Source organism: Panicum virgatum, chromosome 2N (assembly GCF_016808335.1).
Source record: "Panicum virgatum strain AP13 chromosome 2N, P.virgatum_v5, whole genome shotgun sequence".
Lineage (NCBI taxonomy): Eukaryota > Viridiplantae > Streptophyta > Magnoliopsida > Poales > Poaceae > Panicum > Panicum virgatum.
The window spans coordinates 54,989,185-55,059,791 of record NC_053146.1 but is presented as its reverse complement, the minus strand read 5'-3'; the positions used below and the strand labels follow the sequence as shown (position 1 = coordinate 55,059,791).

General features: G+C 46.3%; 5 protein-coding genes across 8 annotated transcripts; 2 read left to right on the top strand and 3 right to left on the bottom strand.

The window, feature by feature from the left end:
* Positions 1-33,971: 33,971 nt before the first annotated feature.
* LOC120658170 (thaumatin-like protein 1) lies at positions 33,972-36,081 on the bottom strand. Its single transcript, XM_039936410.1, has 4 exons — positions 35,898-36,081; positions 35,166-35,787; positions 34,944-35,018; positions 33,972-34,546 (listed from the first exon to the last, which is right to left on the bottom strand). Exons 1-4 carry the CDS (start codon positions 35,947-35,949, stop codon positions 34,321-34,323), a joined length of 975 nt encoding a protein of 324 aa, XP_039792344.1. The 5' UTR covers positions 35,950-36,081; the 3' UTR covers positions 33,972-34,320.
* A 4,653-nt stretch (positions 36,082-40,734) lies between these two features.
* LOC120658169 lies at positions 40,735-43,208 on the bottom strand. The gene has a single exon (XM_039936409.1). It carries the CDS (start codon positions 42,982-42,984, stop codon positions 41,071-41,073), a length of 1,914 nt encoding a protein of 637 aa, XP_039792343.1. The 5' UTR covers positions 42,985-43,208; the 3' UTR covers positions 40,735-41,070.
* Positions 43,209-46,532: 3,324 nt separating this feature from the next.
* LOC120658168 (DNA-(apurinic or apyrimidinic site) endonuclease 2-like) lies at positions 46,533-51,318 on the top strand. The gene is made up of 11 exons (XM_039936408.1): positions 46,533-46,904; positions 47,256-47,364; positions 47,526-47,762; positions 47,879-47,964; positions 48,208-48,323; positions 48,419-48,499; positions 48,827-49,027; positions 49,129-49,280; positions 49,958-50,622; positions 50,742-50,838; positions 50,932-51,318. Exons 1-10 carry the CDS (start codon positions 46,794-46,796, stop codon positions 50,817-50,819), a joined length of 1,836 nt encoding a protein of 611 aa, XP_039792342.1. The 5' UTR covers positions 46,533-46,793; the 3' UTR covers positions 50,820-50,838; positions 50,932-51,318.
* Positions 51,319-53,849: 2,531 nt separating this feature from the next.
* LOC120658167 lies at positions 53,850-55,581 on the top strand. The gene has a single exon (XM_039936407.1). It carries the CDS (start codon positions 54,190-54,192, stop codon positions 55,204-55,206), a length of 1,017 nt encoding a protein of 338 aa, XP_039792341.1. The 5' UTR covers positions 53,850-54,189; the 3' UTR covers positions 55,207-55,581.
* A 4,118-nt stretch (positions 55,582-59,699) lies between these two features.
* LOC120658163 (protein XAP5 CIRCADIAN TIMEKEEPER) lies at positions 59,700-65,795 on the bottom strand. Of its 4 annotated transcripts, XM_039936404.1 has the most exons (13): positions 65,421-65,590; positions 64,881-64,946; positions 64,730-64,794; positions 64,510-64,622; positions 63,730-63,805; positions 63,552-63,641; positions 63,382-63,443; positions 63,150-63,281; positions 62,999-63,052; positions 62,526-62,591; positions 62,370-62,444; positions 61,633-62,240; positions 59,700-61,545 (listed from the first exon to the last, which is right to left on the bottom strand). In XM_039936404.1, the coding sequence occupies exon 13, from the start codon at positions 61,269-61,271 to the stop codon at positions 59,949-59,951; it is 1,323 nt and encodes a 440-aa protein (XP_039792338.1). In that variant the 5' UTR covers positions 61,272-61,545; positions 61,633-62,240; positions 62,370-62,444; positions 62,526-62,591; positions 62,999-63,052; positions 63,150-63,281; positions 63,382-63,443; positions 63,552-63,641; positions 63,730-63,805; positions 64,510-64,622; positions 64,730-64,794; positions 64,881-64,946; positions 65,421-65,590; the 3' UTR covers positions 59,700-59,948. The 4 variants fall into 4 exon arrangements, with proteins under 4 accessions (XP_039792338.1, XP_039792337.1, XP_039792339.1 ...); XM_039936403.1 differs by having other exon boundaries at positions 59,700-62,240; XM_039936405.1 differs by lacking the exon at positions 59,700-61,545 and having other exon boundaries at positions 61,930-62,240; positions 63,552-63,628; positions 65,421-65,795.
* Between the last annotated feature and the right edge of the window lie 4,812 nt (positions 65,796-70,607).

Genomic DNA, 70,607 nt, shown 5'->3' with positions numbered 1-70,607 from the left:
ATCTGTTCTTGTGGAGGCCAAGTACTATCACCCGAAGATCTTCTTCACCTCCTTCGCCTAGTTTGCGGCATAAGTCCACCAAAGATACATACCAATTTGCGGAAATTTGGTATCAATTTGTTAATCAACTCCGTGTCCTCGGGGTAATCCTAGCATATAATTAAAAAACAATTTTACTATTTTATAAATATAGATTCCAAATGACGGACGGAATTAGAACTGAATGAGAGTTACCTTAAAGTGCATCTCATACACCTCTGGCCGCATCCATATCTTACAAGAACTTTGTAAGAATCCAATGACATTAGGATGATTTGCTAGTTCACATACTCTCATGTATATATTCCAACATTCTAGCAGGTGTCCCTTTACATCTTGCGTTGTAATACCTCGAAACATTATGAAATCATTAAATTCTACTATTTTGGACAACACCATCTCTATCGTACCATCCGCTAATGGATCCAACTTCTTACTGATTAAAAGATGTGTCATGATATCAAGAATTATACTAGCTTTTTCTTCGGTTCATGAAAATCCTCCTGAATTGGAGGCAGCCATTGCCTTATGATGTAATATCAATAAGCTACTGTCATTATAAATTTACAATTCTATATTTCACTATCCAAAAAATAATTCTAGCCTCGAACTTGTACTTAAATTGTTCTACTATAACACTAATTATATTAAATTGCTATACAAAATCATTGGATTTAAATATAATTACCTGCCGATCACAAGTGCGTAATCCGGCAGGGCTTCGCCGCTTCCCTTCTCCTCACCCCTCTCTTTTTTTCAGGATTTTTAGTGGAAGTTCCTCTCTTTTTTTCTGGATTTTTGGTGGAATTTTTGGGCTCAAATTAGGAGAGGATGGGGGTGGGGGCTTATATAGAGGTGGGGGGGACCCTGTCGCCCGAGGGGGGGGGCGACAGGCCCCCCTGTCGCCCGTTGGGGGGGGCGACCACCCCCCCTCTCCCCCCCCCCCCCCCCCCCCGCCGAGCCCCCGCACCGCGCTGACCGAGGACCGGATCGTAATTTTTTTTTCAAAAAAGGCCCGTCGCCCACCCCATGGGCGACAGGGACCCATTTTTGAACTTTCTTGGAACGGCCATATATTTTTGAAATTTTAATTAATTTTTCGCCTCGCCGCCGTTGGACGGGGCCTTTCTGGCGTCGTCTCTCCACTGTCTCACGAAAGGCAAAGGGGAAGCAGCCACGGAAAAAGGGACGTCTCGTGTGTCAGTCTCTCCTGTTCTCGAACTGCATTGGCATCGCCAAAGCCGAGTCAGGCGCGTCCACCATGGCGATTGGTGAGGAGCTAGCTGTTGGAATTGATCTCCACCCGTTGTCCCAACGGCCAACTAGGCCTTTGACTCGCGCTCTGATCAGGAGCGCCCAGTCCAAGATGAGGCTGGTGGGCCCCCATCGCGTAGCCCTATAAAGATGGGGTGGGGACTGGTGGCTTGATACACGAGGTTCGCCTCCGCCCAGTTTTCCCCACGGAAACCGTAGTTGCGATCCGATCCGCTAGGGGCTGAAGCGACGGGAAGCCGCCGCCACTGCACCATGCCGGCACTGTCACCACGATGTCTCTGCACTGCGCGTCGCTGCCCTATCACAGAACTTCACCACTGCCCCTGCGTGCCTCTACGACGACGTGCCATGGAGGTTGCAGAGGCTATGTGCAAGGTATTTTCCCCACAGGAAGTATATCTAGCCCATCGATCTACTCCTAGTCGATCTTGAGAGTCTAACAATGGTATCAAAGAGCCGATCTAGTGTGTAGATCGAGATGGGGAAAGTAGATTCATTCATGAATCAAAGAAACAAAGACAAAAAAAGAACCGAATCGATCTCGGATCGAAAAGTCGCACACCCTAACCCTAGCAAAGAAAAGGGGCCGCCGGACTTACCTGGTCTGGGTGCCTCCACCGGAGTCGTTGTGCTGCTCAGACCCGCGCCGCCACTTGATGGCGCGCGGCACAGACAGGAGCCGCGCTCACCGCCGGGACGCCGGGGTGCGCGCGCTGGCTCGAGCACCGCAGCAAAACCGCTCGACGGTGGCGCCCTCGCGCAAGGGCGAAGGCGCTCGCCAGCGAGGGGGGCCGCGGCGGCGCTGCCGTTCTCTCTGGCCGCCATGGCCACCATCGCCTCCGCTCTGTGGCCGCTACCGCACTGTGGAGAGAGAAAGGGAAGGGGAAAGAAAGCAGAAAGGGAAAGGGTAGGACCCCGGCCATGTGCCAGCCGTGGCGCTCCTCACCGTCGCCGGCAAGCCGCCGGCACGGGCAAGGCCGCCCAGTGGCCGCCGCCGCTCGGTGTGCTGGGAGAAGGGAGGAGGAGAAATGAACCTGGGGTTTCAGGGTGCGCCGGCGTCTCCGGGTTTTGTTCCGGCGGAACGCACGGACAGCCTTCCGATCAAAATCGGCGGCCAGGATCGCGCCCCGTTCTTGGGCCGGCAAGCAGCCCACACGGGCGTGGGAGGGAGACGCTGCAGCGGGCCAATTCGGTGGCCCAGCCGTTGGCTGTCGGGCTTCGGGAACAAGAGGAGGTGGCCAAGCAGGCCGCGGGCTGGTTTTTCGCTATGGGCCGCCTGCATAGTTATGATTTTTATTGTTTTTCTATTTCTCAGAAGCTTTTTCAATACAGTTTTGACTGGATTCGGTTATAATTTGGTCTCTATTCATATTTGCACCAACGTGTATATTGTTTACAGATAAAATTTCACAGTATTGCTTCTGAGAAATAGAAATTCCAACATGTTTCCGCTTCAATGTTTTAAAGTTGTTTCTCTTAATTTTAATTCAAACCAATGGGAGAATTATTTTTAAGAGCATGATTAAAGAGCTTATTTTGAGTAAGTTTTGTACAGTTTTATCTCTATTCAATTTTGAACCAACGAAATAAATTGTTTAGAGAGAAAATGAGTACAAAGTACAATTAAAGAGTACAAAGTACTGTATCTGTAAAGAAAATATTCTCCGCTGCTACAATGATGTTATCTTTCAATTAAGTCGGAACCAATGAGAAGATTTAATTGGAAGAATAGTTTAAAGGTCTTAAATGAGTTTTTCCCTGTTGGTCAAAGACACATTTAAAGATTAAAGTCTCAGAAAAACTTCTGTTGTCTTAAGTTAAAGTTAAGTTTTGGTATCATTTCGCCAATTGAAGTCTCAAGGTTGAGCATTGGTTTGTCCTTACAACAGGTATCATAAAGAAAATTCTCAAAGAAGAGAAATTTAAAGTTAATTATAGTATTGTTATTTTCTGACCAACATTGATGATAACAATATTATAATTTTATGAGTCATAGTTTAAAGTTTAAAGTCTTTTATAAATGTTGCATCAAAGTGACCTTTTTGAGAGAATACATAAAGAACTGCTGTTAAAGTAAAGAAATATATTTTCTTGTTTCCGCTGCAATAAAGTTAATCATCCTCTAATTAAATTCGAATCATCGGAAGAATTTAATTTTGAAGAACAGATATATGGTTTCAAAGTTAATTGTGTTTTCCATACATTAATCTTGTTTCTGCCCAACGGTGATGCGATTTTAATATAGAGGAAAGATGTTTTATTCTATTTCTGACCAACGGTGATATAGAATAGAACTCAAAGTTTTGATTATTGTCTTTTCAGACAAAGTTTTGCCTGTAGTCCTTCTTGAAGGGATAAAAGAAAATGAACTGTGTACTTGTGACTCAGAAAGAAAGAAAGTCATTGCATCAGAAAATGTATTCTCTATAAAAGAATGGCTTAAAAGGAAAAGTACTCATGGATATTGATCCAAGAAAAGAAGATAAAGTAATAAGAGTCCAGTTTGAGAAATGTCTCTTATGTACTTTCTATCAAAAAGAATTTATTTTGAGTTCAGTCCGAGATGTAAGAAGGCATGCACGGCTAATTTGACTAACGTTAGACTAAGCATGTGTGTCATGAAATATTCGGATTAATTTCTGAGTTAATGATTGAACACGATCTAATCTTGGCATTTATGTCCAGGAAGAGTATGGAATAATACCCGCATTGCGGTTAAAATTGGCATAGTTTTATCTGCATGGCGGGAGAAAGTTGTGATGACTCATGTGCTTTTGGTGCATCCCATACTGGGAGAGAACTTTTGGAGTAGCTCTTATGCTATTCTAAAATTGATCGGACACTTCTATTGTGTCACAGTGATTAAGCACTTAATGAGTTTAAGAAGAATGGAAAGTTACATACGAACCTCAAGATAAAGATGATACACGAGCGTGACTTGCTAAATTACTGGTCATAAAGGATTCTGTTGAGTTCTCAAAGTGAAATGTGGAATAAGTACTCCCATACGAATTAACAAATTACATTGTCCTGCATGACGTAATCATGTGGATGAAGTAATAAAAGTTCCCTCATTCACAAGAGTTATGAATAGATTTCAAAATTGTGGCAGAAAAGTTCATGCCACATTTCGAGGGGGAGAAATATGAAACAGTTAAGAAAGATACTTCCCTGCACTTTAGATAATGGACAATATGATGCATACTGTACATTGAAAGCAAAAGATGATCTATCAAAGATAAATGTGACCGCCAGGGGGAGTACAACGGTCACTATATTGATACCCCTATGTAAAGAAATAGCTAAATTCTAGGACCTTTTTATAGTTCCAAAAGGAAGATAGTGAGTTAGCTAGTATTCATACTGGACAACCCTCAAAGATAGTAAGACATTGCTTCATAGCATATATAAAGTCTTTAACAGATGGAACCCAAACAAGAGATTTACTGATATGCCATCTTTACAGAAGATGGAATAATCTGGGGGAGCATGGTATGTAGAGACCGAAGCCTTAAAGAAAAGTAGTAATGCGTGTCCACTTCGATGATTCAAGAGCAAAAAGTTTCTCATACTTGTTGATGTTGTATACAACACCTGTTGTTAACTTTTCAAAGAAGATGAATAATGTAAAGAAGGGTCTTGTTATGAAAGAGCCTATAGAGTCCATTGCATTTTGACAAAGAGTGAAAATAGCCCCATATAGAAAACAATGTGCCAAGAAAAGAAATGGAGGTTGATTCCACCTCATTTGAAGAAGTCATGATAATTCTATGGGCTAAGTCCATGGAAAAGGAAAATGGTTCCTAAAAGAGTCATCACAGTAGGTTGTAATGGACCTACAAAGAGAAATGTGACTCTAGTGGGAATGGTAAAAGATATAACTAATTCCTAAAAGAGTCGTCATAGTAGGTTGTAATGGACCTACAAAGAGAAATGTGACTCTAGAGGGAATGGTGAAAGATATAACGCAAGGCTTGTGACAAAAGTTTCACACAAAGAGAAGAAATATTTACATGACACTACTTGATGTTTTGTCATGGAAAGAAAGAATATATGAGATACCACAAGAAGAAACCCATTTAAAGCCTTGAGATGGTGGTATCTAAAGTTCATAGAAATAGTAAGAAAATTTGAGTTTAAAGAGATTGAGGAGGACAATAGTTTTAAGGAAAAATAAAGAATGGGAAATTTTATTTCCACAACTTAAAGATAACACCCTACCCACTAGTGGTGGTGTTAATATGCTATTTCAGATAAAGAATTTTTGTCCTCAAGTTTTTTATCTCGGTGGTGGGTTTTCGTTCTAAGAATTGAAACCCATCGAGATAAAAAGAAAGGGGTATTATGATTACAACAAAGGCATACTTAGAAAAGATTCTAAAGAGATGAAGTATGCATATGAGTAAACCTACGCAAGTTCCTATCGTCAAGGGTAATAGTTTTGGGAACTTTAGTGTTCCAGGAACCAATGTGAGATGGAAATAGTTCCAGGAACTTTCGGTCAGCGCGGCGTGGGGGCTCGGCGGGGGGGGGGGGAGCGGTCGCCCCCCCCCCCCACCCAACGGGCGACAGGGGGGCATGTCGCCCCCCCCCCTTGGGTGACAGGGTCGGCGCGGGGGCTCGGCGGCGGAGGGGGGGCAGGCGACAGGGTCCCCCCTCTATATTAGCCCCCCACCCCCATTTCCTCCTCATTTGAGCCCAAAACTTCCACCAAAAATCCAAAAAAAAAGAGGGGTGAGGAGAAGAGAAGCGGCGAAGCCCTGCCGGATTGCGCACTTGTGATCTGCAGGTAATTATATTTAACTTATGTATTTTTCCATTGATATTGTAGAGTAATTAAATTTAATTAGTGCTATAGTAGAACCAATTTAAGTAGGAGTTTAAGGATACGCGTTTATTATTAGTTTAGGAAATTAAGACTACGCGTTTATTATTACAATTGCAGTACTATTAGAGATGTGTTTATAAATTAATTACGATTTAGAATAGAATTTCGCATATGCAGTATAGAATTTGAGTGTCATCACGTAGTTATGAATACTTAAATGTTGTAGTTGAAATCCATACTTAGTTTTTACGGATTTTTGAATAAGGTAGTGAAGTAAAGAGTATAACTCAATAAGTATTCTGTGATATACAGATATGTCGAGCAAGATGCAGTTTCAAATATTTTTTGGTGACTACAATATTTTGTATGTGCCAAATGGAGTAGACCTTTCTGTCTTTAAGTGTACATCTAGCACCATAGATAAACCTCTGGAGAGGAGTTTTGGTTCCATATATAAGTGGCTGCAGCGTGGGTTCCGTGTTGATCCGGAGACACATGTAATGACCGTCCATTCTCTTGTTAATTGGGAAGTAGAAAGTGATTTATGGGAATTGATGATGATACACAGCACTGATGACTGGCAGAAGTACATGCAAGCAGCTCTAGAGCGTGGGTGGCCTCTGGCCATTCTTGTTCAAACTCGGGGGAAGACACAAAATGAAATCCGACATGGTGCAGATCAAGCAACTCCGAGTATTCGAAGAGAGACCAACTATGTTGAGGAAGATGAGTCAGAAGAGATAGAGAATCAAAACATCGGACCACAGGGCCTTGCTGATGAGGGAGAGAGGATACATAGCATCGTGGACGAGATGGAGGCAGAAGACCAAACATCAATGGAGATGGAAGAATATGAGGGCTCATCTGATGACGAGCAGTACTCATTGCCAAAAGAGTAGAAGGAGCATGGTTTTGGCAATCATGTCGTAGAAGACATACGAAATCAGGAGTGAGAGTATAGAGGGAATGAGGTAGTGCAAGGTGCAACATATCCAAATATTGAAATCGTAAAAGATGCTGTGAGACTATGTAAAATATCATTAAAACGAAAATTTAGAGTCGTGAAGTCTGACAGTAAAGAATATGAGGTGAAGTGTGGGAATGATGGATGTCCATGGCGAGTACATGCATTCAAGGGAAAATGGAAGTCGAAGGAAGGACCAAAGCCCATATTGATTCGAAGGCCATTCATGCACATCCATCCTCCAAGAGAGGCCAAAGGACCAAGCCCACAAAGATGAGATCAAGATACTTCGGGATTAAGCAAAGCAAACGAAGATTTAAGGAAGGATTCCCTATCCTATCCTTTCCTCGAAGATATCTCCAAGATAACGACATCCAAAGGGGTGCAATCGTGAAGGACATAAACTCTAGAAGATGCGAGGAGTCTACACGCAAAAGATGAGATCGAGGCAAGCCCGAAATAGGGTAGGCCGGTCGGCCTAGGCCCATGGGGCCGGCCGGCCTAGCCCGTTTCTGAGGCGGTTCGGCCTCCCCTTCGACCAGTGGCTTCCTCGGCTTATAAATAGCTCGCACCTTATTCAACTCGGAGCATCCATCCACCCAGAACTCGACGAAAACCTAGGGCCAAGACCGGAGGGAGACGACGGCCGCCGCAAGTCTTCGAAGTTGTCTAGGAGGCTTAGGCCGACCCTAGCCATCGTGGCCTCCCTGCGTGGTTGTGCCATGGCGGAGTTCATGAGCTAGTTGGATTCATCGATGGTGTGCACATGACGGTGATGATCCAAACGAATCTATTATGTGAGTAATGATAATCATGTCTTCCGAATCTATTAGCGATCATGTTCTCTCTTTCGATTTTGTTCTTCTCTTTGGGTTTGCTTCATCTTAGATCTATTATCGAGATAGATCGCTTAGCATGATCTTGTAGTCATGGTGGCTAGAGGTTCATGGATGAACTACCAAAGGGGATTCGACTTGCTTCAGGGTACTTTTGTCGAAAGGGGTGGCGTCGTGACAGGCCGTTGCCACTAAGTAGGTGGAGTATCGAGGGATCGGATTGGAGATTTTGGGTTTAAAGATGCTTTTGATTGAGATGCATGATTTATTCGCTCGTTAGCTTGAACTACAACTAGATGACGATAGGCCTAGTCATATCTTCGGTTTTGCTATGATTAAGCTTATGTTCATGGATGAGATCAACCTTTACATATCACTCATATCTATTAAAGGTTTACCCTTTATATGCAATCAATGCTTCATGTTAGGATAGATCCATTAGATTAGATGGAAAACCTTAGGTAGTTCTTTATCGATCCACGGATTGATAAACCTTGGGGGAATACTCTAAGGGAAAAGCTACACGAACCGTGCGCTTGCGGTATACAAATCGGGGCGCTAAGGAGCGTCAACAAGCTTTTCTAGCGCCGTTGCCGGGGATCGGCAACACGAACCCTAGGGCGATCTATCTAGTTTTTGGACTAACCCTAATTTTATTAATGCATATATCCTGTGTTTCTTGTTTGTGCCCATGAATGCAGGTAAAACCCTACACACAAAGCGATTGAGAAGTTCTCAATGTCCGTACTTTGACAAGTCCAATCTCACTCAAGCAAGTTGATGGCTACGTGAAGACCCGCTCTTTAGTGGTAGGTGCTAACTTTTGTTAGTGGCCCAGCATCCGCTATCGAGTCCCCACTCCCCAAAGCAAAAGATGATAAATAAGGTACGCCACCGTGTCAATTGATTTTAAATACTAATGTTTTTGGGAAAAATTATTTGTTCAAGCAATAGGTATAAAGCATGTCCGCGAAGAAAATCGTGCGATCGGATCATCATCATCTCCAAAGTGTTACTGTTGTAATGAGTTTTTCGTCCAAGATTAGAGAAGTACCATGAGCAAATAATAGATTATTTTGAAGCTCCATCAAGTCTACTTTCTAACGCATCAAGAATCATGAATTTTGGAGATCGGTGTGAAGAGTTATGGTAAAAAATTTCAACGCTGCGCGTTCTGAAATGTCTCTGGACAGAGCGTAGTGCCGGAGTAAAACGACCATAACTTCTTCATCCGGAGTCCGTTTGGTATCAATGACCACTCGTTGAAAAGGTAATTTCATAAGTATTTCCATGAAGTAGAATTTTGGTACATGTTCTGTGCAGGATGATCAAGGAATTCAACAAAGAAGAGGCAGCAACAAACAATGGAGAAAGTGATGACGATGTCACAAGATGTTTGGAGAACCTTGTGCACAAAAGTTGATGATTTGAAGTTGACCAACGCTAGAGGCAACAAGATTAGAGGAACCATGATGCCACCCATCTTCTCCATGGGATGTTCAAGAAGCTTCTAGTCGAGTGCAATCAAAGAAAGAGACCGCTCTGATCATTGACACAAAGCACGGGAGCCTCCTTCGATCCCGACACCTTAGGCAAAGCAAGAACCATGGAGACAGACCATTGGAGCCATGCTACTCGCTGGTGAATCAATGGTGATGACCTTGAAGCCAAGGATGCACAACAAGACGCTCCGAAGACCACAAGATCAAGATCATCGACATCTTCGGATCGTTCGTGAGAAGTCATTGTTATCATCAATATTCTGCTCAACCTCAGAAGCAAATAGCAGCATATTTTTGAATATTCAAAAACTCCACGAAGTTCCCATCCCAACGAATCAAGAACCAAATCAATCGGAGATTCCTACAAGCGGGTATGGCCAAAACATTGAAGGTTGTGCACTCTGAAAATTTCTGAACAGCACGCAGCGCCAAAAGTGAAACAGGCATAACTCCCTCGTTTGGACTCCGTTTAAAGCAAATGACCACTCGTTAGAAAAGGTAATTTCATAAACATTTCAATAGATCTATATTTTGGTATATGTTCTATTGAGTATACAGGAGATATTCCACGAAGAAGAGGCAGGAGCAACGCGATGAGAACAAGATAGAGAAGATGACGATGATAACAATGAAGGCGAGCTTGGCCGATGTTTTCATCAAGCGTACATGATAAAATTCAGAAGCATGGAGCAGAGGAATAAACCAAATGACATTAGCAAATGAAGGCACAAGCGGTCGACCTTCGACAAACGAAGATGTTGCAGACAAACCACGACGGATTACAAGAGCGCAACATTCAACACATGGAGACGTGAGAAGCAAATCACGACGGACCACGAAGAGTGCATCAAGATGACATCTCGCACAAAGCACCACGACTCCAATGAGTATGAAAAAGCTCCGAGGCTAAGGTATATAGTGAATTCTCAAGCTTCTATTGGTTTTGTTGATAATCGTTAAAAATCTCATGCTCAAACCAATAGTCGGAATGAAAGTTTAAATTCTATGCCTTGTTCTTTTCATGATGATAGGCTAGAGTTTCTTGAGAAGGTTTATTTCATGCTTAAAGAACCTCTGCCTAATAATGAGCTCTGTGCTATGCAAGAAACACATGCTGCATTTAATTACAACATGCCTTGTTGATGAAATTTAATTGAGGATGTGATTATGTTGCATATGTTTACAAATAATTGCAAATCTCGATCTTGCTTTGCGCTTGGTCAAGCTCATGACCCTAAAAGAGCATATGTCGGGAGAAGCCCCGAATTTCACTAACCATGCAGGACATGAAACTCAAATGATGAGGAGGAAAACCGTGCCCAAAATTTTGAACATCATCATCAACATCTTCAAGTTTCAAGAATGGACGTCGCTAAGCCTTATCAATTTTGTGCACAAGTCCAGAGATTTACAATGCAAGAAAGTTGAATATTCAGGATCTCCATCAAGTCCTCGGTTCAATGCATCCATGATCGATACAATTGAAGACCCACGGGAGGAGCTATGTCTCAAACATCGGAGATGCACGTGCTGAAATCAGCACGGGGCAGATTGCAGTGACGGGAAAAAGGGCATAACTCCCTCAATTGGAATGCGTTTTGGGCAAATGAAGACTTGTTGGAAAGAAGATTTCGTGCACCTTGCATTAGACCAATTGGTTGGAGCAACTCCCAATCTTGACAGAGATGAAAATCCGTGAAAAGAAAGGTAGCGATGAAGGACAACAAACAAGGAGGTGACGATGACATGAGAGACGATTGGGCAAGTTTTCCATTAAGCGTGATTGATCATGTCCAACGTGGGAAGTGGAATAAGAGCTGCATGGAACACCTTCACCTCTTGCATGAAGGACCATGGCTTCGCATCAATTTGAAGGTAAGAAAGTCGAGCTCTATGACTCTAAATGAAGCGCTTTGCGGGAGGCAACCCGATCTTTTATTTTATATATATTAATATGACCGTATACATTGCACTCTTTAATCGGAATATTAAGTAACATTGGACCATTGCTCTAATAAAAACCACAACTTCATGTTGTTCATTCTAAATGTTATTTTGGGAGCACTTTGTTATTTGATCTTGGGAAACTTGTAGACCTTTTTGTGTGCCTATTAGTGTTTTGAGTCTTTTTTTTTGTCTTTTTAGAGAGATTTATGAAGCATTGCACCACCCTTTGATTCTAAACTTATGGCTAGTTAACTTAGGCTAACTTTTTTTTTGTTTTAGACAACCTCATCATGTCATATCATTTTGTTCACCCACCCCGTGTTGCATTGCATACCATGTTGTTCGTCTCACCCTTGCATTGCATTGCATGTTGCATTTAAAAAAAACCTTTTCTAAAAACATTGACTAGCCTCGCTTTTGAGATCCTAAAACCCTTAGGAAAACCACTCATAGAGCAATCCTAAAACCATAGGTTATGTTTTTCATTCAAAAAAATCTAACTTTTGTTTCTCTCTAGTTTTTTTTTTACAAAAACCACCTTAGATAGAATTTCTATACCCAATACTCTCTCTTCAAAATTTTTGTTTTAAGCCAAAAAATATAGGAAACCCATAAACCTACTTCTAAAACCTTGTTAGCTCGGTTGTTTGGTCCTTTTCAATAAATAACCTTTTCATTGACAAAAGCCTCACTTCTTATGAAGTGTCGCGAAGGCTTTTTGTCACTCTTAGCAATTGTTTTTGGATAAGCTAGTTGCGGAACAACATCGAAAGGTCCTTTCAACCTTTCTAACACTTGTTTTTGCTAACTTTGCATTGCACTTTGCATCCATTCCATTGTTCATGCACTCATTTTGCTAGCTTGGTCTCAACTTTATTGATGAAAGCTTTCATATCCATGTTAATGCTTCACGTGAGCATTTTCCTTTTTGCAGTCTTCTGTAAACATGGTGTTTAGACATGATTGAAGACCATCATCATTTAGTTATCAAGCTATGAGGTTGCATTTGGTTGGTTTATAAGCTTTGCAATGCGTTTTATTTTTTTTCTTGTGCTATTAAGGCCTATTGATCTTGGGATAGATATGGTGTTTTGACCTTGGTTAAATAAGTCTTTTTGGCTATGGAGAAGTTCGGCAACCTAGTTGTAAACATGGTGTTTAGAACTAGGTGTAAACATTGTCTTTGTGGATATATCTTCCTCTCATTTGCATTTACACTAGCACACACGTACACTCACTAGTTTCGCTAAGCTAGCTATGCCACAAATTGAGATCTTAGGAATGGTGGGTTTGTTGGCATTTGTTTCTACTCCCGACTGTCACCTTGGGGGTAGATTGTGCACTTGAATTGTTTTGCAGGCATGACAAAGCATTCCCATGAATTCGTGATCAAAGAAGAAATCAAATTCGTCAACATCTCCAAAGGTCGAAAGCAAGCCCCGCTGTTTTCATCAAATTTTGCACATGGACAGAGATGTACAAGGAATAAAAAGTTGATATTCAGAAGCTCCATGAAATTCCCATTCCAACACATCCAAGATCAATGAATTTGAAGACCCGTACAAGGAGATATGACAAGAACATTGGACGTTGCGCGTTCTGAAATTCATCGAGACAGATTGCAGTGCTGGGATAAAATGGACACAACTCTCTTGTTCGGAATCAATTTTGGGCGAATGAGGACTCGTTGGAAAGGAAAATTCGTGCACTTCGCAATGGAGCAATGTTTCAGTACATGTTCTGTTCTAGAAATTGAAAGACAAAATTCATGAAGATGAGGCAGCAATGGGACAACAAGGAATTGAAGGAGGCGACGACGATGTGAAGCAATGATTGGGACCATGACTTAGTACAAGAAGAAGTTGAAGGAAATTGAGGCAACAAAGGTGAAGACACATTGAAGATGATATTCATACATATGAGGGAAGGACTTCAAGAATTTCAAGATGGTCCATCTTCTCCTTCCACGCCTAGCATCATGCTAAGCATGGGGGAGGATTTCGTGGACAAGGAAGAAAGATCTCATGGAGTAAGATAATCACGGTTGCCATAAGATGCTCATGATTCTTATTTCATGCTTAGCACAATGCTTAAGTATGGGGGAGGCTGCGCTACACTTCATTACGAGCATCGAGAAGGACGGTAATTCTTCCTCAACTCTCTCTTTTTCTAAATGCTTGTACATATATGCCTTCAACCATAGATGCAACCTTTGTATATACCTCTCAACCTATCACATGGCTTCTAGGAGGACAACCTAGTTTTGTTTTTGTTTTCAATAAGTGTAGGATCACCATCACTTTATGCTCACCACATTGATACATTTTGGCAATGCCTTATGCTTATGGAAAAATGATGAAAGTTGCTTCTTTGTTTTACCTACGCTATGTTGTATATGATTTGACCATTAGCTCTCAATTAAATGGAATTAAAATGATTAAATACCGGCTCTTTTATTTGTGGAGGTTAAAAGACTAAATTCTAAACCCACATATTCTATGTTGCTCTTTGATTTAAGTCTACCGATGACCTTACACCTTGTGATTGTTTAATTTGAAAACTTAATTCCTATGCTATCTACATTTGTGAATCTCTTGCAAAGTTCTACCTACCAAAGACTATACATACATATTCTTTCATGATGAAACCTTTAGATTGCAAACTTATATTTTGATGATTTGGATTAAGATTGATTTCTTTGGTATGAGACTAAGAAGCTGGTCATTCCGTTTTTTTTTTGTGTAACCTTCTTTTTGCTAGCCCATTTATCCATGAATTGTGAGTTTCTACTTCAGGAATTTTGCAAACCTCGCTGGATATCCACCCTAAACCAAAAATATCTTTTTGTGATTACCTCCTTGACCACAACCCAATTTGAGTATGGATTATCATTTCGACGGAATCAAAAGAATCAAGGGCACCATATAAAAGAAAAGTTTTGGGAGACAAGGCTCTCCGGAGATTCAAGAGGTTCTACAAAGAAGAAGGTGAATTTGAGATACTTACCCTAGCTAGTTGGTCTCCCACTATTCATACTCGAGGACGAGCATTCGTTCAAGCATGGGGGGTGGCTGGGTAAGTATTCTATGCTATCAAAAGTTCTAAGGAGCAGAAAGAAAGAAAAAAAGAAAGAAAGAGAAAAATGAAAAAAAGGGAGAAAAGAAAAGAAAAAAAAGAGAAGAATAAAATGCTCCTTAGCTCTTTTTGGCTTCATTAATTTTCCAAGTTACTTTGAAGAATTATTCCATACTCAAATCTTCCAACCATGTGCAATCCGATAACGAGAACTTCATTTGTGTCTCGGGATCATCCATTTGCCACTTGCACATGTCCACCTATGTAAATGTGTGTGTTTCATCTTTCTCCCTCTCCAACATTATTTTCCAATGGCCTTTTTGACTAGTCTCAGTAAATCCAATAGATCTCTCTCTTAGTTTGACAATATTTCAGATATAATGTTTTGCTAGGATTGTTTTTACCTATCAAGCTCCACATAAGCCTTCCACTTTTATATATGAGTACAATAGGTTGAAGACAATCTAATGTAGTCTTGAGAGACTTGATGAGATGAGTATTTCCATGATCTTTTGCAAGAGAACCTCACTTATGTTTGATATGCATTCTTTTGAAAACTCTTCACGATGAAACAAGGTAAAGCTTTGAAGTTCGCTTAAGTTTGAGAGCATTGCATTTATCTATTATTGTGGCTTGTTCTTTAATTGCTAGTCTATCTCCCATAATGAAAAACTAGCCGGTCGCAACATGAACTTAAATGCTAAATACTTGAGAGAGCAATATGTCTTGTTATGTATGACTAAGTGCAGAGAGGACATTGAGGGGCAACGCTGATTTCTTTATTAGCAAAGCTCCTGGACTTACTCGAGGACGAGCAAGGTTTAAGCATGGGGGTGTGTTGGCGCTCCTTAAGTACCCACTTTACCCCTTGTTTATCCTTGATAATGGTCTGAATTTAATATCAAAATCACTAACCGTCCTAACCCTGGCCTAATTATTGGTCATTTTCACACTTGCACATATATTTTGGAGGAACTTCATTTTTGTAGATTTTTGGCCTATTTTGGAGCATGAAATGACGAGGCCCGTGATCGAGCGCTAACACGGAGAAAGACGAAGGCCAAAGCCCAAAGGAAGGACCAAAGCCCATGTTGATTCGAAGCCCATTCATGCACATCCATCCTCCAAGAGAGCCCAAAGGACCAAGCCCACGAAGATGAGATCAAGATACTTCGGGATTAAGCAAAGCAAATGAAGATTTAAGGAAGGATTCCCTATCCTATCCTTTCCTCGAAGATATCTCCAAGATAACGATGTCCAAAGGTGTGCAATCGTGAAGGACATAAACTCTAGAAGATGCGAGGAGTCTGCACGCAAAAGATGAGATCGAGGCGAGCCCGAAACAGGGTAGGCCGGCCGGCCTAGGCCCATGGGGCCGGCCGGCCTAGCCCGTTTCTGAGGCGGTTCGGCCTCCCCTTCGACCGGTGGCTTCCTCGGCTTATAAATAGCTCGCACCTTATTCAACTCGGAGCATCCATCCACCCAGAACTCGACGAAAACCTAGGGCCAAGACCGAAGGGAGACGACGGCCGCCGCAAGTCTTCGAAGTTGTCTAGGAGATGGCTTAGGCCGACCCTAGCTGCCGTGGCCTCCCTGCGTGGTTGTGCCATGGTGGAGTTCATGAGCTAGTTGGATTCATCGATGGTGTGCACATGGCGGTGATGATCCAAATGAATCTATTATGTGAGTAATGATAATCCTGTCTTCCGAATCTATTAGCGATCATGTTCTCTCTTTCGATTCCGTTCTTCTCTTTGGGTTTGCTTCATCTTAGATCTATTATCGAGATAGATCGCTTAGCATGATCTTGTAGTCATGATGGCTAGAGGTTCATGGCTGAACTACCAAAGGGGGTTCGCCTTGCTTCAGGGTACTTTTGTCGAAAGGGGTGGCGTCGTGACAGGCCGTTGCCACTAAGTAGGTGGAGTATCGAGGGATCGGATTGGAGATTTTGGTTTAAAGATGCTTTTGATTGAGATGCATGATTTATTCGCTCGTTAGCTTGAACTACAACTAGATGACGATAGGCCTAGTCATATCTTCAGTTTTGCTATGATTAAGCTTATGTTCATGGATGAGATCAATATTTATATCACTCATATCTATTAAAGGTTTACCCTTTATATGGAATCAATGCTTCATGTTAGGATAGATCCATTAGATTAGATGGAAAACCTTAGGTAGTTCTTTGTCGATCCACGGATTGATAAACCTTGGGGAAATACTCTAAGGGAAAAGCTACACGAACCGTGTGCTTGCGGTATACAAATTGGGGTGCTAAGGAGCGTCAACAAAAGCATTCTGCAACGAGCCTTCTTTTGCCTAGGTGCCTGTGTTAGGGCATTTCAGTGTTGTCTTCAGGTGATCTGCATTGATGGCACATTTGTGACTGGAAGGTATAAAGGTCAGATACTCACCGCAATCGGGGTAGATTGCAACAACCAAATAGTTCCGCTCGCATTTGCATTTGTTGAGAATGAGAACTTAGACAGTTGGTATTGGTTCCTTGAACGAGTGAAGGTTCATGCTGTTGCTGCACGTCCAGATGTGTGCCTTATTAGTGATAGGCATACAGGTCTGCTACAATCAATAATGAAACTGCAACGCGGAACTGCGACAACGCCTCCATTATGGCCCGATGTCCACAACAGGTGGTGCATTAGGCATATGGGTGCAAACTTCTATGACCACTTCAAGAACAAGGATCTTAAGAACATATTTAAGAGGTTGTGCATCCAAAATCAATAGAGAAAATTCAATGTTTTATGGCAGATGCTTGATCAGTTAACTGCAGAGCAAGTGAAGGTAAGGGCATCAGGAACCAGCACGAGTCAGGCTGCAGAGGCTACGAATTCAATTGAGAAGCCATTTTCACACTGGATTCGAGGTGCACCTAAGGAGAAATGGTCATTCCTTTATGATACTAACGGAATGCAGTATGGTATTCAGACAACGAACCATGCAGAGTGTTTCAATATGGTTATGCGGCGTTGTGGTGCCTTTCCTCTTGTGGGAATTGTTGAGTTCATCATGTATGGGTGCATGAAGTATTTCAGAGAGCATTACATGGCTGCAAGCATAAACATCAGCAACCCCCAAATTCAGTTTTGCACAAGAGTGACACAATATATGCAATAGAAGACAGAAAAGGCTAAACTATACCACGTCATATCGACAGGTACAATGGAGCATAGATTTGAGGTTCTATGCAAGGATAGAACTGGTCGTGGTATCCGTAGAGATAGGGTGGTACAAGAGAGTTTGATTACAGTAGATGGCAAAGCCTTCTGCTCCTGCATGAAGCCTAAATTATTGCATTTGCCATGCTCGCATCTCATTGCGGTATGAGCGGAGTCTGGGTTGTAGCCAGGAGTATTTATTTCACCTTACTTCAGCAAGGAAGCAGCTGTATCCATCTGGGGATATGAGGTATATGGGATTGGAATAGTGGGACTTTTCATTCAGGATAATGAGGATAAGATGTTTATTCCTGATCCAGCCACTAAGAAAGCAAAGACTGCCGTCAGACACGTCGTATTCGGAATGATATGGACGAGTCCGAAGCAAGCAAGGCACAAAAGCGTTGCAGCCAATGTGGAGCGTTGGGTCACAACTACAAGAAGTGTCCTCGGAATGCACTTCACGATGCTGCTGACGTCGGTCCTTCCGGAAATCCCAGAGATGGAGCACCTCCTATGTTCAGACGACCATCGGCGAGAATTGCTTATGGAAGGCACTTGGTGTCATGATCCACCAGTGTGCAGTTTGTACCTATATACTAATCGTGCGTGGAGTTTGTATCGAACATATCTGTAATATGTAGTAATCGTGCATCCAGTTTGTATGGAACATATCTGTAATGTATAAATATCGTGCGTCCAGTTTGTATCGAACCTATCTATAATATGTAGTAATCGTGCGTCCAGATTGTATCGAACCTATCTATAATGTATAAATATCGTGCGTCCAGTTTGTATGGAACATATATGTACCTATGTGTTCTCATATATTTTTGAATGCAGGTATGGAGATGGACTCCTTGCTAGACCCAGTTATCGACTCGAGCCACAGGTCTTTCTTTGCAGCAGTTGAGCACCGAGCCCTAGAGGTGCTACGTCCTCGTCCACCTGGGGAGGCGATCTCTATACACCACGATTGGGTTGACAGGTATGTAATGAAATATTATTGTTTATCACTTATGTATTTGTCGATATTCCTTTGTTTCGACAATTTTGTTTATTGCAGGTTACATGAGTCCGGTCTACTAACTCTGGGCCGTCTTGTCGAGGGTGGCCTTGTTCAGCTCGACCGATCCCTCCTGACGGTGCTCGTTGACAGATGGAGGCTGGAGACACACACGTTCCACCTCCCGTGTGGGGAGATGACTCCTACGCTGCAGACGTGGCCTACCTCCTCGGCCTCCCTATCGTCGGGGAGGCTGTACGTCCGCGTGTGGTGGTGGCCTCGTGGAAGGATGACCTGGAGGCCCGTTTTGCCCTGGTTGACCGTGTGGAAGAAGCAGGTCCGATCAACCCGCACCCGCGAGCAGCAGGTCCTTCGAAGACCTGGTTCCTACAGTTTACAGTACGTATTCATTGCATATTTAAGTTTAATTATTACAATGCACATGTTGCATTGTCAGTTGAAACCATTAATCTTAATTGTTTATGAAGCCTACCCTGTTGCCTACGGATGCCGACGAGTACAGTGTGACCAGATCGCTGGAGACGTACCTGCTTTGGTTGTTTGGTTACATCATGTTCAACAACACTCATGGAAGACACATGGGAACGCTATCCTGGCGGGGTGCCCACTACTGCTGCAACTTTGGTCGTACGAGAGGCTAGCCGTTGGTCGGCCCATCGTCAGCCACGAGCCTTACCACGAGGCCATGTACGGCGACGAGGAGGACGACAGGCCCACTATGGGAACTCTCTGGACCTGGCGTCAGGTACGTTCCCAACAAATCTAATTTCGTTATTCATTGTTACACGATGCATTAGCGCACTTTTAATTTTACTTATTCGGACTGTAGAGGTCCTGGGCGCATGCGCAGGTTAGACGCGCATATCCTGAGTTTGTTTCGGAGCTCGACATGCTGACGCCCGAGGACGTTGTCTGGGAGCCTTACAGCCCAGAGACTGTGGCTACCCGTGCACCAGCATGCCTGTCTTCGCACTGCTCAGCGAATGCAAGCCTGTGGCTTACTACAGCCGTCCTGGTTTACGACATCGCGGTTGAGGCATATTGCCCCTGTAGAGTCAGGAGACAGTTTGGGCAGCGCCAGGAGTTTCCGGTGGAAACCGCGTTGGAGCGTGTCAGTCACCAGGACCACATGTCCAGTGAATGCAAGTTAGGTACGAGATATACATACAAGCATAATACAACATTAACAATACTAAATGTGAATACATCTTAAACCGATGAACATCATATGTTATAGATCATGGCATCAGATCATCTAGATCATCATCCCAGTTGACAGATGGTGGTGCTGCAGTTGGTGTAGTATGGCTCGACGAACCTCTTGCCTTTCCCTTTCTCTCTTTTCTGGATCTAGGTTCATGTACAGGGGGAGGAACATCATGTGTTGGAGGCCATGGTTTGGGGGCATAAAGTCATCCATGTTGTCATCCCAGTTAACACAAGTTGGTGCTTGAGGAGCTGCAGCATGACTTGACGAACCTCTTCCCTTTCCCTTTCTCTCTTTTCTGGATCTAGGTTCATGTACAGGGGGAGGAACAACATGTGTTGGAGGCCATGGTTTGGGGGCCATGAAGTCATCTATGTCGTCATCCCAGTTAACACAACTTGGTGCTTGAGGTGCTGCAGCATGACTTGACGAACCTCCGGTCATCTGTTCTTGTGGAGGCCAAGTACTATCACCCGAAGATCTTCTCCACCTCCTTCGCCTAGTTTGTGGCATAAGTCCACCGAAGATACATACCAATTTACGGAAATTTGGTATCGATTTGTTAATCAACTCCGTGTCCTCGGGGTAATCCTAGCATATAATTAAAAAACAATTTTACTATTTTATAAATATAGATTCCAAATGACTGGCGGAATTAGAACTGAATGAGAGTTACCTTAATGTGCATCTCATACACCTCTGGCCGCATCCATATCTTACAAGAACTTTGTAAGAATCCAATGACATTAGGATGATTCGCTAGTTCACATACTCTCATGTATATATTCCGACGTTCTAGCAGGTGTCCCTTTACATCTTGTGTTGTAATACCTCGAAACATTGTGAAATCTTTAAATTCTACTATTTTGGACAACACCATCTCTATCGTACCATCCGCTAATGGATCCAACTTCATACTGATTAAAATATGTGTCATGATATCAAGTATTATACTAGATTTTTCTTCGGTCCATGAAAATCCTCCTGAATTGGAGGCAGCCATTGCCTTATGCTGTAATATCAATAAGGTACTATCATTATAAATTTACAATTCTATATTTCACTATCCAAAAATTCATTCTAGCCTCAAACTCGTACTTAAATTGTTCTACTATAGCATTAATTATATTAAATTGCTATACAATATCAATGGATTCAAATATAATTACCTGCTGATCACAAGTGCATAATCCGGCAGGGCTTCGTCGCTTCCCTTCTCCTCACCCCTCTCTTTTTTTCAAGATTTTTTGTGGAAGTTCCTCTCTTTTTTCTAGATTTTTGGTGGAATTTTTGGGCTCAAATGAGGAGGGAATGGGTGTGGGGGGTTATATAGAGGGGGGGCGACAGGCCCCCCGACCCTGTCGCCCGAGGGGGGGCGACAGGCCCCCCATGTCGCCCATTGGGGGGAGACTGCCCCCCCCCCCCCCCCCCCCCCCCCCGCCGAGCCCCGCGCCGTGCTGACCGAGGACCGGATCGTAAATTTTTTTTTACAAAAAAGGCAGGGGGCCTGTCGCCCACCCCATGGGCGACAGGGGCCCATTTTTGAACTTTCTTGGAACGGCCATATATTTTTGAAATTTTAATTAATTTTCCGCCTCGCCGCCGTTGGACGGGGCCTTTCCGGCGTCGTCTCTCCTCTGTCTCACAAAAGGCAAAGGGGAAGCAGCCACGGAAAAAGGGACGTCTCGTGTGTCAGTCTCCACTGTTCTCGAACTGCATTGGTATTGCCAAAGCCGAGTCAGACGCGTCCACCATGGCGATTGGCGAGGAGCTAGCTGTTGGAATTGATCTCCACCCGTTGGCCCAACGGCCAACTGGGCCTTTGACTCGCGCTCTGATCGGGAGCGCCCAGTCCAAGATGAGGCTGGTGGGCCCCCGTCGCGCATCCCTATAAAGATGGGGTGGGGACTGGTGGCTCGATACATGAGGTTCGTCGCCGCCCAGTTTTCCCCACCGAAACCCTAGTTGCGATCCGATCCGCTAGGGGCTGAAGCGACGGGAAGCCGCCGCCACTGCACCACGCCGGCACTGTCACCACGACGTCTCTGCACTGCGCGTCGCTGCCCTAGCACAGAACTTCACCACCGCCCCTGCGTACCTCGACGACGATGTGCCATGGAGGTTGCAGAGGCTATGTGCAAGGTATTTTCCCCACAGAAAGTATATCTAGCCCATCGATCTACTCCTAGTCGATCTACTCAAGATAAAGATGATACACGAGCGTGACTCGCTAAATTACTGGTCATAAAGGACTCTGTTGAGTTCTCAAAGTGAAATGTGGAATAAGTACTCACATACGAATTAAGAAATTACATTGTCTTGCATGACGTAATCATGTGGATGAAGTAATAAAAGTTCCCTCATTCCCAAGAGTTATGAATAGATTTCGAAATTGTGGCAGAAAAGTTCATGCCACATTTCGAGGGGGAGAAATATGAAACAATTAAGAAAGATACTTCCCTGCACTTTAGATAATGGACAATATGATGCATACTGTACATTGAAAGCAAAAGATGATCTATCAAAGATAAATGTGACCGCCAGGGGGAGTACAACGGTCACTATATTGATACCCCTATGTAAAGAAATAGCTAAATTCTAGGACCTTTTTACAGTTCCAAAAGGAAGATAGTGAGTTAGCCAGTATTCATACTGGACAACCCTCAAAGATAATAAGACAGTGCTTCAGAGCATATATAAAGTCTTTACCAGATGGAACCCAAACAAGAGATTTACTGATATGCCATCTTTACAGAAGATGGAATAATCTGGGGGAGCATGGTATGTAGAGACCTAAGCCTTGAAGAGAAGTAGCAATGCGTGTCCACTTCGATGATTCAGGAGCAATAAGTTTCTCATACTTGTTGATGTTGTATACAACACCTGTTGTTAACTTTTCAAAGAAGATGAATAATGTAAAGAAGGGTCTTGTTATGCAAGAGCCTATAGAGTCCATTGCCTTTTGACAAAGAGTGACAATAGCCCCATATAGAAAACAATGTGCCAAGAAAAGAAATGGAGGTTGATTCCACCTCATTTGAAGAAGTCACGAGAATTCTATGTGCTAAGTCCATGGAAAAGGAAAATAATTCCTAAAAGAGTCATCACAGTAGGTTGTAATGGACCTACAAAGAGAAATGTGACTCTAGTGGGAATGGTAAAAGATATAACTAATTCCTAAAAGAGTCATCACAATAGGTTGTAATGGACCTACAAAGAGAAATGTGACTCTAGAGGGAATGGTGAAAGATATAACGCAAGGCTTGTGACAAAAGTTTCACACAAAGAGAAGAAATATTTACATGACACTACTTGATGTTTTGTCGTGGAAAGAAAGAATATATGAGATACCACAAGAAGAAACCCATTTAAAGCCTTGAGATGGTGGTATCTAAAGTTCATAGAAATAGTAAGAAAATTTGAGTTTAAAGAGATTGAGGAGGACATTAGTTTTAAGGAAAAATAAAGAATGGGAAATTTTATTTCCACAACTTAAAGATAACACCCTACCCACTAGTGGTGGTGTTAATATGCTATTTCAGATAAAGAATTTTTGTCCTCAAGTTTTTTATCTCGGTGGTGGGTTTTCGTTCTAAGAATTGAAACCCATCGAGATAAAAAGAAAGGGGTATTATGATTACAACAAAGGCATACTTAGAAAAGATTCTAAAGAGATGAAGTATGCATATGAGTAAACCTACGCATGTTCCTATCATCAAGGGTAATAGTTTTGGGAACTTTAGTGTTCCAGGAACCAATGTGAGATGGAAATAGTTCCATAAGCTTTAGCTATTGGAAGCTTTATGAGCGCGCAATTAAAGAATTTACCCCGACATATTTCGTGTATCCGGGTCATTTTGGCAAAAGTTCATTCCAGATATAGATCACTGGAATGAAATTGAGAATATCGGCCTCATGCTAAGAAAGAAATAACTAGTTCTCTCAAAGGGTTGTGAGTACAAAAGTAGAGCTTGTGAAACATGTAGCGAAATCCACAATTGTCGCTAATCTTCACACTTGGAGTTTTTGTGTGGAAAATCTCCAAAATAAAACAATTAACATCAATGTGATGCAAAAATATGGTATAGCATGATACGAGGCCGAGGGACAAGCAAAATGGTTAAGGGAACCTGTACCCGGAGTTTGATAATGGTTGACAATAGCGACAACCATTTAAGTAGTTTGCTCCTATGACAACGAGTCAAGTGTGGTGCCAAACACATTGACACAAAGTTATACATTGTGAAGGAGAAAGTCCGGAATTATGTTGAAATGCATTGAGTAAAAAGAATGACAGACATGTGTTTGTGGATCCACTTGTTAAAGGCTTGCCGCCCAGTGTGTACAGAGAACACACAGTCGACATGGGTTTATGGTATAGCCTATATTTTTCGGACAATAAAGGCCCCAAAGTTAAAGTATCTATTTCAGAACAGAGACAGGTATTGTAGCTGTTGAATCTATCGGCAACCGACCGATACGATGAAACTGCTCTATGCATTAACCTGTGATGAAATATAAAAAGAAGTAAAAGATATAAAAGGTGAAAATATAAGAGGAGATCAAGGGGGAGAATGTTGGAATTGATCTCCACCCGTTGGCCCAACGACCAACTGGGACTTTGACTCGCGCTCTGATCCCCAAGATGAGGCTGGTGGGCTCCCGTCGCGCAGCCCTATAAAGATGGGGTGGGGACTGGTGGCTCGATACACAAGGTTCACCGCCGCTCAGTTTTCCCCACCGAAACCCTAGTTGCGATCCGATCCGCTAGGGGCTGAAGCTGTGGCGGAACCACCCAAAACTACTGGGCCCGGGTGCACTGATCTTTGTTGCTAAGCAACTCTGACCCAATTTGGCACTCACCGGTAGTTCCTCGAGTGAAGCCTCGATAAAATCCACGCTCTTCCAGGATCAGCAGACAACACTCACACGAAGGTGAGCCCAGAGATTACAACACAAATCATTTCATACATCTCAGAGTGATTGCAGCGGAAAAGAAATTTATTACAACCATGTTCAGAATAGTAAGTACTACAGAGTTCCAAACTACACAATTTATTCAAGTATCATAGTCTCAGCGGAAGCAATAAAACATCTAACGAAAGGAAGTGACGTATCGATAAAGCCCATACGAAAAGCGTCACTCAGTGGGAGGGTGGTCAGCACCAGCTGAAGGACCATCCCACTCAACGGACCAACCCGGAGGCAAAGTACACGGCCAAGTAAGACTCGCGAACAGATCTTCAAAGTTAGTACCTGAAAAACAGTGCCACAAGCAAGGCTGAGTATACTAATACTCAGCAAGACTGACCCGTCACCGGATATAACATAGTCCGATAACTAGACATGCAAGGCTTTTTGGTTGGTGGGGTTTGTTTTGCCAAAATGCCGCTAAATATTGATCCTTATTTTCAGATTTTATTTAGCCATCTTCCAGTTGGGTTAACTATTCTAAGTTTGCATCTAACTCTACTCAACCATGGTAGAGCAACCATTTAATCAACCAACAGTATTATCATCATCATGTTCCCCTTGTTACTCTGTGTGACCGAAATCATTAAGCAGTCTCATGCCGTGAGAGGCGGACGATTCCGAATCGAATTTCAACCTGGCCAGGGGAACCTAGACCACACGTATGGGAACCAAGTCACCCACACAACATTTCCCCTTTCTTTCCAGTCCGTGGATCCGGGTCACCCTCCCCGACTACAGAGCCCGACGTCTCTGCACCCGTACGTCCGGACAAAAATAAAACCTACTTCTACCAAGAGGGTGAATGGTCGTTCCACTCGCCGGTCCAATCAGGTACTTCAGCTTACCGATTACCATATTTCTCGGCATGTGGCTAGTACTTTCAAACGCTTAACGAAATGAGCCACACCCCGCGACCTTAGCCATTTTTGACTACACCAGCGGGGTATCACAACTACACAACCCCGCCCGTTGTCCTTATATTTCAGCAGGAATTAAAGTCAGTCAACTCCTATAATCTCGCGAAAGGCAGGAAACCTCTCGACTTTTACCGTACCTAGTTAGCGGGGCAACTAGTCGAGAAAAAGATCCGGATAACAAGCATAGGTACCTAGGAATCATGCATCTAAAGTTTTCGATCAACTCCTAGAAGACGTAAATGCGCAATAAAATTATTACAACATATACAAATAGTAAGATGAATATAATGCGTAAAATAATGGGATTATGCACCGGGGCTTGCCTTCTTGGGCACTGTTCAAAGGTAGCCTTGGGCTCTTCCGAACTTTGGTTCGGGTCTTGGTTCAAGTCAGTATAAATAAGAGAGACACTCTCCGGAGTGGTAGTATTCGCGGGCACCAACTCGTAATCACCGTCGAGTAGATTTACCGTTTCTATATGCATGCAGAAATGATATTGTTACAACATAACATAAATATATTTCTTTCCTTCACTATAAAGTTGTAGTCCAGAATAGCACGTGTTTGTTGTGGTGGTCTTAGTTAACTTTATTTTCTGGGCAATCGTTTATAGAGTAGTTCTTAATTTCACTTTACTTCATAAAAGAGCTGTGTGTTTTGATTTTCATTCTTATCATTAAAACATAGCAGACTTTCACTATTTCATAGCAACCAATTTACTCATGAGCTAGTGATGAAAAACTAAAGTAACTCAAATCAGGTACTTTAGCATCTATGGTATAGTTTTCAGCATCTAATCATAAAGCAATTATCCATAACAAAGCATGTAAGTAGATTACTCTAGTTGCTTCACCTTTTTGCACAGCAAGTTTGACATGGGTTATGGTGCTACAAATTTTATGGGAGCATCTACCAAGCATCTACTCAGTACTGTAATTTTTCCAGATTTTATTCACTTATGTAGCTGAGGTAATAAAAAGAACAAAAACAACAAGCCATTAACTAAGATTAATTCTCCAGAGAGTTGTACTAGGTATATGATTGTCAAATTTTTACCAGAGCCTATTCATGAGCTAAACATACTCCAGAAAAATTATCGAGCTTTATAACCACCAGATAAATTAGTTATGCATTTAACTTAACATGAATTAGCATAAATTTCTTAAGGTGCATTTAACCAGTACTACATATGAAACTTTTACCATAGCTAGTTCTCAATCTAACTAGTAACATATCCAAAGATGAAGACCAGATATGACAGATTTCTTCCAGAACAAAAATAGAAAAACTAAACATGATATCTCAAGCATGGATTATAACTGTAAGAATATTCAGTAAATGGTGCTCAAACTTTGCAGGCATGATTATATGAACAAAACAAAGTTTCAGAAATAAACCTAGATTTTTCTAAGAACAAGAACTATATATCACAAATAAAGCTTACTTATCAAGCATTAATTCAAATACATAGTTAGACTGATCTAAAATTTCTCAAACTTGCACAACATTAAGTTTTTAGTGACATGCATACACAGAAAAAGTTTCATACCCAGATCACTAACAGTTCTACCAGAATTAATACATGAGCAATACTAGTAGATTTAGGGATCTTGGAACTTTGACCTAGTTAGTGGTGTCACAAGGCATTCAAATTTTTACCAGGTACTAGAAACTTTGCAAGACATCACCTAGCCAAAAACCAACTATGGTTACTGAGCACAACTCCTAGAACAAACATAGCCCATTTAATCTAATCATTTTTGTAGATTAAAATGTAGACAGATTATGAACATGTGAGTGTAACAAAACTTGTAGATCTTGTTTCAAGGATTCCAAAACATTTTAGTTTGCATTTTTCTGATTTTTATACGATTTTCTAGGCATTTTTGAAGTTTGCTGTTTTGAGGTTCATGTACATTTTGCAGTTGGACCCCTGGAAATTTTGGTTCTTTTAACTTGGGGTCCCTGGCGGAAGTACAGAACAGGGGAGGGGTAAGGGCGGCCGGATTCCGGCGATGTCCGGCCCCGGCGGCGTGGGCTAGGGTGGGGAAAAGGTAGAGGAGCTCGAGAGCTACCTGAGGGTACCTTGGGTTGGGGCTGGGGCGACTCGAGGCGGCGGCTCCACAGGAGCAGGCGGACGGCGGCGGGTCTGGTCGCCGGTGGCGCCACTCCGGCGATGGAAGGAGGGAAAGGATGGGTCGGAGAGCTTCAGGAGGGCAATGGGGTTCCGTTTCAGGGGTTGGTTTGGGGCGTGGAGGGCCGGAGAAGGGGGCTCCGCGGCGAGCCGAGCTCGGCAGCCATGGCAATGGTGGCCGGGGCGCTCTAGGCGTGTGCGTGGAGGGCTGGAATGCCTTAAATAGGAAAGGGAGGAGGGGAGGGCGAGCTGGGACGCAGCGGCCTGGGGGAGACCTGTCCAGGGAAGGCGACGGCGAGGTGGCGGGCTGCGCAACGCCGTCGGCGGCGTGTCACGCAGGGCGTCGGCGGGGGCGCGTGCCTCTCGCTCGTGCAGCCAGAGGGGATGGCTAGGGGCAAACCGTGGGCGCTTGAGGGCGGTTTGGGTCGGGTTGCGACGCGTGGGCAGCCAGGTGGCGGCGCCGGCGTACGGCGTGACGCCGTAGGCAGGGAGCAGGGAGAACGGAGGTAGGAGAAGACGGCAGGGGCAGTTTCGTAAATAAACTGAAGTTCCAAAATCAGTTCTGTAATTTCCATTTTTCTCCCTCATCTTGGCCTCAAATGAAAAAGTGTTGAATACCACTTTTGCTCAGTTTTTCGAGATCTACAACTTTCGTGTTATGCACTTTTTCATTAGAGCAATGGTTTGAGAGTTATTTAATTATTTCCAAAAAACTGCCATGAGGTACTTATCATTTCATGTGAATTTTGGCACTTTTACTCCTAGGCTTCAACTAGGTTTTTGTTTATCATGACATGGTGAATATGCCTATTCATTTTCCTATGCATAAGTGCATTGGTTTGAAAGTTATTTTTAACTTCCTTATTACTAGAAATTGAACTCTTGTTGATTTAATTTGTTTGAATTAGTAGCTCTTCACAAATCAAAGAATGGTTCCATTAATCATTTCATGTGATGATTTTCCAGTTTGAATTTGATTTGCAATAAAAGTTTATAGCTCATTATGAAAGGTTTATTTTATTGTCTTATTACCACACATGTCAAGTCAAGTTTAAAAGGGTACCAATTATTGTTTTTCAAACACATTGCACTCAAACACATGCACACATACATTTACACACAAGTTTGCAAGAACTAGCCATAGGATCCATATTTAAGTTTTCTTAGCTCATTTGTGTGGGAAATTCAGTTAATTGCCTGGCTTTGGTTAAACTGACACCAGAGGTGTCACAGAAGCGACGGGAAGCCGCCGTCACTGCACCACGTCGGCACTGTCACCACGACGTCTCTGCGCTGCGCGTCGCTGCCCTAGCACAGAACTTCACCACCGCCCCTGCGTACCTCGACGACGACGTGCCATGGAGGTTGCAGAGGCTATGTGCAAGGTATTTTCCCCACAGAAAGTATATCTAGCCTATCGATCTACCCCTAGTCGATCTTGATAGTCTAACACTAGCAGGTCCCAGCTTTGCAATCTTGCATTGCATTTCGGATTGCCCCCCCAACCCAAGCTACTTCCTCTGCCCGTTTTGTGTCTCGTCAGAGCCTGTCTTAAGCACAGGAAGGTAGTAGATCCTTTGCTTGTCGAGGAGGAGAAATGGCCAAATAGGACAGATTCGTTTGACCTCCAAATAGCAGCCCATGCTGCTGCTGCTAGCACTCCGCTGTTCTTGGACTCATGGCAGGGGGAAAGTATAAACGGATCAGGTCATCAAGGCTTGTTGTTTAGATGCATTCAAAATTCCAAAAATTTATAAGATTTCTTGTCACATCAAATCTTTAAATACATACATGAAGTATTAAATGTAGCTAAACAAAATAACTAATTATATAGTTTGACTATAATTTACTAGACGAATTTTTTGAGCCTAGTTAATCAATAGCAAGACAATAATTATCAAATAAAAACAAAAATATACAGTGCTTTACCCTCAAAATTTTTCGCATCTAAACGAGACCAAAAAAGCTGGGTGCTCAAAAGAGGATGCATCCGTTCGTGCTTTTTGCGGTGTTGCCCTGCTCAGTGATACTGTTTCTGCTGGCCCTTAACGCAGCAGGAAGACCTGAAGTCAATGCGGCAACGCCTCTCGGTGCTGCTGAGGTGGAGTCTACGCCGCGCCAGACCGGCCGGTCTCGACATGACTAGAGGAACAGGAAGAGGAAGGCAAATGCACTGCTGAGTCCAAGCACCAAAGGATTAGGCCATGTTTAGTTGTTAAAATTTTTCCAACAGTGTCCATCACATCAAATTTTTAGACACATGCATGAAGCATTAAATACAATTGAAAAAAATAATTAATTACACAGTTCAACTGTAAATGACGTGATGAATCTTTTAAGCCTAATTAGTTTATGATTAAATATTAATTGTCAAATAATAACGAAAGTGGTACAGTACTCAATCCCAAAAAATTCACCAACTAAACACAACCTTAGTGCTAAAGAGCATCTTAAAAGCACTCGAGACCATACAGTTTCTTGATAAAATATTACAGGCTTTTGTCATGTGGTAGAATATATATAGAATGCTGCTTCTGGTGAGATAACGGGAGTGCAGGAGCGCGATTCCATTCTGGCAATCGCGCGCCACTTGAATTTTGAAGGACCGATCCGATAGCCGCGAGATCCGGCGCGGAAGCGCGTCCTTCCCTTTTCCGTGCACGTTTTTTTTTTCTCGTGATGCACTGGATATGCTCTGCTAACGTCAGGCACAGGCTAGTTTTGAGTACAATACATAGAGTACGTGCTGCACAGTGATAGACACATGTATTAGTTGATATTCTTTTTTTCTTTCCCTTTCTAAGTTTGACTTGTATTAAATCAAGTGTTATATTTTCCCTTTTCAGTATTTTTGCCTTCTATTATGTGTCTCCTAGGAAGTTTTGTTTGATAATTGTTTTCATCAAATTTATGTTAAAAAATATTTCTCGGAAAGTTGGGTAATGAACTTATGCGTAGATGTTGTTCAAGAAGTTTTACAATAATATTTTCCCGAAAAGTTGGACAGTGAACTTATGCGTAAAAGTTGCGAGAACTTATCCTAAGAGTTACACTAATAAAATCTTTCGATACATTTTCTGAAAAAAAAGTTATGCATATAAGTTGTATGCTATGAAATGTTATGCTAAAAAATATTGTGTAAAAATTTCATTGAAAGAAGTTATGTGTAAAATTTCCGTGCATCATAAAAATTGTGTTGGAAAAATATTCGCTAGAAAGTTATTTAGAAAGAAAATTTATACGTAAAATTTATGTGCATAAATTATAAATTTTCAAAACTAAAAAATTAGAGATGAGAAAAGTTTCCTAAAAAAATGCACGCTCTGTCTGAAATCGAGCGCTACTTGTCTTCCCGGGGCGCGCGCTAATTAGCAACGTCCGTGCAGGAGACGACGCTAGAGGATAGAACAGATGCGTCATGTCAGCGCCATGCCAAGCAAAAGCGATGAAACCCAGGGTCAAGTTGCATGCTAAAAGAAATCAAATCGTGCATGCATATTGATGTACCGGATCGGACGGGAAAAGCAGGCGAGAGATCTGGGAAGGCGCCTTCTTTCTTCTTCTTCCTCCTGCCGGGATATAAAGCCATTACGTCTGCCATGTCGGCATTGCACATCGGCGTCTTCAGTGCATCCTCTTTTTCTCCCAGTCCCGTCAGGCGATCTCTCGTTGGCCGCGGCCGGTTCTGGGTGCTGGCCATGGTGGGGGCTACGGGGGTGTCAGCACGGTGTTGTTTTTGGCTATCCGGCCGCTCCCTTTCCATGCTATTCCGATCCTGCCTGACAGTCGTGGATAGATGCTGGCGAGATAGAATAATCTAGTTTACCTGCTAGATGCTGCTGATCCACCACTGGGACCCCTTGCCGGGCTTTTGTTGCTGAGTGGGTGGCTCTTTATATCTTCGCATTTCTGATGATCTGAGATTTGTCATGGAGCAGTTGTTTCGTTCAGTTTTCTTGGTAAAGACATACTAGGGTCTTGTTTAGATGCAAAATTCAAAATTTCAAAACTATCTTGCGGCACGTGCATGGAGTATTAAATATAGATAAAATAAAAAATTAATTGCATAGTTTGCTTGTAAATTACGAGACGAATCTAACGAATCTAATTAAACCATAACTAGACAATAAATTGCTACATTAAATCTACAGTAAATTTGTGCTAATGACAAAATAATTAGTTTTAATAAATTCATCTCGTAGTTTACAGACGAGTTATGTAATTAATTTTGTAATTATTTTATATTTAATATTTCAAATGTGCAAAAATTCCATTTCAAAAATTTTAGCCAAAACATCTAAAGATGGCCTAGCATGTTTTTTTTTGTAGGATTGCTTCTGGGACCTTTGGAGGGCCTTTTTTTTACCTCCCGAAGAGAGTGCGTGTGTGGAATTGTGGAGGCGGCCCAGCAGTACTTGGGCCACTGGCTTTGTAGCCTCGGGGCCAGCTGTTATGTTTTGCCCCGGTCTCGGTCTGTTGCTCGTGTTAGCCTCTTTGGCAATTGGCGTTTTCCAGCTCGCAGACAAAGGCTGCGTTTAGTTAAAAAAAAAAATTGTCTACTATCATATCGAATTTTTGGACATATATATGGAGCATTAAATGCAGTTGAAAAAATAAATAATTACATAGTATAATTGATTCCTACGAGATGAATCTAATCTAATGATACTAATTAATTCATAATTAGACATTAATTATCAAATAACAACGAAATGTGTTATTGTAGCCAAACCCAAACTTTTTCACCAACTAAACACCCCCAAAGTTTTACTTGCGAGTTGTGGACGTCAAGTCGACATCGACACTTGCAAGTACATACTAATCTAGCACGGGTCAAAAGAAAAAAACGTCACTGGTTGCTGGATTTTACTGGTGGTGAATACGAGTACTATTGTCGCTCTAGCTGTGCAAGAGACAAAAGAATCAGCATCTGCGCGCTGCCATATGAATGCATGCATGCAGATCAGCAGATGCAGTGCGTGCTCTAATAGGTGGGGGACCCAGCCAAACACAAACGCGCCCCAGCTTTTCTTTCAACTTTGGGGCTGCCGACCTTGCACGAGTACCCGAGTACTCCCTCCCTTCCAAAATAATTACACATTTAGAGTTTAAAATTTGTTCTACAAAAGAGTGTCACTTTGACCCAACTATAATAAAAACAAGAGTTTTCGAAGATTTCTTATAAAAGAGATAAGACATTATTTAGATCCTTCTCATAAAAGACAAGGAGTATTTTGATAATTTCATACAATGCATTGGTTTGCGTGTCTAATATTAGAATTGTATTTATTTTGAGATGGAGGCCGCTGAATGCATAAAATCGCGGAGGAATCAGACAGTGACTACTCGGTACCGCCAGTGCAAGTGTGCCGCGATTTCACACTGGCGCTGAGCAAGGCAAGCAGTAACCATCAACCAAATCCATCCCTATTATCCCTGCACTTGATTAACCCCGTCCTCATGCAGTCATGCCGCGATCGAAAAGAAAATATGTTCAAAAGAAAAGGTAAGTAAAAAAATAAGCATCCAATCCAATCGATCCATTCTTCAGGGTTCAGATTTCAGAGACCATGAAGAAATGAAAACAAGCTAATCTCATGTCAGTCATGTGATTCACCGACCCCATCGTCCGCGCCTCTCCAGGCCCAGGCCCCCAACCCACCTGATTCTGTTCTGTTCAGGCCTTGTTTAGATGAAGCGCAAAAAAATTTTGCAATGGAATCTTACTAATTTAAAGTACTAAATGAAGTATATTTACAAAACTTTTTAAAAAATGGGTTGTAAATCACGAGACGAATCTAATGATGCTAATTAATCCATGATTAATCCATAATTAGCGGATAGATACTGTAGCATCACTGTTGCAATTCATGGATTAATTATGCTTATTAGATTCGTCTCGCGATTTACAGCCCATCCATGCAAAAAGTTTTATAAATAGATTTCATTTAGTACTCCATGCATGTAAAAATATTCAATGTGACCTTTTTTTGTTTTTACGGGATTTACGGGTTGTAATCTAAACAGGACCTCAGTCCTGTTGTATTCACCACTTCACCCATCTCGAAAAAACGAATCAGTTGATGCAAGTTGGTTGCTGCAATCTCAGTCCTCGATATTGAGGGTTTAATGCCCCCATCCTAATTAAACAAATCGTCTTGCTTCCCCTTGCAGAATCATACTACTGCTCCTCGATCCACAATAATTTTAGCCTATACAATTAGTGCGCTACGGCCCGATGTCAAAGCGCCACGCGGCTCCACGAGGCCTCCCTGCCGTGCCTGCCTCCCTGGCTGGGAGAGGGGCACCGCACGGGCGGCGCGCGCGGACGCGGGGGGTCGGCAGCGACCGCGCGCCACGGGGAGCCGTGGCCCATGCCCCGTGGCGCGTGGGACGCTCTGGCTCGGCCGCTCGCTCTACAACCGCAGTTGGTGGCGCGGGGCGGCGAGGAGCCACGTGAGCGCGGCGGCGGCGGCGGTCGCGAGCGCGAGGGGGCACGGGGCCGCCGGCGACGCGGACGCGTAGGGGTACGAGGACGAGGAGTACCCGTCGCCCCGCCCGGCCAAGGAGACCGTGTCGTTGATCAGGGGCAGGGAGCCGGACGGCGGCGGGTTCGTGCTGCTGCTCACGGACGACTTGAGGCTGGTGCAGCGCAGACAAGAGCTGGGTTAGCGAAAACGGAAATATGGACGTGACAGTATCAATCTGTTGTTGTACTACCAACCATCTACATGACTGGCTGACTGCTGCTCCATTGCGAGGGGATCATTTAGGTGGCACAAAACGCTAAACCCACGCGTAAGCATAGCATATGATGCATACGTGAACATGCATTGATCATGCCATCTGTTTCATTCATGGCGACTCACGTTGGTGCCAATGATTCAATTCGTGTCTGCCTGGGCCTTTCCAGAAGCAGTGGCGGGTACGCAAGACTACAACAAGGCTATTCTCTAGCTAGACACTAACTGATGATGGTGCTTAGTTGTAGCTTTGCATTAGCAGATTAGCGATATGCTGGATCGATCGGGTGTGTTACCTGGAGATGCTAGGGCAGAACGTGATGAGGTAGGTGGCGGTGCCGGACGTGCAGGTGAAGGTGGAGGTGGCGTCAGGGGCGGAGCCAGGATGTCGTTTTTTTCATTGTTAGGAGGGGCCAACCATACAAATTTTTATAAAAATTTAATCAAAATCTAAATTTATAATGGAAATTTGGGGCTCATGGGGGCCAGGCCCCTGTCCGCCCCCCTGGGTGGCGTCGTCGTAGGCGTAGCTGTAGGCGCGCGGGCACGCGTTCTTGAAGAACTGCGAGCTGGCCGACGGCTGGCACGTCGCGGGGGTGCCGTTGTCGCCGCTGCAGCAGTCCTGGGGCCGCCCGTACGCCTCGCACGCGCTCTTGCACGCGATGCCGGCGCCGCCGGCGCCCACCACCTTCAGGTCGGCCGGGCACGGCCCGTTCAGGTCCACCAGGCACCCCGTCGCGCCGCACGCCGCGCCGGCACCGCCCTGCGGCACCACCACCACCGGCAGGTTGGACCCGTCCACGAGGCTCACGTCGTAGAAGTCGTTCCCGCAGGCGCCGTTCAGCGTGAACTCCGCAAGCGTGGTGGGCGGGGCGGCGCCGCCGCCGCCGCACTCCACCGCCCCGGACCCGCAATCGGCTGTGGCGCATGAGAAGCGGCCGGACCCCGGGTCTGCGCCGCAGAGCGTGCGGCCCCAGATGCGGCCCGACCACGCCGCGGGCGCGTCCACGGAGCGCGACTCCCCCGGCGCCAGCTCGAAGCCCGTCGTGGAGAGCGGCGACGAGCCCGCGCTCGACAGCAGACCCGGCCACACTGTGTAGCCGCAGGAGTTCGTCAAAGTGAACGTCGTGGACACGGCCCCTGCACACACAGCAAGCAAACACGACGCCGTCAGCGACACAACTGCACACACCGCGTCGCCACGCATGCAAAAAGCAAGCTGCGACTGGTCACCAATGGCGTCGCCGTACCGGAGAGTGAGCTCAGGAGGAGAGACACGGAGAGCAGCAGATGAGCCGCCATTGCAGAGAGGTAGAGACGGCTATAACAAGATCAGAGGAGACAGGAGACACTGGCCTTGAATCTTGATGCAGCTGGCTCAACGTTCGAGTGCGCAGCTCCCAATCGGGGGCGTGCACGTGGTTTGCGTCAGCTGTCAGCAAGAACCCATCAGCCACTCATGTGCACAACCATGAAACCATCTCCACCCGCAAATGGAAGATGGAAGCAAGATAAACCTGGTACCGAGATTGCCTAATTACCGATCTGCTTGGCCGTCTAATCCTAATGATGATCACTTGCACATGATACCATGGTTGCTTTACGCTAGGCCACCGATGATCCGCTTCGTCTTTACAGTAGCTTGAAGCGAATGCTTTGAACCGGGGGCCGGGGGGAGGAACACGGCGTTGTGAATCTAGAGGAGGAGATGCGCCGTGCCTCGCCCTTGTGTGGGGTTGCAGAGACATTCGTCATCCCAGGGGCAGGGCGGGGGGCGGGCGGCGAGCGGGATTCGCGGGGGAGAATCTCAACGAGAGATCCGAATTCGCCGCCAACTGTGCGCGCATCGGCACCTGCATTTCAGCATTTTTTTTTATGAAGCAATTGTTCAAAGTCATACTTGATCCCATCTCAGCGATCACTACTTAACAGCACTGCACTCTGCTTCCATCTTGCTTCTCTGACAGATGAAAAAATGCACCTTTTGTAGTTGGAAAATTCAATCATTTCCAAGTGGTTCTTCTTCTTTTTTCTGCCCGAAACAGCTCGTATTCTTCTTCGTCTTTTGTTTTAGCTCGGTTCGTGTACGGTCGCTGAAGACAAAGCTACAAAGTGTTTCGTCTTTGGCCCTACTTGCTCCGTATCACCGCAAGTTCATGTGAGTTTGGGAATTTGCATGCGTGTTTTCTTTTTCGAAAGAAAGGCATGCGTAGTTTCTGACAGTTGGACTTAGAGCTCACTCTTTTCTTTTCCATATATATTTTTTTTCCGGGGTGACCTAGGGCTCACTGGCCATCGATTTTTTTTATGCATTGGGATGATTTACTTGGGGTGAACTGCATTGAACTTGTTCTGCTTATACCACTACCATACTGATTTGCGTGCCGTGAAACAAACAGGTAGTTCAATGCAGTTATACCAGTATTCGCTGTGTTCCCTTAGCTGTGCCTCGTAGCTGGTGTTGATTTGTTATAATAGAATAGTAGTGCTGACTGGTTGGTAGCTGGTGGCTAGTGCTGATTTAGTATGAGAGAATAGTACTGCTGGTTGGTTGGTTGACAAGCCAAACGATCAGAGCGCATGACATTTGTCTGCATTTATCGTTTTATGACACAATTCCAAATATTTATGCTGTTTTTATGACACTATGTTCGGCTCATCTTATTTTGGCTTATTCTCTCTCAAAGAACACTATTGAATCAGCTCTAATCATCCGATTTTTTCCACAAGCCGAAACCAGCGGTTCCTTTAAATATTCTCGCTATTTTCTTAATCAACTCAGCTATGCAAGGGAATCAAACAAATCTTCCCTTTGTGTACACTAGTCTATCAACCTGTACTTCTGCACAAGCTAATAAAATTAATATAAAAATAACATTTATAGTTAACAATTATAATTATATATCTAAATTACACAACTCTACCACTATAAAATCTGAAGTAACCCACGGTATATGTCACCATGTATTCATGTATGATGGAAGAGATAAGAATATCAATTCACAAACAAATAGTTCAATTAAATATATATCAAACACACATGGAAATGTGATGCAAAATGAAATATATTACAACTATATAATGATAACCCAGGTGTTAGAGTGGGGGAGAGGTGGGGCTTTATCACTGGACCAACATTCCCCCTACGGCGAGCGAGCCGCGCCGCGCCGCGCCTGTGGCTGCTGGTCTCGGCGAACCCCGCAGGGGGAATCACGCAGCGGAAGAAATGCGTGGCCGGTGGATTTCGAACCCGGAACCTGGCTGTGGTACCAACTTAGACCACCTCATCTAGCCACTCCGACCCTAAAACCCAGGTGTTAGAGTGGGGAAGAGGGGGGCTTTATCACTGGACCAACAATTATGTAATTTAGAGTATGTGTTATAATATTTAATAGATGAAAGAGGGTGTGAGATAGATATTAGGGGGTTAATTTAGTCTATTTCATAATGACATAGGTGGATAATTTATTAGAAAAGATAAAGATCCAATGACCAATATGATTAAAATTGTTGGATTGATGGCTGTATGTTTCTAATTTTGTGAGAATTTCTAAAATGTCTCTATTTTTTAGTGTCGACTTAGGATCTTAGGTGGCTTCACATGGAGATTTGAAAAGAGTCTCCAACTAATAATAATAAGATTATCTATGGTCTTACCTGAGAATCTCTTTGTTGTAAACAACCAGCAAGATTACTCTGACTACCACTTGTTTAATGGTAAAAATGTTTGGTTGCCTCGAGTTCAAATGGACGGCTGCCCTGTTTACGAGGGATATATGTATGAACGGAGATATAAATAGTATGCGCCGGAGACAAATTAGAGCGACCGTATAATTCACATTTTCGGGGGTTGAAATGTAGTACGATTTTATCGGCGTTATGCTGCATTGTTCTAACCACTCCCTACAGGATTAACCCAATCCTAGAGAATTGCGAGATTCTCCTGCAATTCCAAGAATTTTCTTTACTGGGCGGCGTGTCCACCAACTCTCGGCCAGGGTCCACCACGCCCTGCCCAAAAACACCGAAATAAATTGGGTGCGCGCTCAGCCCAGGCCCGTGTTGTTGCATTGGCCCAATGAAAGTTCGGGTCCACTAATACTGGCAACAGAAGGAAGCAAAAATGTGGACCAGGAACATCTAAGACCGAAGCCTCATCTCGCTTAAGTATTATCTCTGAATCGTGCTGCGAGTTCAACAGGTGACGACATCAACATACGAGCGAGTTCGAACAGCTAGCAACCTGCAGGCTGTAAGCTTGCCTCCAAGAACAACTTTGGTTACAACTTCGGGGACGCCAGACAAGATGTCAAGACGCATAGTACGACCGAAACCGTGTCGCTACCTCCAAGAACAAGAATCAAAGCTTACAGGTTGTGCAGCCATTTTAAAGCAGAACATTGGCAAAAGTCTACAAAAGTACCATGACGGGCAGACGTGAAAACGTAGTGTCTGATCCGCAATAGTGGCACACACGTCGGCCTTTTAGCTGCCTGCCGGCCTGCCACCATTTCCACTATATTCAACACACTGAACAATCAAATGACAGATCAGCACATAAACAACCATCAGCGTCACCCGCCGGAAACCACGCCAACTAATCCATGGTTCGCAGGAGCATCATCTTATCTCCTACCGCAACAACCATTTGCCCTTTGCATATGACGATTCCCAAGGCATAAAAGATTCAAAGGCCCAGACTTTGACAATCGACAGTCTTTGCTGTTTGCTCAAAGAGATGAAACCGTCAAACTGCAAGCCTCCAATCAAAACGAAGGGAAAACATTCAACGACACAACCATGCTCATCAGGATGGGATGGACCAGCACCGCACCGATCGGAATAGTCGGCGGTGACAGGTCCAGGAAAGTAGGAATCTACCAAATAATGAAACAGGTCAGGCATTGGCACTGCAAAGAACGGAAGAGCTTCACATGGTGGTCACCTACCTCTACCTGCACTGATGCACGCGTCCGGTTCCTGCCGCAGGACCATCTGCAACTGTGGAAAACAGAGGAGGACCTGGATTGCATGGCAAGAGAAAAGATGGAAAAGCTGGATTATGGAATGAGATTGAGATCCAAAATGGATTCATGCACCAAAAAGATATAGAAAAAGATAACACCTGAACATGGTTCATGCACAGAAAAAGTTGATGCTACCTTGGATCCATGGACTATAGGGAAACTACAAAAAATCAGCTGGACCTGTCGAGACTTTTTTTGTCAGTAATAATTGATCAACAAGTCACATCACATAACAGGAAACTGATCATCTTTTGTCTGGACCGAGCAAAGAGGCATCCTTAGAGTTAGCGAATGCTAGGCAGGCTACATCAACAGATTAGTCTCACATGAAAGTCCCGAAGAAGAAACTATAGAGCTAGCTGCATGACATGAAGAAAGGGGCACATCTAGCCTTCAGAGAATCAGAGCCAAAGGCTACTATTTTAAAACATCCATCCAGCCATAGCCTCCGCAACATGTACAGTAATATACTAATATGAAAAATGAGATATGAAATAAATGGGAAGCCACATACATTCTCAAGCACAGTAGTGCTAATAACAATGCAATTTTCAGATGCGGAGCAAGTCAAACAGATAAAAGTCATTTTCAGATGCGGAGCAAGTCAAACAGATAAGGACATAGAAGCATGAGATTGGGAGTCGGAAAACTGAACATGTAGTAAACTATACTGCAGTTGACTAGTGACAAACTGACAATATGTCAATATTACATCCTCCAATTGAACATTAAGCATAATAGAATGGAGCACATTTGTCAAGAATTGGATGGCAAACATACCAGCAACCTTCTTTGTTCAGATGCTACTTATAAGAAAGTAAGCTGCAGTCAAGCAAACCATGAGGTCACCTGCAAGAAAAATGTTATACTATCGGTTTTCAAGAGTTTCTTTCATAGATGAGCCAACTAGTCAGAAGAGCAATTGAACATTAAGCATAAAGGAATGGAGCGCATAATCATCAAGTGTAAAACAAAATTAGCGAACTCCTGAATTCAAACGCTATCTACAAGAAAAGGCTAAAGCAAACGTGAGGTCACATGCAAGAAAATTATGAGGCTCTTGGATTTAAGAAACTTTTCTCAGATTAATGAGTGAACTGTAATATACACGATACATCATTAGGCCAAAGAGAGTACAAGATGCTAATCTCCGAAAACTATACCACCAACAAGAGGAACTGGAGTTCTGACATCCAAGCCTACAAACAAAAATTACTTCCCTGTATCGAGAACCCAACCAAAGATGTAACTTCAACAGCTTTTGACATGTTGGGAACCAAACCGGTTTAGCCAGAGTATACATAGAAGCCGCTGGATGTATATACAGACAGTACTTGGCCAATCCAAAGAAGAAAGCCTTAAAATTCTTCTTTCATGCCTTTCCACAACAGGTAATCTAATGGTAGCCTTTTGCACCTCTGGATTGATACAGTTCCAATCTGATCTTTGCCTCTGGCAACAAGTTCTCGATGACCGGGTCTTGCATCATGTAAGCTTGCTTGGAGGCCCATTCGAGCACCGTGAGGATTTCTGCGTGCGCCAACTCCTCACTGTCTGGGACATTATGTGCAATGTAGCATACAAGGGTGAGTGCTGCAATCTGAACCACCTGCTCACTGAAATACACAAGCTGAACTAGGTGCTTCGCTCCGCCTGCATTGATGATCGCTTTAGAATGGTCAACATGCAGGTAGTTTTCGGTGCATGCAAACTTGGTCAGGGCAATTGCTGCTTCTCGGGATACATCTGCTTCCCTCTCATCAAGAAGCTTCACCAATGGTCCAATAATCCGAGTCTCGGTAGCACGGAAGGTTCTGGACAAGCAACCTAGCGACATAATGCAGGGAATTAGGAGATCATCATACTCAGCCTTCTCGACAACACGTAGGAGCTGGTCAACAACAGCCCGGGCAGCAGGAGAAGTTGGCTTGAATGCTGATCTTCGCAAGTCGGAATTCTGCTCAGCGACACAGCAGATCTCCATGAGAGCCATGGCAGAATTATATTGCACATCACCTTCACCTTTCTCGAGAAGAACAGCAAAGCAGAGCAGAGCCCTTGACTCGGTGATGCTCTTACAGATAGCTGCATTGCCCTTGGCGAGCTGCCACAATGCCTTTGCAGCATTGGCTTTCATGTATGCCTTTGTCTCAGGGTCCTCGAACTCCCTGCCCCTTGTACTCGTTCCTGACAATGACGCATTGTGCTGCTTCGATGCCACAACACCACCACTAGTAACTACGTGTTTAGCACTGCCCCCATTAGACTTGGCAGCCATGGTGGACTGCACCAAACTGTGCATCTCATTCTTGTTCTGGGAAGCTTGTCCGGTCGGGTACCTCATGACGCTGTGGTCCGCTGGATCCAGCAACTCTGCCGAATTGGTGCTGTTCTTTTTGTCCATCACCACCGAATGTATGGACATCTTCGACGTGATGGCGTACTTGGAGTGCTCCTGCACCGTCTCGAAGGCGAGGTGGCCGACGAGCAGCCGGATCACGTTGTGCTGCGCGAAGGCGTCCTGGCACTTGGGGTGGTTGGCGGCGAGCTCCGAGACGGCCCAGGCTACCATGGCCTGCACCTTCATGGGGCCCTCCTTGAGCACCTTGGCGAAGGCCAGGCAGGCCCCGACTTGCACCATCTGCTCGACACACTCCGGGTCGCGGCCGAGGAGCCCGACGGCGAGCGCGGCGTTCTCCTGCCCCTCGAGGCGGCCCTCCTTGACGAGCTTGAGCAGCGGCGGCACACCGTCCTCCTCTATGATGAGCTTGGAATACCTGTCATTGTCGCGCGCGAGCGAGACGAGGCTGGCGGCGGCGTCGGCGCGGGCGTCGAGGTTGCCGGTGTAGAGCACGGCGATCTGCTCCCAGATGAGGAAGAGGATGGGCTCGTTCTGCGCGATGGGCGGGAGGCCGATGTGGGCGTCGAAGTCGTCGTCGTCGTTGGCGGACGAGGAGACCCGGAGGAGCCAGGAGAGGTCCCCGATGGAGTTGTCAAGCTGGTTGGTCATCTTCTTGAAGGAGCCCGCGGGGATGATGGTGAAGACGCGGCGGACGAGCCCGTGCGCGCGGCACTTGTCGACGAGGGCGAGCGCCTTGTCCAGCGCCTTCTCGGTGTCGTCGAAGATGCGGCGCGCGGGGCGCTCGTAGAGGTCGGCGCGCGCGGCCTGGCGGAGCAGGCCGGCGAGGCGCTCGACCTTGGCCTTGAGCTCCATGCACTCCTGCCGGAACGTGTAGGCCTCGTCGGACCACTTTATTACCTGCTCGGCGAGCTGGATCGGCCGCGCCAGGATCTGCTTGAGGTCGTCCATCCCCGGTCGGCGGCGGGCGCTCCCCCCCTCGCCGCTGTCAGGGCTCCCGAATGGCGGCCGGCCACGGGCCCGGTCCCAGTAACCCGCAGCGGTGCGGTGCGGTGGGCGGGCTGCTCGGTCCGGCCTTTTCCTCCCTGCCTCCTCCGCAGGGTTGGGAATTGGGGGGAATCGGAGGAGGAGGAGGAAGAAGAAGAGGGGGTGGGAGCCGCGGGGGCGGTGGTGGTGGGGAGTTAATTTGGCATTTGGTTTTGGTTTTTTTGGGGCACGGCCCGGGTTGGCCGCGCGCGCGCGCGTGAGCTGGCTGCAGGCCACGGGCCCGACGGACGGCAGGCAGAGGCGGCCAGCAGCGGCCGTCGCGTCCCGTCTCGGCGCACCGCGCTGCCCCTGCCCCGTGTTTTCTGCGGGTGACCCTGCGCTATATTCGCGTCGGTTTTGCGGTGCCGCTGCGCGCCTGCGCCGGGGGTCAATGCTGGCTGGATGCCTGGATCCGCGCCGAGGAACGGAACGGGATGGAATCGAGGTGGTTGCGCTGGCTGCTGCCTGGCTGGCCGTGGCTGGGTCTGGCGCTGTGGCTTGGCTGGCTGGCTGGCTAGCGGGTAGTAGCGGCGGCGACGTGCCGGGCTGGTTGTTAGGTGCCCGCACCACGTGGATGGCGCCGCCCTCTGCCACGCTCTCAAAACGTAAGAAGTTATGGTATTACTTAATTGTTTTTTCAATCAAGCCTTACATGAAATTTCCATCTGAATGATCCTTAACACATCCAAAGATACTCCCTCTATCCTAGAGTATAGCTATCTTTTGGTTTGTCTTAAGTTAAATATTATTATTTTTAACCAACAATATCTCTAAAACCACGCTCGTACACCCTCCTAAACCATTTGGTCGTACAGAGTAGTGGAGTCGATTGTAATGTGTACCTACAGTCCTACACTAAGCCTCCTTTCAAAAAAAAAAACCTACACTAAGCCAAGTGGAAACAGATGAGCGCACAACCGTTCTTTAACCGCCGAAGTTCGGACGGATGGACACCACAAGACGCCACTTTCGCGGTTTGGCACGTACCAACGGCCGCAGGACGAGCAGCCTCGCTGGCCACGGGCCACCAGCAGCCACAACCGTTTCATTCAGCCGCGAGAGGGGAAGAAAACGATGCAAGCGACGCACAGAGAAGGAGAAGGACGATGGCGACAGGAGGCCGAGAAAACTGAAGAAGTCGCCGGCGGACGCGGCCAAACAGAAGGACCTGTCGAGCTCGAACTCCAGCTTTTAAATAAACACAGGAAAGAAAGCCTCAAGTCTCCAGCATGACGCTGCAGAAAAAGGCTATGCTTACCCTTGAATTGAAAATAAATTATTGCTGCCCATGTTTCAGATCCCATACGGCATTACGGCTGCAATCCTACTGCTGCTTATCGCAGCATGTGCAGAAAACAGTTGTTAAATGCTAGGTTTTCTTCGTGCGGACCAGCGATCACTGCGTGGACAGCGGCGCGCAGATCCGCGATCGCTCACCGGTCGTTAAATAAGCCCCGGCGTTGCGCTGTCAGGCGCGTTTCTTTCTTTCTTTCTTTCCGAGGAGGAAGTGGGGAACGAACGAATGCGGAAGTGAAGCGCATGACATTGCCATGCCGGCCTGGTCAATGCAAGCGAAGCAATGGATTCTTAGCCGTGGCGCGAGGACGACAGGACGGGGACTCGGAGAGAGGGGTTGCCTCGTTCAAGGTCGCGCGTGGTAAGTTGCCGTGCCAACGACCGAGCGCGCGAGCGACCGGCGCAGCGGTTGATCGGTTCTCCGCCTGCGGCTGCGAGCACGAGCGCCTCCTGCCGTGGTAGAGATGGCACGCACGTACAGCCAGCCGGGTCGCTGGCAGCGACCGGCGGCGGCGCCGGTGCCCGGTGCGCCCGGCACTATTACTGTGTAGTGTGTAGTGCAAGTGCTAGTCAGCTAGTGCGTAGTGGGCAGCCGTCGTGTTTCACCTGCATGTACAGTACAGCAACGGTTCGTTGCTGGTGGTCGCTAGTGCAAACTGCAGGCTGGCAGCTGCCAAACCAAACCATGAAGGCCAAAGAGATGATAATGATTTATAACAAGAAAAAAGATAGATGATGAGGCTGTTCGGCTGGTCTAGGCTTGACTTGGCTTGGTTTATTACGACTTATTTCCTCTCACACAATATTATTCAATCTACTAGCCGAGCACTATTCATTCTACCAGCCGAACAGGCTCGATGTCGTGGAAGGAGGGCCGGCACCGACAGATCAGCCGGTAGCCCTGCCCGGGAATAGGTCCTGGACAAACGGTGTCGCGACAGAGGACAATCTTCTGCCGCCTGCCGGACAGGCAAAGGAAGCATTTCTGCAAGTCTGAGGCCCTGTTTGGCAGGGCTCCAGCAACGGCTCCAAAACCGGCTTCTGCTGGAGCCCTCCCAAACGCGTGCACGGCTCCGGCTCCCGCAGTGAAGCCCCCGGATTTCCGCTCTCTGGAGCGATTCGGTGGGGAAGGAGCCACAAAAACGTGGCTCCGCACGGCTCCTCCAGCTCCTCCATCTTGTCTTCCTCCTTTGTCCCGAAGCCGTAGAAACCTCTGCGGCTGGTCTGCATTCTCTTGGCTGCCGCTAGGGCTTGAGCTCCTTCCTGGTGAGGCATCTGCAGCCGAGGAGGTGGACGACGAGGGCGGCGCTGGGCGAGGAGGCAACCTGTTGTAGGCGTCGGGGGGCCGGGGGCTGTCGCCATCTAGCCACCGGCATGGATCTGCCTTGCGCCGGGAGCAGGGCCAGGAGGTGGCCTGCTGCAGCAGTGCTGCAGGCATCGAAGGCCCACGGCCGCCGCCACAGAGCTGCCTCACGCCGGGGGCGGATGCCCAGGAGGCGGCCTGCGGGCATCGGGGGTCCAGGGCCGTTGACATGGCCGGGCGAGCGATTGGAGGAGGCGATAGGCGCTGGAGCAGGGGGTGTGAGGGGGAGAGACGGGGATGGGGGAGGCGACCGAATGGATAAGGATAGGAGGAAAAAAAAGAAAAAGGGAAAGAAAAGAAAAGGAGAGGAGGAAAAAAAGAAAAGAAAGAAAAGGAAAAAAAAAGAAAAACATTGAGAAGGGCAATTTAGACATTTTATAACCTCAATCAACATGTGAAGCTGTTTTGCCAAACATTTTGCAAAACAGCTCCAACTCCACCAGAGAAGCCGCTCCACCAGAGGAGCCGGAGCCGTTTTTGCTGGAACCGGAGCCCTGCCAAACAGGCCCTCGTATGAGCGAGGAGAACGTGAAGTACCGAACTTCCACGATCCAGTACCACTACAAGCAACCTCGGGAATCCATGGACTACATGAGCCTACACTACAGATCTGTAATCTGTGCCATTGCTTGTGCGGAAGTGCTCAGCTCCTCAGCTGGGCAGCTGGCCACAAGCATTTCTGAACTTTGTTCGTTGCTGTGTTGGAGTTGGGACGCAAATTTCTGTAGCAGGGGGTGTTTTGGGTAACGACGTCATGTACGAGGGGGTTAGAGCGAAGTTTACTCCTCTTATAGATCTCAGCCTTACCACTCCCATCGGACGGCTGCCGTGAGTCCCGGAGGCCCGAGCCCGGCGAGCCGCACCGGATCGCCCTGCCGCCGCCGCGTCGTGTCGGGACCGGACACTTCACCCGGGCCACACACACCCACCCACCCACCCACCGGCGCGGCGGCGGCACCGGCACCGGCCGCCGGTCTCTTCGTCCCGCCCCCGCTGCCGAGAAGATTGAAGCATTTCCATCTCGAGCCTCCGCGTGGCCGGTCCCGGGGGTGACGCCTCGGGGTAGCGGCGGGAGATGGTGAAGATAGTGACGTACAACGTGAACGGGCTGCGGCCGCGGGTGGCGCAGCACGGCTCCCTCCGCCGCCTCCTCGACGCCCTCGACGCCGACATCATCTGCTTCCAGGTCCGACCAATTGCTGATTCCCTACTCACCAAACTGAGCCTGCAGAACCCTAGCCCTTGCCTGCCTGGGCTTATCAGTCACTGTTCGACCCCAGTTTCGCAGCTGATATTGCGCTGTACTGTACTACATGCGACGGATACAAATGGGCGGAGTTTGAAGTTTATTGCAACTGCCACTTGATTTCAGGAAAAAAAATTTATCTCGTTTAGTGTTGATTCTGCCTGGGATGCAATGCATCGTTTGTTCAGTCAATGCAATCCAAAAAAAAAAATGCAGAGAGTAAAGCTGGGTGAGCTGTGCTTGGTTTGCGGTTTATTAGAGCTAACTGTATTAATGCATTCTGTATTGTAGGAGACCAAATTGTCAAGACAGGACCTGTCAGCAGATGTTATAATGGCTGAAGGATACGAGGCTTTTGTTTCATGCAATCGCTCTGCTAAAGGGCGTGGAGCATACTCTGGTATGTTGTTATTCTCCACAATTGTCATTTAAATGTATCCAATTTGGTAGGTTTTGCACACTGCTGATGCATAGTTGATTGCTTAGTTGGTGTTGGTTCAATGTGGCTTTCATCACATCATTTCTGCAATCAGTTAATTACCATACTTGACTCCATTGTAGGTGTTGCAACATTTTGCCGAGTAACATCTGCATTTTCCAGCCAGGAGGTTGCTTTGCCAGTAGCAGCAGAAGAAGGATTTACTGGACTTCAGGACTATGCAAAAAACAGCGAAATTGTTGGGGATTTTGTTATTGCAACTCCTGTAGCGGAGGAGGGCCTTGGTGAAATCACAAGAGAGGACCTTCTAAGGGTGGACAATGAGGGGCGGTGCATCATCACCGATCATGGACATTTTGGTACTAGATTGTCTTGGAAGGAACACAACTAACTGCCGTGCATTATTTCAATGTTTTTTTGTTGCATAGTTGATTTCTTCTCGGTATGTAATGATAGTATTGTGACATTTGTGTAGTTCTTTTCAACATATATGGCCCAGCTGTTGAAGAAGGTGATAAAGAGCGGGTTCATTTTAAGCTACTATTTTATAAGATACTGCAGGTACTTCTTGTGCATCTTTGTTAATAAGTACTCCCTCTTTTCCAAATTGTAGGTTGTTTTGGCTTTTCTAGATACATAAGATTTCCTATGTATCTAGTGTATCTAGGTGCATAGAAAATGACCTATAATTTGGAACGGAGGAAGTATGGAATATTTCAACAATATACTTCTGTTTCAGATATGTTTATTGCTTTGCCTATGGCATGCTTCTTATACTTGCCTATGTTCATCAATGTCTTTTAGAAACGATGGGAACATCTATTGGCTCTTGGAAAGAGAGTATTTGTTGTTGGTGATTTGAATATTGCTCCTGCTTCAATAGATAGGTGTGATGCGCCTCCTGGTTTTGAGAAACAAATGTAAGGCTTTTTACTTAATTTTAGTGATTTCTGCTAGGTTCCAATTAAGAAGCATTTGGGAATAACAATAGTATTTTATTATCCGTTTCCTTAAGGTTCCGAGAATGGCTGAGATCCATGCTGAGAGAACATGGAGGTCCCTTTTTTGATGCTTTTCGATCCAAACACCCTGAAAGGTATTGGAGTGCCCCCCATAAGTCATTCACGTTTACATAACTTGCTACTGTGCAACTCCAACCACTTGTGCTCTTGATTTGTTATTACTAGTTGCTCATATTCAGCATTTGGGATTGTTTCCGGGGATTTTTTTATATATAATTCATTGAAAAACTGACACCGTCACACTGATCTAAATTTGATCCCCCTTTGCAACAATGAGATTTTAGTTTAGTCTATTTTTCTTCTCCATGGTTGACATATAAATCTATGACAGACTCCTCATGCAAAGTTAGCATCTAACCTTTACTTAGCTTCTCTAACTTTGTTGTATTTCGTTTATGCAGGGAAGGAGCATATACTTGTTTTAATCAAAAAATTGGTGCTGAAGAATATAATTACGGTTCTAGAATAGACCACATTCTCATTTCCGGTGCCTGTCTCCATCATTGCGATTCTGCGGAGGATAATAGCATTATCTGTTGCCATGTAGAAGAATGTGAGATAATGAATCATTTCAAAAGAGGGAATTCTGAAAATTTTTCAAAGTAAAGAATAGTGGAAATCAATTCTTCTGTGTGAGAAAAGTGGATAATGTACATGATTTGCGGTGTTAATTAGAATGATTTACTCTATCCATTGTCTACAGGTGGAAAGGGGGAAGAAGTAGTAAGCTAGAAGGATCTGATCATATTCCAGTTTATATTTTGCTGAAAAAAATTCCTGAACTTCCAGCTCATAATATCCCACCAACAGCTGCAAGATATCTTCCAGAGGTTCGTGGACGGCAACAGAGTATTGGTGAGTGAATTTTAATGTTCTGTAAGATTTTTATTGTTACTAGCTTTTGTGTACCTTTCAGTTGATGTACTACAACCAGGTTGTAGGTGGTGTCTACCGATAAATTAGCTGAAGTTGTTCATGGAACTGTTCTGTGTCACATAACTTATATGTGAATATTCCTTTCATCTTATTCTAATGTGCATACATATCAGGATATGCATATTTCTTTTCATCGAGCTTCTGGTTAAAGCAACTTCTCTTACTTCATCACTTTCATTTAAAGGAAATCATAACTTGCTTGAGGACTTTGCTTTCTTACACATACGTTAACTATGTTAATAGAAGACTGATATTTGCAGATTACCTTTCACATTTCCTGATGTTCATTGTTGATCTCTGTGATATATGCCGACCGGAACATTTCCTTTTTCTAAACAAAATGCTAGCACTCTGCTTGCCTCAGTTAAGAAAAAGAACTCTGTAGCATGTTTTGCTCTGCAATACAATTGGTGTTGTTGGGCTGTTCTTTGAATATTCAGTTTGAGTTCATCATAGTTTGTAATATGGTAAGGGAAGTCTCTGGTCGTATAAACCACCTACTCCAAAATTATACTTGGGTGCACTTTTGCGTGAAGGAGTGCTAGTTAAAGTATGCTGTGCATAATACTGACCACTTCTGTCGTCACAATCTGCAGTGTCATTCTTCAATAAAGGGAAAACTTATGAGCTGCAGGATGCTGGTTGTTTGGTTCTGTCAGAGGATACAGTAAATGATAGCTATTGTAGTGATGACTTGGAAAATAAAACTATAGCTAAGGACGGACTGGCAGCTGCAAAAGGTGGTAACCTTCCTAGTTTGATGTGTAAGGGGGGAGGTCTTGATCAATGGAGAAATGAAGGTTTGAGTGGCATCTCCCGTAACAGCCAGAAAAAATCACCATCTGGCACCAAGGGTGTGCCAAACAAGAAGATTAAATGCAACTTATCCTCTCAACCAACAATCAAGTCATTTTTTCAACCACCAAAGTCGGAGACAGTAAATGTCAGTACCAGCACCTTAGTTACTCCAGTGGAAACAATACATTGTATGAATCAAATATGTGTTCCAAATGATGATAGTCTGCCAGAAAGCATGCAGTGCACAACTTCAGGCGCCGAAGATCAGGATAAAACAAATGTATCATCCTGTTCACTTTCAACAGACAAGTGTAATGCTGCAGCATTAGAGTGGCAAAGAATACAGCAAAAGATGAAGATGACACTGCCACGATGCAAAGGCCATCGTGAACCATGTATTTCAAGGTCCGTGAAGAAGGGCCCTAATGTTGGCCGATTATTCTATGTCTGTCCTCGTGCTCAGGTACATAATTCAGTAGACATGGTTACATCAGTTGAACAATCAAATAGGCTGTGAACAATATAAATTGTTTTTAAACATTATTATCTTCCACTGACCATCAAATGTTGTATTTTGTCAAGGGACCTGCATCAAATCCAGAAGCGAATTGCGGCCACTTTCAGTGGGCACCTGTAAAATCTAAAGGGAAACGTTCGTGATCGTTTCTCCCCCTTTCAGGTGAAAGAATTTATTCACGCTCACTCTATACTTTTGTCAGACTCAAGACAATTTATTGTTCATTTCTGCAAACTGCTAACTGTCAATTTTCAGGACATTCTGGTTGCTATAAGTCTGGTACATCGCTTTGTCCCAACATACTGATGATGTGGTTATGTGCTTGTGGAGAGGAGCTGTTCTATTAATCAGCAATAACACCCCACCCCCCCCCCCCGGCAAGTACAGATATTAATTTTTAACCTTGTATTTGGTTGGTTGTTGGAAACTTGCAACACTAACAAAATGTGACCTTCCATTCTCTTCGTATTTTACCCTCCTGGTTTGTTAGCTTATGTTCACTACCAAATTATGCAAATTATTAATAGACTACTGACTATTAGTGGAGAATGGTGACGAAATCAAACAAAGTTTATTCTGTAAGCAATGTGTCGTATGGCAGCCATTGTGGGCATTATAAAACTATAAATCGTGCTAGTATTTTATCATGTTGTTAATCATTTCTCTCAAGAAATGAAGTGCCAGTAGAGCCATGAGGGCGACGGTACATTCCCTTTCCAATATTTAATCATGAAACAGAACTATTTATTTCCACCAGATGTCATGCCATACTTGGTTTGATTTCTTTCCTTTTTCAAAAAAAATGATGGGATAGGGCATATATTAAAAAAGATCTGACACCGTCCTTTATACTACCTATTCAAACAACCGTTTGGAGTGAATTCAGCTCTCTACGTTTTTCAGTCGACTAGCATGTGAGGTGAATAATAACACGAAGAAAGTGGAGAATTAGGTTGGAGATAAGAGATTTTCATTGTGTGTTATTTCGCCTACGTTGACCTGGATTCAGGTAAATGTAACTGGGATTTTCTGGGCAAGAAACCGTTTCCCTCGTTGATAAGGCAGTGCCCGAAAATTCCTGGGATTTTTTTAGTACTTTTTGAATTGCCGAGCCCATGCGAAGCATGATGAACTTGATCACTCTAAACAGTGTAACCCCGAGTAACAAGCTACCATTGAATGATTGACGGATAAGTACGTCCAATGTGTATCTCGTGGGAGCAGTTGAACGCGGAGCACAGGCTGTGATCTGAACCTGCGCAAGTCAAATGATTGGAAGCAGGAAGCTGAGCTCCGGTCGACTTGAAAGCCACTCCAGTACTCCAGTACTCCAGTACGCCGCACCTAAGAAAGATGGGGGGGGGGGGGGGGGGGGGGGGGGGCATCATCTTGCTCGTCCGAATTTCCCCTACATTAGCTCTGCAAGTGCTCCGAGCAAAGGCCATATTTTGAGAAGAGAAGATATATTCAGGGATGCGGCTAGATTTTTGCCTTGAAACACAGCACGCCGTGTCGCTCTAAATCAGACACTCGCACTCGTGGCCCATGCTGGACAAGGATCGTGCGAACGCCTGACGTGGTGTTATTAGTGTCGCGCCGCATCGTAATATCGGCGTCTAGCTCGCATTGAAAGGTTCCCGTCGCCTACAGGGGGCAGGCAGTATCTGCCTGTGAGGCTGCCTGCCTGTGCTGTCTATGCGAAGTTTGGAACGAATCGTGCGCGCATGCCCGAGATACCCTTTTGGGTAAAGTACGCACGCGATGAGGCTATCGGGTTACTGCTGGTCTACCCACTACCCAGTATCCAGCATGTCTGCCGATGGATCACATGGCCATCGTACCACCCCTGATCGGTGACTTTTCCATCTCCGGCACTTGCCCCACAAATTATTCCAGCAACCTGGAAAAATTCACCTCCCCGCAGATCACCAATCACAGGGCGTGCCCTCCGTCTATGACAAGTCCACCACGTTATTGGTTCCCCTCCAAACTATGTAACCTGGGTGCTTAATCATGATCTCACTGATCCAGTGGCTAATTAACGGAGAATATTGCGTATTTTGGAAAAAAAAAGTGTGATCCTACTAAAAAGTCATAAACCATAGTAATACATAATCACTGCGTTCGGCAGGCTGGAGCTGGAATGGTGTGAGAGAAAAAATACTGTTGAGCTGTCTGGAGCTGGAGCTAGTGTCTGGAGTGGTGTGAGAGGAAAATATTGTTGGGCTGGAGCTGGAGCTGGCCGCCGAACAGAGTGAATAAAGTAACATGTACAATGAACCAAATCATTTTCTGATTCTGGATTCGTTACTGCCACCCATACCACTGACGCAGTTGGTGATTATTCATGCAGATGAGTATGCGACGACGACGAGCCAGCACAGTGGGCTCCAGAAATAACTCGCCGGGGTCTGGCAACAAAAACGGCATGTACGTAAAACGAAAAGTACAGCTGTTTTATGCTAGAAGGGCTCAGAGCCGCGTAGTACATTCCAAACGAGCCCAACTACAACCAAATCTCATCAGCAATCTTGTTTTTGGAAATTCTAATCGTCGCGCGAGCCCCCACAAACCCGATTCGCAACGTGCAGGCACCATTCAGATCCAATGACAAATTAGAACATTGAGCGGCGTTGACGCGCAGAAATATGCCCTCCAGTTCAGTTTTATTTTAAGAATTTGAACTGCAAAAAGTCCGGGGGGATTTTCGTAAAATTGGTAGACTGCGGGGGTTATTTGGTAAATTTGGCGTCGACGGAGTACCGGTCGATTACTGAAAAGTTCAAGGGGTTTTTCATAAAATTGATGGACTTCATAATCATTTTAACGAAGTCTGGGTTTTTTTACAAAATTCACAGAGTATGGCACGATTACTAAAAATTCAGGGTTTTTTTTTAAAGTAAGGCTCCACGAAGTCCGATGGGTTTTCCATTAAATTGATGGACTCTGTGTTTATTTTAACAAAGCTCGGGTTTTTTTTACAAAATTTACGTCACTATCTATTTCTGACCGTCGGATCGCGTTCCGACGGCCGATGTTCTCCGTGCTGACGTGGCCGGCCTCACTGCCCAGGACCGCGACGCGGTTTCAGTAATAAAAGATGCGCCCATCCTTTTCCCTGTGGCCCCGATTCGACGATTCCGTCACCATCTCGCCATATAAAACACCAGCAAAAAAATCTCGGCCGACGGCCGTCCTGCCACCAGCACCATACCCGCACCTAACGCCAATCGGACCATCCAACGAAACCGAAAGCTTTGAGGAAACAGCAGCGGAGCTCGCAAGAACACACGCATCGCTTCCCTCCCCGCGTTCCTCATCGGGCTCGATCAGCCAAGGCCCCCGCTACAAATAAGCCATCGCCACTTGTTGTCTAATCCCGCCGCGTGCTGATATTTTCTTCCCTATTTGCCTTGCTAGCTGCTATCAATCATCAATCGATCTGCAGCTGCAGCTTACAGCGACGTCGTCGTCTAGGTCAGAGCTGGAGGCAGCGAGGATCCTATATTTATAATGGCCGCCTCCAATAGCAGCAGCGCTGGCAAGAACGGCACCAACCCGCTGGAGGCCATGGGCGCCTTCTTCTCGAAGCAGGTCGACCGGCGGAAGCTGGTCACCAGCGAGAAGCAGGCGCTGTCCACGCGGCTGTCGGCGTCCGGCGATGCGTTCCCGGGGTCGGAGCACCGTCCGGCGGACCGGAAGCGGTGGATGGCGGAGCTGGGCGCGGACCGGGTGCGCGTGCACCAGGTGGTGTGGCCCGGCACGCACGACTCGGCCACCAACAAGATCGGCGTCCCGCTGGTGACCCGCCCCTTCGCGCAGTGCCAGTCCATGTCCGTGTGCGAGCAGCTGGCCATGGGCACGCGCGTCATCGACGTGCGCGTCCAGGAGGAGCGCCGCGTCTGCCACGGCATCCTGGCCACGTACCCCGTCGACGTCGTGCTCGACGACGTGCGGCGCTTCCTGGGCGAGACCGAGTCGGAGGTGGTCATCCTCGAGGTGCGCACCGAGTTCGGGCACGAGGACCCGCCCGAGTTCGACAAGTTCCTGGTCGACAAGCTCGGCGAGGAGCACCTGATCCCGCAGGACGAGGCGGTGTTCCACAAGACCATCGCGGAGCTGCTCCCGCGGCGGGTGATCTGCGTGTGGAAGCCCCGCAAGTCGCCGGCGCCCAAGCCCGGGGCCCCGCTGTGGAGCGCGGGCTACCTCAAGGACAACTGGATCGACACGGACCTGCCGGAGACCAAGTTCGAGAGCAACCTCAAGTTCCTGGGGCAGCAGCCGCCGGTGGCGGACCGGCGCTTCTTCTACCGGGTGGAGAACACGGTGACGCCCAAGGCCGACAACCCCGTGCTGTGCGTGTGGCCGGTCACCAAGCGCATCCACGGCTACGCGCGCCTCTTCATCGCCGAGGCCTTCGCCAAGGGCCTCGGCGACAAGCTGCAGGTCTTCTCCACCGACTTCATCGACGGCGACTTCGTCGACGCTTGCGCCGGCGTCACCAAGGCTCGCGTCGACGGCACCGCCTGACCACCGCGGGACGGAGTCGTCGATCAGGAGGCCGACGCGTCGGTGCTGCGGGTGCGCACGGGCTTCTAGCAAACTAGCAATTAGAGGAGCCGCCGCGATTACAGGCAGGCTCAACCCGTTGGCCTCGCTGGACTAGTAGTGGATCAGAACATTACAGTATTGTCTTGTGAAGAGTATTCGTAGCGTAGGGCTTCGCGTACGTTGCGTGTAGCGATTCGGAGGTAGTGTTTGTACAGTGTGCGTGTTACACAAAATATGTGATTCGAGTTTGAAGTTGTGCGTACATGTACCGTGCATAGTGATGATTGATGAATTGCTCGTGGGAGCTTGATGTACAAAGGAATAAACAGAAAGGGTTCGCTCTGTTCTGATGAATGCTTGTGATCTTATTTATTGTGTATTTGTGTAATGTAATTGTACATGCATGCCACTTCTCTCTCTTCAGTGATGGAACTTTCTCTCTTTCGCTGGTTATACCGGTTCGTTACGTTATTTTGGGTATTAAGAGACTTTATTAGGCGACAGTTTCTGGTGGACGGAGCAACATCCACTAATTTAGCATTTGATGAGGGTTGAGGGGTAGCAACTTATTTGGCATGGGATTAAACTTTTACAATCTGCCAAGAGAAGTCGTCATTGAAATTAATTATTTGCGACGCGTGCACCAAAAGGGAAAGTGTGATTATGCGAGGAATCGGGTGACAATTGGCCGAACACCAGCCACATGGATTCCCACTTGATTGAGGTCCCGATCAATCATCATCCAACCTCTTTGTTGTTTTCAAAATTGTGGTGACCTTTTTTCCCCAACCTTTTGAGCAGCAGAAGGCCTGTGCAAGCCCTTATCCACACACATACGGTGAGCGCGACGCGGCAACCGTAACGGTACCCTCACGCACCGGCAAGCCCGCCGGTGGGCCGCAGCGGACGTCTTCATCAGCGGGGAGTGGGCTGCTGGGAATGTTGTAGATTTTTTTTAATTTTTATATTATTTTATTTCCGATTTGTCAAAAATATATGTCGATTTTTTTTTTGCAAAAATGTCATCCCGCCGCCAGTTCAACCGGCGGAATGAAGGTACCGCCGGATGAACCGGCGGCAGGTGCACTTAGATCTGGGCATGGGTCACCCGACCCGAACAACCCGACCCAACCCGCCCGAAAAAAACCCGACCCGAGCTACGTGGCGGGTGGGCGCGGGCCGTATTTTTTGACCCGCAACAATCAACGGGCCGGGCACGGGCCGTGATTTTTGACCCAAAACCCGACCCAACCCGAAAAACCCGACCCAAAGGCCAAAAAACCCGACCCAACCCGAAAAAAACCCGACCCGACACGCCCGCGCAGGGTGCACGGGCCAACCCGACCCGACCCGGTGATAGGTACGGGTCGGGCGCGGGCCGTCCTATGCGACCCGTGACCCGGCCTTGACCCGACCCGAACCCGACGTTTGCCCAGGTCTAGGTGCACTACAGAAAGCATGCCGCCGGTTCATCCGGCGAAAAGGGCACTGTAGCGATCCACGAGGGCACTGTAGCAATCCAACGACAATTTAAGCGTCGGTACTGTAGCAATTTACTGTTGCATATTTTCAAAAAAATATAACAAATTCATGTGGATTCGGATGGTGATAAAATTTATACGAAAATTATTGACCTCGACGAGATCTACAACTTTGTAATTCAAACTTTTTTCATTTGGAATCATTCTGGTGTTTAAATAATTGACACAACATTTAAATCTAAAAAATCAGATCTAAACAAGTCGTGCTGCTCATTGGAAGTGCACCGGGAATTTTTTATCTAAACAACGCTAGAATTGTTGTAATTATAAAGTTGTTTAGATCGGAAGTGCATCAGAACGGGCGGCAGGATGACATTTTTGCAAAAAAAAATTCGGCATATATTTTTGACAAATCGAAAATAAAATAATATAAAAATTAAAAAAATTTATTGTTGTACGGGGTCACAAGGCCCAACTTCCTTACTTAAGCCCACCCAGTTGCTGCCGAAGCATGGGCCTGTACTACGCACAGGTCTTTGTTTTGGGCCTAGTCACACCTTCGTATGGGCTTTGCACACGACCATTTGAACCATATCTGGAACAGCGAATCCTCCTCATGCGCCGCCGTAGCCCGTAGGCCGTGCTAGCTGGAACCGACGCGGAAAGACGGACGGACGGAGCACGATCGTCATTTTTCGCGAGGCAAAATTCAATTCCAGCTCCAGCTCGACCGCCCTAATTGCAGCCACGCGCTCTCGGGTCTCCACGGTCCACCGCACATTGCCGAATCCGTACGGCCACAGGCAGATCACGCCGTTCCATCGGGTCTCCACGTCTCCAGAGCAGCGCCCTCTCCCACTGTACCCACCTCACGTCCCCGCGCTCCCACCATCAGGCTGCCGGCAGCGGTACACGCTAAAGGCTACTTCAGTAAACCTTTACCGTTTTTTTGCTGCAGCAGTGTACGCGATAGCTCACGCTATCTTTGCGGAGCGGCTGTATTCCGCTAGATTGAGCGGAATCCCGAATGCCCGCTACGCGCCAGGGTGGCGCGGGGCCCGCCCGCCCGCGCGCGTCCCAACTGCCCGGCGCGAGGGCGGCGAGGCCGCACGAGGAACAGAGCGCGACGCAGAGGACGGCCGCCGTTGCCGCCGCAGGGGAAGGAGAGAGGGGCGGAGCGCGACACCGGAGACGGCCGCCGGTGAGGTCGAGGCCAACCGAGCTGGGCGGCCGTAGATCAGCTCGAGACCGAGGAGGGAGCAGGGAGGGCGGCGCGAGGTCAGGCCGAGCTCGAGGCGGGCCTCTGCCGCACCGCTGAGCTCGAGGCCGCCGCCGCCGAGCTCGAGGCTGTCGCCGCCGCCGGGGGGATCTCGGGAGGGGGAGGAGGAGGGAGGGAGGAGGGGGCGGCGCGACGTGGAGGCGCCCAGATACGCCCGAGCTCGGCACGCGGAGCTCGAGCTCGCCTCTGCTCGCCGCCGTGGTAGTGCGCCTCTGCTCGTCGTCGTCCTCCTCCTTCACCTTCCCCACCCGCGACCGGCGGCGGTGGCGAGCCCCCTTGGGCCTGGCGCGCTCGGCCCAATCGACGCGGTTCTTGCACCGATCGACGCGGATCCGCTGAGCGCACCGCCCACGCATGCTCCTCCGCCGCCTCCACGCGAGCGCTCCTCCGCCGCCCCCACGCGAGCGCCGCCCCCACCGCCGCGCACGCTGCTACGCCGCCCGCGCGCCTGCGCCTCCTAGCCCGCCGCTCGCCGCGGACGCGCGCCGCCGCCGAGCGGATGCGCGTGGTCGCGCCGCCATGGTAGTGCGCAGGGGAGGCGGCGGGGTCCGGGAGGAGGGGGTGCAGGGGGGGGGGGGTGCACGAGAGAGAATGGGGAGAGAGGGCCTCGGGTGAGGGGAAAAAGAACTGACGCACGGGTCTCACTCCATGTTAGTTGGTATAGAGAAGAGGTATAAAGAATGAATGAGTGCGGAGAAATTGAATATAAATACGAGAATCTTGATGACCAGACTGAAATATTTCTTTTAGAGTATGAAAATAAAGTATCACGAATGCAGACAGCCCTCACACCAGAAGGAGATCGATTCGAAATTTCAAACGCATGCGATGCTGCGCACATACCACCAGGGGATCGATCGATACGCGCCGGCGCGTGCGTTACTCCGGCCCGTCACGCGGCGCGCGCGCGCGCCTCGTCCTGCGGCCCAGCCGCCCGAGCCGGGTGGGCTGGCCGCTGGCTCCAGCGCCTGGCGGACAGCGCGGCACACGGGCACGGCACGCTGCCATGCAGTGCGACGGAAACCGAAGGTTGATGACTTTGAACGCGGACACAGGTGGTGGGAGACATGCCAGGTAGACAGCCAGTCAACGTGCCAGATAGACATTCAACGACCGGAGAACCACGCCAGTTGCTTTGACGTGAATGAAGTAATGTTTAGCGCCAACTTAATTGGCGTATCTAGCGTGAGTCAGATTTGGAAATAATTTTCTAAGCAGTCTACTATTAAAAAAAGTTTTACAAAAGGGTCAAATGAGAAAAAAAAACTCTGGGTCGTCTCGGGCATGATCTTGAGCCCCTCCTGCAGCATCAGCAGGTACGCCGTACGCGTCGCGGCGCTTGAACCGGATACCGCTGCCGGCGCGCACTGTGGAGTCCGCGACGTACGCCGCCAGCCGCTCTGGACGGGGCGTAAGGACTAGACGCAGCAGGCACGGAGCTCCAATGTGCAGATGTCACGGAGGCGGCGCGACCCCTCACCATGGGGGCGCAAAAATGACACCCTCGACGCCCCGGTACGCGAGCTCCTGCATGGGGCTCAGCGGCGGAGCTGCAACCACTGCGCGCCGGCTCGGTGCAGCAGGGCGAGGCGGCGGCATGGTAGGGGCGCTATAAGTTGGCCGGGCACGCATGCCAGGTAGATGACGGTGAAAACTGGATGGAAAGTAAACGGAATGGCGTGTAGGTTGAACAAAGTTCGCGCGCGATGGTATATAGATACTGAAAACTTTTTAGTGGCACACAAGATAATACACAAGAGAAGCAGCATACATACAGCCGGTGGATCATATACTATATCCTAAATCAAGCAGCATATGGTAACATGTTTTACACAGAATTTACTACCCCAATCCACAGAACAAACCATAGCCTCAGATCAGACCATCACCATCGGAGAGCAACACTACAGAAATGACCATCCAAGCCCCCAAAACGATGAAAGATTCAAAGGGACAACATACTAAAACCCAAAGCCCAACGCCGTCGCCATCACAGCGAACAAGGTCGCAGCCACTTCGCCACGCTCGCTTCCCGACCACCCGCCGGAGCTCTCCTCCAACGCCTGCCCCTCGTCGTTGAGCAGCTGCGGCTGCCGGCCGAACACGCCTTGTCCCTCTGGCTGCTGCCCGTGGCCGAAGGGGACCCCGGGCTGCTTCCCGGCTCCCGCGCCGTGCGCACCCGGCGCCAGCGCGTCCGGCAGCGGCGGCGAGGCTCCGAGGGGCAGCTGGTGCGGATGCGCCGGCCCGTGCGGGTGCGGCATGCCGGCAGGGGATGGTCCCGAGAAGGGCCCGCCGCCTGGCGAGCCTGGTTCATCGCCAGGCGGCGTGGCGATGCCTGGGAGTGATGAGTCGTCGCCGGGCGGAGGGGTGCCGAGTGGCACGCCGAAAGGGGGCGCTACTGGCGTGTCAGGGCCAAAGGTAGCCGGGGCAGGAGGCGGCGACACGTCAGCTAGCGGGGGTGGCGGCAGCGGCTGGTCCGGCGAGTCGGGAGACGTGTAAGCCGGCGGCGGTGGCAGAGGCAGGTCCGGCAAGTCGGGTGACGCGTCTGCTGGCGGCGGTGCCAGTGGCTGCTCGGGCGCCGTGTCAACGGGCGGCTGAACCGGCATTTCCGGCAACGTGTCGACGGGTGGCGGCGCTGGTTGGTCTCCAGAAGAAAAGTCCGTGCTCCCGGCACCGGCAAGAGTCGCTGACGGCGGCGTCACGAGTTTCGAACCGGCGGTCGACGGCGGTGGGAGCGCGCTGTCCGTCGATGGTTCCGGGGACACCGGCAAGGGTGCCCCGCACTGCTGCCCCGTCCAGGGCTCGCCGCTTGCCGTCCACACTGTCACACCTTCCTTGCTAATAATCTTCATATCGCCGCCGTCGTCAAGGCTCAGCGTCCAAGGGTCGGCGGCATCGACCCCGGTGTCCCACAACGAGTGCCCGCCCGCGAAGAGCTCGAGCCCGACCGGCGAGAACGCCAGGTCGCACGCGTCGGCGCCGCCCACCGGCGTGCAGTCCGACTCCCACACGCTGCCGCCGGCGCCCGCCTGCTGGACTTGGACATAGCACGCGTCGCCGCCAAGGCCGCCGGCGCTGTCCACTCCGCGGCGGAGGTAGGCCGTGAACGACCCGGAGGGCGAGGTGAGGAACGGCTGCGTGCTCTGGCCGTCGACGTCAGGAACAACGGCCGGCGCCACGGTGGCGATGATCTGCTGCTCAGTGCTCCTCGAGATGTAGGAATTGGAGGAGACGGCTATGGAGCTGGAGAAGCGCGCTAAGAGGAGGATGGTGAGGGAAGCCATGGCGATGTGTGGTGAGGGACTGAGGCTGCTGGCAATGGAAGGGGTTGGGTTTTTGAAGCGAGTTAGAGGAGGGTTTGGTGTAGCTTTGTGCAGCAACTATACAGTGTAGTTGTAGTAGGAGAGAGGTGAGCATTGCATGGAGCAGAGGGAATCTTAGTCCTAATCCTGTTTGGTCTAGGTTTCAGCCAGTTAAGATAGCTCATGCTAGTGTGGTTTAGTGCAATTGGTCGGGATGGTCATGGTTCATGCCTTCATGGCACTCTATTGTACAAACCTGCTCCAACAGACAGGTAGGGCATTAGGTGATAGGCTAGTGCAGTTGATATATAGCACAATATCTACTAAGCTGCCACGATGCTACCTGCCAGAATTGAGAAAGGAAGCCTTTCTACCAAGAATTCAGGATGACTTGTACTTTGCCGCCGTTAGTTTGATAGACTAGCATGAACAAAGATGAAGCTCAACTCAATGATAGACAAAGACATGTTGTAGATATGTATATCCAGAGGAGTCACTGATGCCGCCCGGCAGACACACGACAATCATTGCTTATATGAGATCAATTTGTAACAGGGCATGTTAGTGTTCTTAAAAATTCAAAATGTAAAATGGGAAACATGGTCCATAAAAAGGTACAGGTTTCCACATGACTAGCTAGTAACAAAAATGTGAAATTTTGGCATTCACTGAATGTTATAACATAGAGTATAATCAAGCATTGAAAATATTTGCAAACATAAGTACAAATGTGGTAGTAATTCCAGGCATCAAAAGAAGTAAAGCGCATAATCTATCATACAACACTAGTAACCTTTCCTATTCCACTCATGACACATCGCATCATTCTCATAAAATGTGCTAGTAATTCCAGGCATCCCAAGTACAAATAACTTAGCTCTGTATGTGATATTCTACACTCTAGTCCCCATGGATTGTGTAGCGCTCCCACTTTTTAGTTGGGTCATAGATCTGCAATATAATTTGAAACATCAGCAAACAAATGAAATTAAACTTTGTGAAATCAAAAGTGAATTCTGGTGAATAGAATAACATAATTTTAAGAAGCATGGAAGATATAAGCTAGTAAAATTGTCGAACCTCCCATCTTGAGGCCGGAAATATATGCTTATTTTTCTCATACCAATGCCTCTCTACAACCTTCCCCGCGTGAGACTGCAGTCATCAAACATAGTTTTAGAATGCAACATACGAGAAATTGGGAACTGCAGATAAGACATTGCAAACATCCATCACCTCATCTTTTTCTTTCGTTGCATCAGCGATGGTACGAACATCCTCATGAACATCAAAATGGAAAAGCTGCAAATATATATCAGTCAGTAAATCTTTAAACTCTTAGGCCATAAAGAGCAAGTCCATCTGGAAAACAGCAGAATCAGTAAGCAACCAAATTATTCTCTTCTACATCAAATTATAAAATATTTTGGTTTCAACTCCAATATTCTTAAAATGTCAAATTAATGAGGATAAGAAAGAAAGAAGAAACTGCTAGTCTTCCTTGATGAAATAAAAACAGTGATCAGTTGTAAGAAGGTACAGACTACAGACTACACAAGTTGAAAACACCAACACAGAAAGAAACCGTCATGCATCAGTTTCAGTTACACAAATATTTTTTTACCCAAAAATCTAAAAAAATGCTTTAGAACAAACAATGTATTGGAGCAGAACATAATATACGCGTGCACAAAAAGAACAAGAATTACCGGTCCACTCTTGCCCCTCGCTTTGTTAATAATTAATTCATAGAAGCTGTGTTGCTGTCAAACAAAAAGAGGGAACATGGAATAAGAAAAGGGTTAAAAGAAGCTAGACAAAACTATGTAACTTAAGAGAGAAGAAACTAAGTTTGCATACATGAGGAATGATAAGATCCTCCTTCACATAAAGAAGGTTCTCAACTGACGTTGTCCGTACTTCACGGAACTCAGGGGCAAGTTGCTGTTGAACAGCCCTTAGGAATTCTCCAATAGTGTCACCTTTACGAACCTGGCATTGTGGTAGGCTATGTTTTAATTGTGCAGTCCAAATTTCAAAGACCACAAGCCCAGTCAAACAAGAAGCAAGTTCAGTTATGGTTAAAATTAACCTGGATAACTCTCCTGTGCCCAGTCCCATCCCAGTAACTGTAGGTAATTGAGAGAGGTTCATCTGAAATGTGACATAAAATGGTTAATCGTATAGGAAGAAAAAATATCCAAAATGCAAGTTATAGTACAATTGATTAAGATGAATAATGCAATCAGAATGTGGCAATACTTTTGATCAACTCCTGCTCACGCAACCACTGCTTCTTCAGTCGTTCTCGTTCTGCCTGTTCCTCTGCCTCCCTCTCTCTGAAGGATCATTCTTAGCAAATAGCTTGCAGGTCAATAAAGCTTGGAAATGAAGAATCAATCAAAACTCCTAAGTACTAGTCGTAAACTAACAGAAATACCTGTCTGGTAGAAAACTTGTCTCGACAGTTGGATCTTTTCCAAGTTTGATAGGGCCATTTTTCTTTTGAGTTTCTTCTGTACAGAATACCAAGAAATATGTTCATATTAGCTTCGGAGTAATTTTATAATTCTTGGGTAGTTTTGGGTAATAATTTACAAGTCAAGACAGAAGACGCAAAGACATGTTGCCAGTGTCACTAAAAGAGAACAAATCTGTTCTAGATTAAGCCATGCACAAGACCCATTTAATTTGCCTTGGTGTTTCTCTACAGGTCAACTATACACAAAATATTGTAGTGTCGATCAAACTTCATCTCCTCACCAGTTCAACAACTGAAGCAAAGTTAAAAGAAAACGACTCCCACAGATGTAAGCTTTCAAACTCAATGCTATGACAGAAAGAAATGCAACACAAGAGTCCTCATTGGCCTAAATCATCAAGACAATACTTCACCAAAAAGCTTGTAGAATTTGAAAGCTACATCACAATAGGCAATTATCGGAGGACAGAAACAAGTACATGACCAAATTATAAACATGTGTACATTTAATATTAATCATCAAATGATCTGGACTATGCTAGCAAACGAAATATGAAATGATAAGCAATAATCACCACACACTAGTAGGGAAATAGTGAAGCAAAGCAAAAACCTTGTTCAATGCAGTAGACCGCGGATGATACCGATAAAAGTGAAAAGGTCTGATCGACAAATGTCCATAATGAGGTAATGAAACAATGGAATAGTAAGACCACAGATGGGTTAGAAGGAGCGTACGATTCTCAAAATCATCTTCATCACTTCCATTCTCAATGTCGTCACAGAAAGATAATCGTGGATCACCCTTCACTCTCCTCTTTTTCCTTTTCTGCATTTGTAATTCTTCTTCTCTGAGACAAGAAACACATGATGACATAATTGTATGTTTAAGGGAAAGAATACATCGATATTTTATATCTAACAGAATAACAGGCTAGGATGCAAAGTTCAAACTCACTCTTGTTGTAACTTCTGAAGTTTCTCTTTCTCTTCCTCCTCGATCTTGGTTCGGATGTTAACCCTCTGCTCGATCATATGGCCGATAAATTAGATGGGAAGTTAAAAATGGTGCTGGCAAAAACTAATGTATGTAGAAATTGCCTAATTACCTTTTCCACATACTGCTCTCTCGTGACGAGACCAACTGTTTCCTTCTTAAATGCAGTCTCAAGAATCTGAATGTAACAGATATTACTGTTAGCTCGTGAAACAAAATTCGAAGGTATATACAGAATGCTGTGACATCCGGCTTCCGAAAATTCAAATGATTTTCAAACGATTGGATAGCATATATATATGGTCGTCGAACTGAAAAGACAACTTGGTCTGTGACATAGCAAACACAGAAAATACTATCTCTTCATCAGTCCCGCAGCAAAAGTCATGCGTGGAAAAGCTACTCGAAATTGGACCGTGCAGGCATAAATCGAACAGAGTAAAATCACGCACAGATCAAGTATTGCCACATAGGCTGCTTTTGCTAACTCAAGTAAAGCAAACTAGGTGAAATTACAGGCAATTACAAGGTTCAAATCCTGAACAACGCTGGTGTCTTATTAGGAAAATGACATGGGGACACTAAAAATGATAGATAGGATTTGGTAGCGAGGCAGATGGGAGGGCAGGAAAGCCGCCGTGACAGCAATTACCTCGGAAGTGCTGGAGCCGAACTGCAGGAGGCCGGGCTGCCCGTCGGCAGATTTGTTCTTCAGCTCCTCGATCTTGCGGCGCTCCGCCTCGCGCTGCTTCTCTAGCCGCCGGATCTTCACCGCGTCCTGCGCCGTCCCCACGTACCCATCGCCGAACCCCGACATCCTCCTCACCTCCCGTGAGGGAGCGTTACGCCCTTCGACCTTCTCCTCCTAGGTCAGGGGATAGTTGCGGGCCTCGGCCGGGCGGAGGGCGGAGGGCGGAGGCGGCCGCCGGAGCGGGGAGAGAGGAAGGAACAGGGATTTGGCGTCGGGAGCGAGACTCGCGGCTGCGGCACCGGCGAGGGGTATTTAATTATTTGTCATTGTTACGGATGTCACTCCTTCGTTTATCATTTTACGGTGGCTCTTATATTTTTGCCATTTCTTTTCGTACGACGCTAATAATTTGCCAAAATTGCCGACGTGGCAGGGCAGATCAGCTGGCCAGCGCGGAGGGGCCACGCGAAATGACCACGCCGCCCTTGCCTTATCCTTTCTTCCTCCTCTTCTCCCTTTCTTCTTCCTCCAGCGCCGCACCTCCCTTCCTCGGCTCCCCGCACCTCCGCGCGCCTCCCCTTCAGCCATCCCCTCCCCTGTCTCTTCTGTGCGCCGCCGAATCAGGTGACGCCCCTGTTCATCTCGTGCTCCGGCGGCTTGCCCTCCCTCCGCCTGTGCCGCACTTCCCTCTTCACCCGCCTCCTCTCCCTTGTCCCTGCTGTGCACCGCCACCCACTGAATCGGGCCTGACACAACAAAGGAGCTGCACCTCTCCACCAATCAAGGGCTCCGTGGCACCCCAAGGTAAAAAAAACTAATTGCCACCGTACTGAATCTGCTTTGTGGATGCGATTCTGAGTACTTGGACTAGAGCATTCAGTTCTGTTTCAGCGCCTCCCCTCCATCGGCTCCCGCTGCTGCTACTGCCTGCCCTCCCCCGTCCCCGATGTGTTGGTGATATGCTCAAGAGCCCATCATCACAATACGGTTTAAAGGCCTAAGTGAATATTGATTCAAGAGGGATTAGGGTTACTAATGGGCCTATGAGATAGAAGCCCATTAATACGCCCTATATATATGAGGGAGGGGCTAGGGGGGCGATGATCTGAGGCGCGCCGCCGCCTCTCCCTCTCTCTCGGCCGCCGCCCTTGCCGTGCGTGCGGTGCTAGCACACCGATGCCCGGCGTTTCATCCCCGTACGTGTGGACTCCGTGGAGGCGCTGCTGCGACTGCTGCGCTGATCGGCTGCTGGGATCAAGTACGAGGAGCTCGGTTCGTGGGACGTGATCGACTACTTCCTCTACATCGACGCGCGACTTCTTCCGCTGCGCTGCGCGTTTAGTGGTAAAAATCTATGATCTTCTACTCGCAAGTATCTTGGGTTTATGCGGTAGTGATGCTAGCGTAGCCTACCCGTTTCTCTACAGTGGTACCAGAGCCATCTTGCGTAGTTTTTGGTCTGGATCTTTTGCATATAGGTGATATGTTGTTGTAGTAGATTGGATCTATTACTTTTGCACGGTTTGATTAGATCAATTGGTCATAAGGGGTTAAAACTGGAGCGAGTTGATTGCGCGGCATGTGACAAAAGATTAGTTTGTGTTCTTTCTCTGTTATGCATACGACATGTCCCTACCGGCTGGAATCACCATCGGGACTAACTGTGTGCATAGTCAGCAGATTGAACCAACAGATCAAGGTCATGTGTAGATGCAGTCTTCTCAAGTGCAAAATTTGCACGGTCAAGGTGATTGACCTAGTGAAAATTGAGGCATTATGAATGGCTCGGATTTGAGGTGATGCGATCACTCTGATGAGATTTTCATAGGGATTTTCATAGGGATTTCATAGGGACCGCCGTTGCTTTCTCGCTGTAGCGGCTTCTCAAGCGCTACTTTGGTAGAACACGTCGTACGCCTAACTTGTTTTTGCAGGGTGTGATGTGAATGGTATGGCCTCAATGTCATGTGATGATGTATGTGATGATTTGTGCGGCCTGCGTGTCGCAAGTTAACACAACCGGGTTGAGGTTGCACCATTATTGTATAACGACCTGCGTGTCGACTTGTGATGTTTGAATCCTCATGTAATTATTTCACTAGCTATTAGATGTAGTAGCTTAGTATCTTTTCATGGAGGTTTCAATCATGATGGCGATAATGATCACCACAAGACAGGACGGATGGCAATGGATGTCACCTTGGAGCCATGGCGATTGAGCCCATTGTGATGCAAGAGGCCATACTATTCACAATATAATATGATTATATGACTGTGATGTTTATTTTTCTGTCATACTATTCTTTCATGCTTTTACATATGGTGGATGCTTTAATCATGATAGAATAGCTCCCCCCAGAAAAGTTTGAGTTTTTGATACCTTTTACCAATAGCTGCACCTATAAATTTTGATCGTTGTGTGGTAGGTTTACCAAAGTAGAGTACTCTCAGCTATCACTTTTGTATAGGGTGGATGTCGGACATTCACAAGCATAGTATTGGTTTACTTAGCAAAGCTATCAAAATAGTTTTGGGCTTTAAGGCATAGGGTTGGGGTCGGGGCATTGGATGCCACCCAACAAACAAGAGTCGCATAGAGATGTGATTAGTAATTTGTTACTTACCTGTATCACTACTTTTCTAGCCGTGATGCTAAAGCTCACTAGAATTTTAGTGATTATGGATCTTGAACCACTATATGTCATTAGAGGGAAGATGACTTTGATATAGTAGGTTGTCTTTTGTTAAATCAGTTAATGAAAGTCTTTACATAAACTTAGTGCTGAAATCTTGCTTTACTTTAATGTTGTAGATCATGTCTGCCAGTAACAATTCCGCTTTCAATTTGCGTTCTGTTCTTGAGAAAGAAAAGTTGAATGGAATAAACTTTATTGATTGGTACCGCAACCTGAGAATTGTTCTCAGGCAAGAGAAAAAGGAGTATGTTCTTGAGCAGCCATATCCTGATGATCTCCCTGACAATGCAACTGCTGCTGATCGCAGAACTTATGAGAAGCACTGCAATGACTCACTTGATGTCAGCTGTCTGATGCTCGCCACCATGTCCCCTGATCTGCAGAAGCAGTATGAGCATGCGGATGCTCATACCATGATCGAGGGGCTGCGTGGGATGTTTTAGAACCAAGCCAGGACTGAGAGGTTCAATATCTCAAAGTCCTTGTTTGCGTGCAAGCTGGCAGAAGGTAGCCCAGTCAGTCCTCATGTGATCAAAATGATTGATTACATTGAGACTTTGGATAGAATTGGTTCTGAACTTCACCAAGACTTGGCTACTGATATTATTCTCCAGTCGCTCCCGGCGAGCTATGAGCCTTTTATCATGAACTTTCAGATGAATGGCTTGGATAAAACATTGAGTGAGTTGCATGGGATGCTAAAAATAGCAGAAGAGAGCATTAAGAAGAATCCCAATCATGTGATGATGATTCAGAAGGGGAACAAAAAGAGGAAGCGTTGGACGCCTCCTAATCCCAAAGGTAAAGGCAAGGAAAAGAGTTCCGGTGGTGAGTCCTCGGGCTCTAAGCTAAAGCCAGCACCTAAGGCCAAATCTGGCCCTACTTCTGAAGATGAATGCTTCCACTGTCATGAAAAGGGACATTGGTCTAGGAACTGCAAGAAGTACTTGGAAGAAAAGAAGAAGAAGAAGGGAAGTGAGACTTCCACTTCAGGTATAAATGTTATAGAAATAAATATTGCATTATCTTCTAGTGAATCATGGGTATTTGATATTGGATCGATGATTCACACTTGCAAATCGTTGCAGGGTCTAAGTGAGACTAGAAGATTTGCAAGAGGCGAGTTGGACGTTCGGGTCGGCAATGGCGCAAAGGTTGCGGTGTTGGCGGTCGGCACCTACCACTTGTCTCTACCCTCCGGATTAGTTTTGGAATTAAATAATTGTTATTGCATTCCTGCTTTGAGAAGAACATTATTTCTTCTTCATGTTTGGAAGAAGTTGGTGATTTTAATATTGTAATTGAGAACAAATGTTGTTCTATCTTTTGCAATGGTATTTTTTATGCTCATTGTCCATTGGTGAATGGATTATATGTTCTTGATCTTGAGGATAAATCTGTCTGTAACATTAATACTAAGAGGCTTAGACCAAATGATTTGAATCCCACTTTTATTTGGCATTGTCGCTTAGGTCATATAAATGAGAAGCGCATTGAACAACTCCATAAAGATGGATTGTTAAGCTCATTTGATTTTGAATCATTTGACACATGTGAGTCTTGTTTGCTTGGAAAGATGACCAAAGCGCCTTTCACTGGTCAGAGTGAGAGGGCGAGTGACTTGTTGGGACTTGTACATACCGATGTATGTGGACCAATGAGCTCAATAGCCAGAGGTGGTTTTCAGTACTTCATTACTTTCACTGATGACTTTAGTAGATATGGCTATATCTACTTAATGAGGCACAAGTCTGAATCGTTTGAAAAGTTCAAAGAATTTCAGAATGAAGTACAAAATCAATTAGGCAAGACAATTAAATTTCTGCGATCTGATCGTGGAGGAGAATATTTGAGCCTTGAATTTGGTGATCATTTGAAGCAATGTGGAATTATTCCGCAGCTAACTCCGCCCGGAACGCCTCAATGGAATGGGGTATCCGAACGGAGGAACCGAACCTTGTTGGACATGGTTAGGTCCATGATGAGCCAAGCTGATCTTCCATTGTCATTTTGGGGTTATGCTCTTGAAACTGCTGCGTTCACACTGAATAGGGTTCCAAGTAAGTCTGTTGAGAAGACACCATATGAGATATGGACTGGGAAGCGTCCCGGATTATCTTTTCTCAAAGTTTGGGGATGTGAGGCTTATGTCAAACGTTTGATGTCAGATAAGCTCACTCCAAAGTCAGACAAATGTTTCTTTGTGGGGTATCCTAGAGAAACCAAAGGATATTATTTTTACAATAAGGCGGAAGGCAAAGTGTTTGTCGCTCGCAATGGTGTTTTCTTAGAAAAGGAGTTTCTCTCAAAAGGATTTAGTGGGAGCAAGGTGCAACTTGAAGAAATTCAGGAAATACCCGAAACTGTTTCAGCACCCACTGAAGATCCACGGGATGTGCAAGATGTTGCACAACCCGTAGTTGAGGCTCCAGCCCCACGAAGGTCTATAAGG

What these genes read in the sequence shown, in the direction of transcription:
- LOC120658169 (XM_039936409.1), bottom strand. Translation starts at nt 42,984, where the DNA reads ATGGACGACCTCAAGCAGATCCTGGCGCGGCCGATCCAGCTCGCCGAG.
- LOC120658168 (XM_039936408.1), top strand. Translation starts at nt 46,794, where the DNA reads ATGGTGAAGATAGTGACGTACAACGTGAACGGGCTGCGGCCGCGGGTG. An exon ending in CCGACATCATCTGCTTCCAG is followed by an intron (nt 46,905 to 47,255) that starts GTCCGACCAATT and finishes TCTGTATTGTAG; the next exon opens with GAGACCAAATTGTCAAGACA. An exon ending in AATTCTGAAAATTTTTCAAA is followed by an intron (nt 49,028 to 49,128) that starts GTAAAGAATAGT and finishes CATTGTCTACAG; the next exon opens with GTGGAAAGGGGGAAGAAGTA.
- LOC120658167 (XM_039936407.1), top strand. Translation starts at nt 54,190, where the DNA reads ATGGCCGCCTCCAATAGCAGCAGCGCTGGCAAGAACGGCACCAACCCG.
- LOC120658170 (XM_039936410.1), bottom strand. Translation starts at nt 35,949, where the DNA reads ATGGCGGCTCATCTGCTGCTCTCCGTGTCTCTCCTCCTGAGCTCACTC. An exon ending in GCCTACAGCTACGCCTACGA is followed by an intron (nt 35,019 to 35,165) that starts CGACGCCACCCA and finishes TGGCTCCGCCCC; the next exon opens with TGACGCCACCTCCACCTTCA. An exon ending in TTCTGCCCTAGCATCTCCAG is followed by an intron (nt 34,547 to 34,943) that starts GTAACACACCCG and finishes GCGCTGCACCAG; the next exon opens with CCTCAAGTCGTCCGTGAGCA.
- LOC120658163 (XM_039936403.1), bottom strand. Translation starts at nt 61,271, where the DNA reads ATGGCTTCCCTCACCATCCTCCTCTTAGCGCGCTTCTCCAGCTCCATA.